We start from the raw sequence: 71,350 nt of genomic DNA, 5'->3' as shown, positions 1-71,350 counted from the left end.
GGAGGAATGAGTGTAGAGGGAGGCCGGGGGAGGCACCGCTGGTTCTAATCAGCAGAAACGCTGAGCTAGGCGATGTGTCTGATTTTGGTGGCCAGACTCCACCAGGCGCACGTCGGGGGCACGTTTATTTTTCACCGCTCTGTCTGTCTCTCTGAAACGGATCCGGTTTCACGAGGGATGTCGGGCTGTTTTCATGTTAGTATCTCGATTTCATCAGACATTCTTCCGAGGGGCGCAGAAAATGAGTCTCATTCTGGGAAACACTCTCTGCAGAGGGATAGCCTTTACCAGAGATTTAACAAGCTGATAGAGTGAGCTGTTTCCACCATCCAGGCCTTTGGAGCCAGCTCGATAAAGCCCAGCTGCTTCCATGGGAAAGAGGGACGGGGGAGAAAACACATCTGGTTCCCCTTGTGTGAAAGATTTAACTGTGTGAATGAATAAATGAATTGGCTTTGTAGGATATGTAGCCGTTGCACTGAAACCTCAAGAGATAATCACGGGGGCAACGTGTTGATTTGTGGCTTGACACCATGGTATTTTCACATCTTCTTTAAAAAACTCTGCATAAATTATAAAGGATGTGGCCTTTTCTGTTTCTCAGCTCTGTTCAGTGGGAAATGGAGCACTAAATGAGTCAATGTTGGTGTTTTCTGGTTCACAAAACACAAAGGCCAGCCAAAACACTCTAGGGGGGAGATGGATTGTAAAGTCACGTTTTGCTAGGGGAAAATTAGATATCTGGCAAAGTCTTCTTGTTTGGGGCCTTCACCACAATTCCGCCCCACCAATTACTGTATTTCAACGAACAACCATTGCGTCAACCATAATTACACAGAGCCAGCACTCGTTCTCACCATGAAAACCCCTGTGGCCCCAAGCCCATGGAGGAGTCTGCTCTCCAGGAGGAGGGCACTATTGGCTGCAAGGAGTGACAATGGAGCATCCGAGCCATGAGGCCGGGCACCTTCCCACTGCGGGTCTGCCAGGTGCCAGCTGTACATGTTATGGCAGTGCTGACTGAGTAACACCACAGGGCAACTAGACGTTTCCTGAAGAATTTTCAAGTGTGCCCGCTGTTTAGTGCATGTACTAGGAGTTTGTTTTTGCTAGTCCATGGCTAAAATATTACCTATTCTTGGCATTTCTAATGCGGTGGCTGTATGCTCGTTGTTGCTAGCTGTCTAGCACATGGTTGCTAAATAGTTGCTAAGGTCTGACAAGTATTTCTTTAGCTAGTTGTTTGCCAAATAGTTTCTAAGGTGTTATAAGCATTTCATGTTTGGTAGCTAGTTGGTTTCTAAATTGCTTTCAGGGTGTTGGCAGTGGTTCAATTTATAAACTGGATTAAGTCGAGACAGATAGAGACAAATCTAGACACTTAATGGTCCCTTTGCTGTTGCCTAACTTAATGATCCATAATTAAAATGATTTGGATAATAGCTCTATACCCCATCAGAGACATGTCAACGGGCCAATGTGTGAAGGGAAACACTTAGATGGAGGGACTAACTTACCACCTAGGACTACCGCAGTAATGTTTTTCTCCTTGTTTTTTCTGTCTGTGTTTTGTGTGGTAGTTTTCTTTCTTATTATACCTTGTCTACATTGACAACTGCAGCACAACAGAAACTGTGTGTATCTACACTGGATTAGTTTACCCTCAGTGCTGCTGTGAATTCAGAAGTGTTTTGAGAGAACTCAAAGGCGAGTACAATCACGAACCGAGCCTCATTTCCATCCAAAATACCCAGAACTTGTAGTCCCAGGAACTACTTTTCAAGGAACTAAAAGGTTAATTCAGCTCGTTGTTGTCTGAGTTTCTACTGCAGTCTGAAGTCGTGTTAACATTGTGGAAAATGAATCCGCTGACATTTCAAAAGCAACAGCTTTCTAAAAAAGTTCCTAGTCTGAGCATCAAATTCCTGCGTTTGAAATGCCACTTTCGAAGGACAAGCAATGGCTGTAAAAATGTTTTGTAGTGTAAAGAAGCATTCCTTAAAATGGAAGCACATCTGAGAACCGTGGCAGAAAAACATCAAGAGTAGACAGGGTATTTTGACCTGTAAGCAGCGGCAAACGATGAAAAATAAAACTGAATGCCTGGATGTTGGGACGGTTTAGAGTACTTTGGATACAGCCTCACCGTTTTCTCTCAGAAGAATGGAACAAACAACTCAACACTCCTCTTTGTTCAAGTGCCTTTATCACCTGAGTCATCTAAAGCCCCTGAAGAGAAAGCCTTTAACAAATGCTGATGACTGATTTTATCTAGAATCTCCTGAAGCCCATCAGACGGACTGATAGCACAGGTATGGGGAGGTGTTGTTTCAGTAATCATGTAGGATTGTCTCAGTTTATAACCACAAAGAGTCAGCAGTCAGAAAAGTCCCTGTAATGGAGTATTTCTCTGAACATGAGTAAAGCTGGAATGTGAGTGATTTGGTTGCAGAAAAACACGAACATGTTGAAAACAGTAAAATCTCTACATCATTACCATATTATCACGTATTGATGGAATTGTGACTGTTATTATAAACAAATCAAACATCTACTGCACACATGAGAGAATTTAAATGAGGGTGAGAGATCATGTGGTCGACATCTAGTATCAAGTGTCAGTTGGTGCTGCTAGTGACAGTGAAGGCTGCTGAAACATAAGAAGTGATGATGACATTAGTGATCAGAGTGAGGTGACTTACAGAGAGGATGGTGATAAGAATGCCAGCAGCGCTAAGCACACCGTCGCTAATGGTGTCTCCATTTTTGGCCGGGTACTTGATGGACTCATCATGGCAGTAAAACCCTCTACGGTAAGGCTGAACAGCGCTGGTCTCAATGACCAAGAAAGGTAGGCCGGCTAGTGTGAAGAAGCAGTGAGCGGCACAGAGAGAAGGAAGGGTGGGGTGGGGTGGGGATGGGTGAGGGAGAGAGAGATGGAGGTGCTGGGTTAATGAAACGCAAATTACGGAGGTCGCAGGTACGAGCAAGAGGCAACGAGGGAGCATCTGGGATCGGCTCAATCCATCATGAGGCTGTTATCTGTGACTAAACAACAAATAATGACTCCAACTTTGTTCAATTATCCGTATTTGTGGGGATTTTTAAGCAGAACTTTAGGAGGAGGTCAGGAGTGGACCTTCAAGTTCAGCAAATCTTTGTTATTTTTTCTTGATAAAGTAGTGATTTAGTGGATTTAGTTGATTTAGTAGTGAAATAAATGGGAAGCAATGGCTGCCTTGGCTCTAGGGTAGAATATCAAAATGGTTGGCAGCAATGTAGTATATACACGATTTAAAGCTAATGAGGTACAACATGCATGAGTCAGAATCTGTCTGAACCAATCGTGTCTTTTGAGGTGTCACAAGCCAACCACTGGATGAAGTGAGTGTCCCAACATATGCTCTCCAGTTCTCTTGCAGTACCACAGCAGGACTTACTGAGACCACGGGCACACTGACGCCCACAGCTGTGAGCACAATGTTGGACACCGTGCTGCTCTTATGGGTCAGCCTGATGCTGTCGTCGTTGCAGAAGAATCCTCTCTGGTAAGGCGGGAAGGGAGATTTGTGCAAAAATGCAGCAACAAGCAACACTGTATGGTTGGACACACACGAGCAGACGTCAAAGAGCTGCATCAATGGACGTTATCAACAGGAAGACAGACGGAAAAGCAAACAAAGACAGAAATCATACAGTCAGACAGAAATGTATTGCAGTTATTTATCTCACTCTGTTTTCAAAGTGGACACTGAGGCTTTCATGAGAGAGACAGCCACAATAAACAATATAACATCTGTTGGAATGAATGGAAAAATCAAAGCTACGCCATTGTTCATAGACTTAAGTGAACCTTTGATACTTAAAATAACATCAACTGATCGCAAACAGGCTGAGTTAGAGCCAAGATGATTGGATGTGTCATGTTAAGAGAAACCATTGCTGCTAAATGGCAAGAAACAAACCCCTAAAACACTATCAGAGTCTCCCTTCCTTGCTTGCCGAGGCTTTCAAGTGCACTTAAAAAGGCCCACTTTAAGATGCCTTGGGGAGTTCCTGCATCTGATCAATTTAGTGTCTTTCACCACTTAATGTGGCAAAAGGATCTTATTTATCTGCTGACAACAAACACAGAGTGGGTGTAGCTAAGATGCAAGCCAAAAACGACAGCTTATTTTCCCCATTTACCAAAGGCTTCAATGGAAGGACTGAAGGGACTTTGAAATTTGAGTGTGGTACCCAGGAGAGGCCTCAAATCTCTGACAGAATTTATAAAATACACTTTCAAATCACTTCAAAGTGGCATTTAACTGATGGTGTGGCTTTCAAGTCACTCCAGAATAATTCTGCGATCTGCCGATACAAAGGAAAACAAACATGAGCGCTCTCTCTCTCTCTCTGTCTCAAATGCTAAAAAGCACCAGGGTGCAGGGGTCAGTGCTGAGAGCTGCTGACGGCGGGACGGTTGTGGTGATGGCGGGTGGGGGGGGGCCAATGATTTCTAAAACCAAATGTCAACATACGCCTCAGTTGCTGAGACCCTCAACCCTCCACATCCACACATACACACACAGCTGACTTGGCCTTTGAAGGTCCAGCTGGGTTGTGCTCAGGTTACAGACAGAGCTCTGCTGCCTGATGGGAACTCCAGAAACTTGGCCTTCCCTCCACATTCAGCAGGATTCACATTATTAACTTTCTCGTTTTCATTCTCGCTCTTCAAACAAATACCCGGACGGAGCTACGATCGGTTCCTGAGCTAGTCTGGTGGTGAGAGAAAGAGCAGGGTGGTATGTCTATAGTTCTGTAACTGTACAAATATGCAGTACTTTCAAGTCCAGTACGTTAAATCCTGAATGTCTGACCCCTTCACTTTGCTTAGCCTGGTCAGAACAAGGGCTGCGACTAACGATTCCTATCACCATCTATTTATCTGCTGATTATTTTCACAGTAATTATTTAGTCTATAAAATATCAAAAGATCATCACAAAGTCCCACAGCCCAGAGTGACGTCTTCACATTGCTTCTTTTGTTCAACCAAAACAAAATCAGCAGATCTCAGAAAAAATTCCTTTTTTTCTGTGAACTGTCCCTTTAATAAGGTGGAACCAGTAAATGATAGACATCTTTGCTTGAAAAATGACAACAATTATGTATCAATTATCAAAATAGTTGGCAACTAAATGATCTTTGATCGATTAACAAACTAATAAGATTAACTGACTGATTGTTGCAGCTCTAAACCGAACCACACGGGCCTTCTCAAAGTGGAACTTTGGCTGCCTGAACAACAACAAGTAGAAAAAGGAAAAAAGCATTCGCTGCTGAAAGTGCTGGATGTGAAACACGTTAACCTGATAGTCCCGACTCTAAACACATTCATTGACTCTGATACAAACCACGAGGCTAGAGGCAGAGGGCAGAGACTGATGGAGAGAGACAATGATCCAGCAAATAGATTGATGAAATCTAGTGTCGGCAGCTTTAAAGGGACCTGCCTGGGTCAAGTGCCTTAAACAGCTGATTGGAAAAAAGGGGGAAAAAAACACACAACAACAACAAAACACTGTCAGGACCTGTTTTCCAGACATTAAGCTGTGTTATTTTCTTCTCCGCTCAGTCCTCTGACGCCCTCCATCCGTCTAAACAGTGCAGCATCAGCATTGAGTACAGCATGTCAGGATTTTCCCCTCCTACCCTCTTCCTCCTTTCCCGCTTCTTACAAGTCGGGCGGAGGAGGAGGAGGAGGAGGAGGAGGAGGAGGGGGTCCTTGTCCTGCCAACAACAACACCAGTCAGCAGGCGTGGGTATGTCTTTTGCATGAGTTCAACATCGACCCAAAGACAACAGAAACAAACAAAACAGAATCGGAGCTGGATGGAGGCACTTTTTTTTTTTATCCCTGAGATTTCAGTTCCTAATGTCAACATCAGGTGTCTTTTATTCAGTTTTGCCCTGAAGCAGTCTGCTTAACAAGCAACTGGGGAGCCCTAACTGAAAATAAGCAAACACCGTAAATGAAGAACGATGATGACTTTTCAGCATCGTTTCAGCATTGTCTTACATCAAAATATGGGAAAAAACATATTATTATTAAGACACACTTGTTTGCCTTTCCCCCAGTTTGGCACTGGCAGCTCCGTGTAGCTGCAGTTTGTGGAAACTAGAATCAATGTATAAGCCTCACGCTGGATTAAATCCCCCACCATATTTTGGAGGCATTCGCCAAAACACCGAGTGTGACTATTAAAATAAACAGACGCACATTTTCCACTTGCAGGGATCTCTCACTGTCTGCTGCAGAAATGTATACATGTCTGAGGTAGTTGTGGTGTATACACAGATGCAGTTGTTTTTACTCTCAGCAGCCCCCACACGACCTGCCCCCCGTCTGTCTGTCTGTCTGTCTGTCTGTCGGCCTGCTGCAAAACTTAGCTTATAGTTCCACTGTGGAAGACAAACCAGGCCTGCCTGCTTGGGTTAAATAAAAGGGCATTTCAACTGAGCTGCTAGTGGCTGTATTTGCTGCTTTCCTTCCGTTATTCTGCTCTATTTATTCCTCATATTTAAAAAGAAGGGAAGGTGTGACACACAAAGCAGTTTACAACTTACAGATCTGTTCCTCCTCTATTCCCAAAGCCTCCGAATACCCACACAAACAAAAGTAATGCTGACAATTATTGGCACTAACAAAACATGTACATAAATACAAACATAAACACATCATACACAACATTGTCAAAGATAAACAACATACATGTAAAATGTATGTACACATCTCAATTACAAAATTATTGCAGACATCATTCAGCACTTCCTGTGAAAAAATGTTCATACAGTTACGTAGGATCAATTTATTCTAAGGTTGACCAAATTTAAGCATTTGAAACCGCAGATATCATCGTGGGACTCTTTCCTCTTTTCAACGTGTGATAAAATGTATCACATATAACTTTCAAGTCTTTGTTTTACTTTTGGTGATTCATTAGTTGTTGAGTTTGAAAAATGTAAATGTCTATACAGCCACGACTGACCAGTCCTTTAACCAGTCCTCAAAATGAGAAACCCTCTGAAAACAATGAATTTGAATCTCAAAATAATGAGAAACCTTACAGAAAAATGTACTTTACATTGATAAAAAAATGGGCTTCTCTGGTGCAACACTTGTCTCTTTCAGGACTTCAACTAAAACTGGCCCTATCCGCTCAATTTACTACTTCATCTGACACTGACACTCCTTTTACTGCTTTAAGTTGGACTGGATCTTCAGCTCTTTTAAGTACTTCATTTCAACTAATGCTTTAACTTCTTTCAACCCTTTTCAGCTCCTATAACTCACTGTATATCAACTGACAGTTCAATGTCTTTCAGTATCTGCGTCATTTCAAATGCTTAGAGTGCAAATTTACAGCACATTTGATTCAGTTCAAGCTTCTCTTATCTTAAAGGGTCAGTTCAACCAAATGCCAAACACGTTTTATTTGCTGAATTGGCAGGATTAACACAATATAATACCACAAGCACAAGATACCATCAACATTAAATGTTGGTTTTTGTTTTTGTAATATGAGTGATCTGAACATTAAACAACTGTCCACGATGTTGTCCTGGTTCAAAATAAAAAAAAAAAAATAAGGGCTTGTGTTCACAAAACCTAAAAATATGGATGCAATTACAGGTGATCAACCACTTTTTACTTACTGCTGAACCGGGGCAAAAACACTCGGAAACATTATAAGACGATTAACTGGAAACATGAAAGCCACCTGCCACGGCTTATTGTAAACTGAACCTGATCACCTCACCAGAGCTCTGAGGAAAGAAACAAAATAACAGCCCTTTGCTTTACTCAAGTTTCTGTTTCAATCACCTCTGAATGAGGGTGAATTTCAGCTCATGTTATTTTTACTGTCACTGTTAGTCTGCTGGGATCACTGTGACTTGAGGTTATCTATGAGCATCAGAAAAGAGGAGAGATTTATCTCCGGATGCAGTTTTACTGCAACTGAAATCAGAGTGAGAGAATGGAAGAGTGGTGATTACCAGTAAAGACCAACCATTTCCTCCTTGTGGCTGCTCTCTTTACACCACATCTTTATCCAAACAAAACACTGGTGGTTTGTTGACAAGCTTCTCTGTGGGGAGTTATGTACATAGAGAGCAAAACATGGGGATTTACCCTCCATAGAGACAAAAACTACACCAAAACTAAACATAGCTTGTCAGAAAAGGACTGTTTATGCTGTAGATCTTTCATGGGATTGTTTCAACAATGGATGGTTTGGTGCTTTTCCCAGGCGGTTGCAACAATTTTAATTTTGTAGCACTGATATGCTGTTTGCAATCATGTTCTTCCACTCATCTTGCACAGGACACATTGGAAACATATGGTTATACCAGAGAAAAAAATGGGAAAATTAGTGAATGATCAAAGGTTAAGCCCCGAGGACTGGCAAACCCTTTGCAGGACTTTTGGGTTCAAACTTCAATGCAGAAATGTTTCACCCACAATAATAACTTTAACCCGCTGTCTGCAGCTGCTGAAGATCACAGGACCTGTGCTGATGAACATGCACACACACTCAGGTCTGACCTTTTCACCACTTCCCTTAATTACTCCACACACACTTATATATTAAGCCAGATGTTGGGATCAAGAGAATTCCTGTCGGTGGGGAATGTGAGCCACTCTGGAAAATATAACGAGGAGTCAAAGCAAGAGGAGCTCCAGTACAGGTGTGGGTGGAGACCAAAGAAATATATCCCTCCAGGAGCAATTTATTATTTCTCTTTGACAGCACTATTTTTTTTATTGGTGGGGTTCTGAGGAAAACAGACTTCCTCTAGCTAATGTAATTTTTGGAAAATATGTAGTTTAATAGCGGTTACAGCTACATGTGTAGGCTACAATTGCTGATGGGACATCACTTGTTGCTTAGGCAACGCTGTTTGTCGAGCTGGTGTAACTTTAATGTTAAGTGGTAGCTAAAGCATTTAGGCTAACAAAAAGTGTTTTAATATGTGAATTAGCTAGGATAACATTAGTTGTTTTGGTAACATTTCATAAAACCCATTAATTAATGGTAAATTCAAAGTTAATTAAGTCTTAAGTACTAGTTATTTCACTATCCAAATCATGTTTATAGATGAACTATGCAGTATTTATCAACCAGTTATACTGTGAAAGTATTAACTAATGTTTAATTAACCAAAAATTTACATTAAAAAAAAAAAGTTATTCTGAAGTGTAAGGCTACTAGTTTTCTCTATATTCATAGTTTCAATTCAAGTTTAATTTAGCTAAAAATTAGCTAGCTTATCCCATCAGGACATTAGCAACAGAAACGTCGTTTTCCTTTGTAGTTGACGAAGTACAGGTAAAGTTAGGCAGTCGTATTCATATAAAACATCTTCAATATAACAAGAAAGCTAAAGGGAATATCATATTAAACCTACAGTACATGAAGGTTAACTTACAGTAACTTAGCTGAGAAACAAGACAGAGTTAGGTTTAGCTTCACCATGAATAAAGTTAAGTAGCTAGCTTAATGTTGAAAACGATATTAGTTACATTAGTGACAAAGGGAGATTAGTAAAAGCCTTAAATTCACAGCTGAGCACCAGAAGTGCTCGCAGTATTGTGATACACGTTACTGAAGACAATAATTAACATACAGAGGGACTCTTACCTAGAAACAAGCAGAACAGATCCACTCCCACCAGCAACTTTCTCCTGCTGTGGTCTTTGCAGTTATTGTTGTTCAGTGAACTCCCGCCGTTCCTCGTCTCGGCTGCCATGTTCTTCTCATAAATCAGACAGCGTTGCATTTAAAGCGAGTTTTGTGGTTCAGATAAAAACGGAATGAAGGACTTGTTTCTAGCTTTTGCTCTGCTCCCTTTATCTTCTATCTACTTTTCTACTTGAATCCTAAGGAGGAGTAGTCATGCGAGTCTGTGCTGATGCTAGTCTGGTGAGAGAGTAACGCTGACCACCGGTTCCTGTCTGTCCTCTAACGATCACAGCTCGCTTTCCTCTTAACTTCTGACCATCCTTTACTCCTTTCCTTGGATGTAGTGAGAGTCCTGTGACAGCCCCTCCAAGAAGCCCCTCCTCCAGCCCCTCCTCTTTCAATTAATGCCATATGGCAGCTCCTTCACACTGCCTCGTTCCCACACTCACCTCTTGGTGCTGCAGCACAGCAGTAACAAGGGGGATTTCACAAAGCACAGTCAGCCAGATAACAATGAAAATGTCTCAGGGCAGAAGCACATCAGTGTTTCCTCTGTGCAAACAATTCTCCATTTGTCCTCCATCGGTCTGTGGTTGGGCACAAGATATGATTCAAGTGCTACAAATGTTTTTAATCATGATATTACATCATATCAATTAATAATTTTAACTTTTAGATGGTGTTAAGATGCAAACAGGCTACAATGTTTATTCTGTTTACATGTTCTTATCATCTCTCTATGCTGTGACATTTCTATTCTAGAAGGAGCGACTGTAATGTATCAAATTTCCCCCTCAGGGATCAATAAAGTATTTCTCATCCTAATGTGGTCAGAGGTTAGGTTGTCAATCAGAGACACATAATGCTAATTCTCAGGTTCATGATTTTATTTTAGGTTCCTACTAGAATAGATTTACATGCTTTAATGCTCATACTGACCACTGCAGCAGCGCTCTCTCACCCCCCTGTCCGAAATGCTGTTTTAGGCCCCCCTCCCCAAAACCCAGTCTGCTCTGAATGGTCAACTCACACACGGCTGAGCCAGCACCGGTCCGGTCGTGTCTCTGCTCGGCTCTGTCCTGTTTCTCTGCCTCCTGTTAGCTTTACTTCTACAGTGAATATAGACTTACATTATGCAAATGGGTGACATGGTGACGTAGTGTGATGTCACAAAGTCATGGAATTAAAGGCGGGACTACTGACGAGGTGTTTCAGGAGCAGGGTTTTCTGTGGGACAGAGGAGCTCCCATTGGCAAAGACTGGATTTTTTAACTTCTGAGACCTTTTATATGCACAAGAACCTACGTATAGAGCACACTGAAGGGAAGGGAAAAGCATAACAGGTCTCCTTTAATACTTTAGATTTTTCCCTTTGCAGAAGTTATAATTTGGTGAACAGCCATATATACATGCCACCTTGTATCAATTATCTCAGGAGTGGAATACTAAATGTTAGGAAGGTCTGTAGCAGCTACACTGTATACACTGTGTTAGTTCCAGCGGTCTGTTTCAACGTCATGAAAGTAATCAAAAGCATAAATCAATGGCAACTATTTATTAGATGTAACATGGAAACAAAAGAAAATGCAAAGAACATATTCACAAAAAAATCCTTAAATGTAAGCTACTACAAGTGAACAACTGTGTTACAACTTTGCTATTGTAATTTATTTTGGATGAAGTGCAATGATTCAATTAGTGCTACATCAACAGTAACATCACAGAAAAGGAAAGTGTAGAACATAATGTGAAAATGTACAAATATGTACAACAAACTCAACAAAAAGGTGAATCAGAATAACAGTACAGTCACATCAGCAGCTTCGTTCATGTGTTTCTTTTCTCAATTGTAGAGGGTCAAACTATATTTTTTAATATATAATAATATAGTCTCCATGGCAGATATCATTCATGGTATCAAATCCTAAAAGTAAGCTGTACAGTTTTTCATAGACATGCCCTGATTTTACCCAATGTTGTGATTAGAAAGTGTCAGCGTATAGTGGTGGGGGAGGAAGGAGCTCCAGCTCTGTGAAGTCAACCTCCTGTTCACTGTCATACAAAACACAATGGGACATCACAGGTCATGAGCAGAATGCATAATCTATGAGTGCTCTGCAGATATAAATAAGGATCAAACAGAGCCAAGCTTGCCGATTAGAACAAAAAAAACACTCACGGATATGGAGGCTCCTCAACAGCATGTAAGAAGTCTGGATGAAGACAAGCAGAATGTCACGTTAACTTTGAACTGTCTCTGCAGCCTCTCCTGCACCATGTCTCCAGGTTACAAGAATCAGATAAATGTACAGACACAAGTTGTTTTCCATTAGAGGCAAGACGCCAGTGTTGAGACTGTTTAAAGAGATTTGTAAGCACCCTCCTCTTAGCTTCACCATTATCAGTGAGAGTGACATAAGTGGTGACAACAGTGGAGTCATGGAAACAAACTCTATGAACTTACTTGGTGTCTCAGCACTTTTCATAGGATAGAATGGATAAAGGGAAAAAATAAATAAATAAGTAACTTGAGAAACATTTTTATATCATTAACAGCTTTTGAATATGATGTCAGTGGACTTCAGGAAGAAAGTAATGGTTGAGATAATGGAAAAGAGTACTGTACTTTGTCAGGGTGGCTCCTCCACTATCAGGGAAGTCACCGAATTCATCTTTGCTGTGTTGAAAGAAGATGGCTAGTTTCTGCAGGGCCTCATGTCTGGTCCTAAAGGGTGAACAAGAGAAACTGTTAGGACTTGTTTTTAAGAAAAGCACAATATATATATTGGACAAATAAATTATCGTCCCGATAATGGAAAATTTACACTATCAGTTAAAGATAATACATATAAGATAATACAAAGCCAAATCGCTTTTGTTGGCTTAACAAGTGCAGCATCTACACACAGTACGTGGTGTTATGCACCTTTACAGTTGTTTTGTGAGCAGCCAATAAACAGAGAAGACAAACAGAAAACACGCTGTTTTCGCCCTCATAACACCAAACTGCTGCATCTGTGTAGAGCCACACAATGTAGACATGAGCCAAACATGTCATCACTGGTGTAAACTTTTTTTTACAAGAAGAACACAACATGAGGGAAAAAGTCTTCAAGCTTAACCATAAAATCTTATCACAGCTGTGGAATATCAAATAAACCATCTTTGCTCACTACATCTTAGCCTCTCTTACACTCAGGTGTGCATGAAAAAGCATAAAAATGTTGGTTTCTATTATCGGTTATCATATTGGCTGAACAAAAAATCCATATCATGCATCCCTACTTGTTTTACTACTGAACATACTAGTTTTCATACTCATCAATGGCCTACAGGGGGCGAGGAGCACCCGTACAAAATACTCTAATCCAATGCAGTAACTGTGAAACAACTACCTGATGGACCCTTTTCACAGCAGACATTCTGGCTGGACAGCAGGAAAAGCCCAGGTGGAATTTATAACATTAATGACGGCTGCATTCCACTTAGGTGAGCTCGTTCCAGGGCTCTGGTAATGTACATGCTCACTCACTGACATGCCTTCCTGGGACACTTAATAGAAAGGAGCCATCATTAGTGTTATTGGTCACACCTGTGCTTTTCCAGCTTTGACAAGTCAAAATGTTTGCCGTGAAAAGGGTCTAGAAATCACTAGATTTAAAGGATAAATTAATCTGCAAATTAAAATTAAGCCGTTATCTACGCAGTCTCATGTCGATGGAAAATGAGGTGAAGTTCTGTAGTCCATAAAACATTTGTCGAGCCTCACAGCAAAACAGCGTTGCAGCATTATCACACACAACTGCAGTGGATGGGGTCTTCTTTCAAAATGGAAAAAACCAAACATTTAATAGTAATCCTAGTCTCTGAATGTTCTGAGTTCCAAAATGGATTTGAAATGACACCCTCGACACACGGTCGAGCTTGTGCATCTGACACTTCAGACAGGGTGTGGGTTTTTAGCCTAGCCTAGCCTTTACAGTAAGGATTTAGCTTAAATATGGGTGTAAACAGCTACTTTTTCAAATGAATTTGGGATCTCAGAACTTCTGGAGACTTGGACTATGCAGTATGAGTTGTATGACACTTTGTGTACTTTTGGTTGTTTTTTTAAAAAACATTTTAAAACAAGTCCCCAACTATATCAGTTGTTTAGGAGAATGCTGCAATGCTGTTTTGCTGTGAAGCTCCAAAATTGTTATGTGGACTACAAACTTCCCCAGACTGAACTGATACTTTAAATACTTAGACCAGTGTTGGCCTGTTTCTTATTCTAATGCTTTGATAAAATGGTTTTGGGCTGCTTGTGATTAAATAATTAATTTGATTTAATGTAACTGCATTTCAATAAATCAACCTTTCTTCTCCCTCCTACTAGGAGAGAGATTGACAAGGTTGCTGTTGCTGTGTGTGTCCAGTCGGCCATAACTTTAAGAAGTTCACAAAGCACGGAGTTACTGTTGGTGGGCTCCACCATTAAACATGCAGACAGAGGGGTGATGACGCACAAAACCAAATGTCTGTTCCAGTTCAGTGATAAAAGACTTAAAGTTTTGATCTGTTGATGTAACTGAAGACTTTTTCTAATTGATGTAATGATATCCTTTTATTTCTACCTCAAACTTTTTGGCTGTTTGATGTTGTTCTGAAACAATTAGTAAATTAATGAATTAGACAATGGAAAGAAAGTTAAATGATTTCCATTTTGCTTAAGAATTAATCATTTTTTAAACAAAAATGCCAAATAATTGCACGTTCTAACTTGTCAAATGTTACTGTTCTTTGTAATCTTTGTGATTCAGACTGATGGTTGGACAAAACAAGCTATTTGGATATCTCACCTCAGGGCTTTTTTCTTTTATATAGAAGAAATGATTAGTAGATTCATTAAGTGAATCTGTAGATTTCTTGAAAATGAAAACAACTGTTGTTTGCAGCCCTACAGTATTGTCTTCGGATGCTACTAGAGGACACAAGAAACATGTTACAGTCAGACCAAAAAGCTTTACTTCTTTCAAGGACTGGTGTATAAGGTTACCAATTATCAATTTCTTTAGCTCTCCATGCTATTCTTCTTCTCTCTAATGTTTAGTATTAAGTTGCTCATGTGTGGATAACAACACACTCAGTCTTGAGAAGAAGAGGATGTAGGAAGATTTATGTACATAAATGGTAAACAAAAGAAACGTGCCAAGGTATCTACTTCGACACCTGAGACTCACTGTGTGTGTAGGTCCTCCAGGTTGGCATCGCTCAGGGTGTGCTGGGCGCCGACATGGCCACATGCTATCAAAGCCAACACATGAATGGCAGAGATGGGTGGGCGAGGGAAGGTTGGGGGTGAGTTATGTAAGGACAGTAAGACGGAGTAAAGGGGGGGGGAGTCAGGAAACGACATGGTAAAAGTGCACATCAAAGGCATGTTGCAATCTGCTATATGTCAATGCATAGCATGAAACAACCACTAAACCAGAAGGCTGAGAGCAAGAAAAAAAGCCTCTTCTGTTCTCATGTTTTCACTTCAAAAGGACTGGATATAAAATGCACTCACACATCTCAGGCAGTGAGGCAGTTTGCTGGGGGAAGCTTCTATAGAGTGAGAGTGAAGACAGAAAATAATTATATATACTGTGTGATACATAAATTCAATCATATCTTTCAGAGGGAATGAATTAAATGTACTCTTATGTGGCCAAGCCACAGCAAAGAACATGTAACTTGTCAGTCTTACTGGCTTTCATTGAAGGGAGAGAGGGTCTCATCTTCACAGGCCCACTCCTCACTGTCATCTGTGACTGTGGAAAAACAAATTAGTTTGATTAAGCACAGTGTGCATGTTGATAGATGTTTGGCAGGGTAATATGAAAAAAGGCCTCCGCTTACATGGAATTCCTTCACAATCATAAAACAACACAAGGCTGTCAAGCAGATGACAACTAGTTAAGTTATTCAGGCCAGGCTTTGGCTGTGTGAGACTTTGGACTTGTTGCCAGTCCGTGCACCTGTTCTCTGTCAGTCAACAAGCCCATACATTATATCAACCAGTTTACTTTGTATTTGCTGTCTTTATTAGGCTGTAGCTAATGTAAAGTTATGCTTAGAGGACACAGTACAACCAGGCTAGCAACAGTAAGTCAACCATAGAGTCTCATGTGTTTGGGCAGAGGCTGCCGATACCTACAGCTGCTTGTTAGTACAGGGTGGCTCGAGGATCTGCAAAACAAAGATAAGAGTTATGATTTATTGATCATGACACATACTGATGGACTGGCAAGCAAAAGCTGGTTACAAACTGTTTTTAATTGAGAAACCAAAGATTATTATCAGCGAGCTACCCAGTACCTGCTCCCAATGCTGATGGTATCTCCCTCCATGTTGCCTCCTCGTCCAGCTGCTTGGGCCTTCTTGCCAAGTTCCAGCATCTCCTTGATATTTAGTTCCACATTCATGACTGAAATATAACCGTCTGCAACACCAGAAACGGAGCAGAAACTTAGCAAAAGTTGTGCATTTTAAAATGAAAATGTATCAGTATGGGTGGAGATTAACACTATAAAACAAAACACTACGTCTAAACTCACACTTGTGGTTGGCGTCTCGGGCCAACCATTTCCCTTTGGGGCAGCTGGTGGTGCGAATGATGCCGACTGTGTCCCCGCTCTTTACAGGAAGGTCATTCTTACGAACCTTGTTAGCCACCATCACCCTGGCGTGGTACATGGGCTCCTCTTCACCGGTCACCTAGAGAAAATAAAATCTCAGCAATAAGAGTGCCGTCATGCATAATGCCAAGGTGAGAATTTATTGTAAATTACAGCCTTGAGCTGATTTGTTCATATTTTTTTTTAGAAAAAGTCAACAAGTCAAAGTCTACCAATACTGAATAAAAATAATTACAGGCCTTACTAAAGTAATTGATTGTCTAACTTACTTTGAACTTCTTTTTCATTTCATTTTCCTTCTTCTCCCTTTCTTTTTGTTCCTTTTTCTCCTTCTCGAGTCGCTGCTTTTCCCTCTTCTTCCGTTCTTTATGTTCTGCAGCGTTGGGGCTTTGGCTTCCTTTACTGAAAACAAATTGAACTGTTCAGTGGCAAAAAGGAACTTACTTTCCATAAAGACTAGATGTACCACCTGAAATATAAATGGGACCATATGCTGGTAAAAAAAAAAAAAAACCCAACTGAATAAAAATGACAAAAACTTTTTTAATGTGAAAACAAAGTGAAAAGGCTGTACAATGTCATATTTTTACCAAAACACCAGCGAGAGAGGGAGATGTGTAACATACCTGAGGACATGATTGTGGGCCGAATGAGCATGTTCTCCCGATGCACCACCCCTACAGTTTGATTACATAGGAGGAAGAAGAAAAATCAATGGCTGTCTTCCATCTGGCAAAAAAACGATGTTAATGGTAAAAAACAGGACTGTATGTTTTAAAAAAAACAGAAAGACATACCACAGATTCCGCGGCCATATGTTTAGACACGCTTCCTCCTTCTTGAAATAAACACACATGATTTTTAATTGACCACAGATTGTTCCAATGGGAATACAGAGAGTTAAACAAAGTACGTTTCTCCAGTGTGTCTCTGGCCATAAACATTAACTGTTCTTTTATTACTTACTCATACTCATTACTCAAAGTGGATTAGATCAAAAATTTTGTTACCATGTGGTGGTTGTCAGCATAGGGATCTGTAAAAAGAGTTTAACAGGGAAAATAAATGTCTGCAAAAGGTCTTATTTTGTGAAGAAACACTGTCTTAAGAAAACATTCTTACTCTTCAGACCACCTTTACGTTTACGTGAGTTCTGGCCCAAGACAAATTTGTGGATGTTCTCGACATCCTCATACACATTATCGCAAGCTTCATAGTAACTGTCCTGTTGATACACACTACAGGGGAGGAAAACAATAAATTGTCATTAAATATTGAAATGTCAAGAAAATAAAAATAAAAAAAAGAATCAAAGTGTGATTGCAGGTACAACAAAACTCACCTTGGATGTGGATTAATCCCATCATCCACTGCTGCATGGTAACTATTGTCTGTGTCATGTGCACCAGACTGAGACTCAGCAGCTCCCAGATAAGTCTCATCAGCTTGAGAGTTGGACTGAGGGTCTAGGCTCGCCTCCTCACTCTGAGACCACTGCTCTGGCACAGCAGACTCTGGGAACTCTGAAAGGTTTATTGGTGCAGGGAAGCTGGCTAGATCAAGGGGTATTATGTTGTGACTGCCAAGGTTCACATCTTGAATGCCAGAGCTCATAAGGGGCTCTACAGGGTCACACCCTGACAGGTCAGGTAGTGAATGCTCAAAATCGGAGACCCCGCAGTCATCTGGTACAAGAAGGTCAGTGCTGACTACATGCAAGGCCTCCAGTTCAAGTGCACCAATGTCAACAGTTTCACCCTCTGCTGTTTCCATCTCTGAATTCTCAAAGTCGGGAAACTCTGGAGCGTCGAGTACAGATGATGGGGCCTCGGACTCTGGCTCTTCAATTGGTGCTTGGCTAAGACCTGGAGACACTTCTATAATAAGAAACCAAAATCAGCACTTGAACAGATGTTCAACTTTACCACAAATAAGTATAATGTAAACTGCAGCACAAATAATACAGTCCAAGTAAATTACACCTCTATGCTGTCATATTCTTCAGTCTGTAGCCACAAGAGAGGGGAAACAAAAGTTGACCTAGAAGGGCAGGGCAGGGCTAGAAGAGCTTTTACCTCCACCGAGGCGAATCTGCAACTGCAAACTTCATGGTCAATACTACCGTTTGTTCTTGTGAAGCGTACATTTTGAAAATTTGCTCTTAATATATCTGGTGTTGATTGCAGGCAATTCACATTTGGATGTCAGTAAGCAGTGATGGAATGCAAAAGTACATTTACTCAAGTACTGTACTTCAGTGCAATTTTAAGGTACTTGTACTTATGCATTTACATTTTCTGGTTCTTCATACTGCCACATCACTTAATTTTAGAGGCAAATGTTGTGCTTTTCACTCAATCACATTTATTTGATAACTTCTCGTGACTTTACAGATTGCACGCTGCATCAGAGCCAAAGAAATGCTTTTTTAAATAAATTAATTTTATCTGCAATCAGATTTTAAAAAAAGCACACACACAAAACTCTGACAGCATTCCTACACCTCTTTCATGGTTAATTAAAGTGTTATCAAGCTTTTTCCAGGCAGAGTTTGGCTGACTTTTTTTTTTCTTTTTGATGGCCTTTAATATTATTATAAGAGTATTCTGGCCATATATAACTACCTGACATACATCTTCAATAACCATATACAGGTAAAGCCTTCATTGACAATAGTAATAAAAACACACACATTTTTTTTTTTTTTTTTTTTTTAAAAAACACACACTATGATCCACTATGATGGCAGATAGTGTCCTGTCTACCCTCTTTTCAAAATGTGTCACCTGTGTGTAAGTACACTTGGCATCCTGTATAACCTGGCTGAGCTGATACAAAACACTCAAACATTGACTAAACAGAACTTCAATGTCGATAAATCATTGGTTCTCCGCTGCTCTGACTTTTCTATTCAAAGTCAACCCTTTCAAGCAGATAGCCATTTATTACTGAAGTAATGCAGTTACAATTTCAAGCAGTTTCAAGCACTTTCTCCAAAATCCAAGCACTTTTTAAACCTTGAACACACCACATTGAAATTCAAGTGTTTTTGAGGATTTACAGCACCTGTACAAACCCTTCACCGATTCCGACAATCAGAAAAATGTTGAATATAAGTTTGGATAATTGTCCAGGCCAATAATTGGTCAATCCATTGTATATAGTATATAAATACATGTAAACATGTACATCTAATAGCCAATACATAACATTTTGTATGGGTGAGTTGCCCTTTCACCACAGTAATATTTTAACAAGATATCTTTACTTTTACTCAAGTATGATTGTGAGTAAAAGTAAAATCAATTGCATGATATGTAAAACATAGGCTAAACACACAGTAAAGCCAGCTGGCTAAAAACTAGTTTCCCAGAATTCCCCTCTCTCCCTTCTGAGCTCCCGTCTTGAAGGAGCTGCAGTCTTTAGTGAATGTCTCTCTATCGTGTGTCAGCACAGTATTGCATTGCCACATGGAGTGATCGTGTTTCTACAGTTGGCTATGTTTTGCCACTATTGAATTTTACCACCACCTACTGGACTTTAAGATGTATGGCATTTATTCCGCCAAGTGAAAAATAATTTGTGCATTTGCCTCCAGAATCAGATCCGCTCCAAAACTTAAAAGGGTTTTTCTGTGGCCCATGCCACTAACTTACATAAAAAATTGGGGAGGTAATTTTTCCATAATCCTGCTGACAAACATACCGAAGACACAAAAGCAAAAACATTAATGCAAGTCAACATACCGTTAGCTGTGGGTAGATGGTAACAGCTGAGATCTACAAAAGGGGGTCTGGTAGGCTTCGGTGACAGTGGCCCCAGTGAGCTCAGGTCAGGTAGAGGCTTCTTTGGAGGAACAGAGGGTGGATGAGGTTCACCAGTCCTGACAGAGGGAGGTTCAGCTTTATCCCTGCCAATCTGCGTATCCAACACAGGCCCTAGCCATCGGGAAATACAATATCACAAATGCTTTAGAAAACTTATCTGAAAAGTCAAGTCTGATGTGGATAAAAAAAATGTTTATCACTGAATGTAACTCACTGCTTGCAGTATTGGCTTTGAAGAAAGGCCGAGCAGAAAAACAAGCCAGGTGTGGTAGACACACTGGTGGCGGTACAGGTAGCTCTGATTCGACACTTTCACCGTTCTTTGGCGGCGAAGGGAACACCTTGTCTCTTGAAATGTAGTCGGGGGAACGCAAGCTCTTAGATTTGGCAGAGATCAACATCTGCCTGCGTGAAAACTTCTTCTTGGCCCGCTCCAAGGTGCTCATGATTTTGTTGTCAGAGTCAACACTTGTGTCTGAGATATCTGGGCTGGAGTGGGGTAAATCGCTGGTTGATTGGTCACTCTGGAGATAAATCCCATCTTCTGTGCTTTGTTTTTCCACCGAGGATAACTCGCCGGGAGCGCTGGAAGGTCTGGTGGTCAAATCAGCGTATGTAGGCTCCTCTCTGTTTTCTGAGCTGACTTTTGATGCTTTGGCTGACTTGAAAGGAAGCAGCAAACCTTTCTTCTTGATCTTAGTTTGTGGCAGGACTTCTTTCCCTGGCTCTGGTTCCAGTTTATGCTCCTTTCTGGCTGGCAGTTCTGTCTTCTGCTCTTTAACAGGCAGGACAGGAAGCACCAGAGGCATGTGTCGGTCTTTGAGGGACTGCCTAGTTGTGCCCTCTCCATTAGGAAGCGGGGATGAGGGGGAGGTCTGCTGAGAGTGTGGTGGAAAGAAAATTGGTCGCTTGCCTCCAGATGAACGCAGCCCATCTCTGAAGATGACCCGGGGAACCACTGGTGTCTTGTTTTCTACAGCGATATGAATACTGCTAACCACGGAGCTGCAGTGACCTCCAGGAGGAGGAAGGTGTTTGGGCTTCTCTGCCACAGCTGGTCGACTGGTTTTGGAATGAGCCAGGAGGGCCTCCTCCTGAAACTTGGCCCTCAGAGCTTGGAAGCTGATCAATCCCTCCAGAAAAAATATCATCAATCATTAGATTAATAAGATGTCTGTTACTTTCACAGACAATTTACTCAAGATGGTTAATTTAGGAAGCCAGAACCCAATGCTGACACAACATAATTGAAGGGTTGGTTTACCAAAATTACAAGCACCCTTTTCTCACTCACTCTCTTGTGGTAACTTGTTAGTATGCAGATAGTTGTGGTTTCACATGCTGAGGGTTTGAATTAACTTCTGCTTCAACCATTATACAATTTAGGTGAATGGAAATTGTCTTTGAACAACTCTTTCCCAGAAACATTAACATTGATTGCTTACAATTTAGATGATCAATCAGTCATTTTGAGTCATTCTTTAAGAAGTAGATTCAGAGTGCTCTGGTTCCAGCTTTTCTCTTTAACGTTTGTAAACTGAATATGTTTCAGGTTTGGGTATTTTAGGAATTGTGATGGACAGTTTTACATTTTCCAACAAAACTTTAAACAAAACTATTTACCAATTAACCAATTATTACTGACATTGAGGTACTTGGGTTAACCAGAATAACAGGTACACTAGTTCTCAGAAAAGATGCTGCTAAAATTGTTTTAATGTAATGCCTAAAGGCTGCGGGCACCACATAAGAAATTCAATTTTCACACTGTTTTGAGGTGGTGAAACCAATATTAGCTGTCTGACTAGATAACACTACCAACCCTTTAATAAACTACACCATTTAAAACTGTGATAAACAAGCTGAGCCACAGATTGTACAGCGTGAACTTGTAAAAACATGAGATAACGGCTAACTTAGCACAGGGGCTAGTTAGCTAAACTTAGCTCTCTTCTAACGGCCCTCAAGCTAAAGTAAGTCATAAAATAATCTTTATAAAGTTACCTCCTCCATTGTAGCTCTGTCTGAACATCACTGTGCAGGTCTGAACATAAGGAGAGCGGTCTGAACTGTCAGCTGCGTGGATCCAACAGACAGTTTCTGCTACTGCAAACAATTTGAACGCGCCGCCGAGAGTCGTGAGACGCACCTGCGTGCTGCGCGTGACCTGATAACGTGCCCGTTCATGCTTGACCAATCAGAAGCGTCGGAAGCGACGGTGTATGTTAAAGGGTAAATTCATTAATTTTACTCATTAAAGTGTGTTTACAGGTCTTGTTGAGTACTGCTGCATTTGTGTAAACTTAGTATAAAACCCTTTGTGTCTCCAGAGGAAGCAGCACGTAATCTGATAAATTACCTGCAGTGATGTAACTCAGCGGCTACGTTGCATTGTGGGTAATGTAGGCGCCAGGTTTTGAAAAGCAGTCGACTGGTCTTGCACTCCACTTCCACTACAGCAGACCAGAGACAGCCTGTCAACTTTTTTTATTCTACACATTCTTCTTAATTTATAAAACATGTGCCTACATTACCCACAATGCAACGTAGCCACTGAGTGACATCACTGTAGGCAATTTATCAGGTTACGTGCTATCATTTAATCGATTAAATCTACATTAAAATAGTAATACAAGTAATAATAATAATAATAATAATAAAAACAATAATAATAAGTGGATCATCTCCCTGGTTGGTAGTTTAAAAAGGCAAATATTTGTGTTCCACTTCAAGGTGCTTGAAGTACTAGTACTGTTGATACATTGATACAGTGTTTGAGGGGGTGATGATGGGAAATGGGGGTCATAGATCGTTAGACAAAGATTTCCCAACTGTTGTAAGAGCATGTGTTTACTCTTGATCAATCATTCACTGTGGTTGATCAAGACTGCAGTGCTAGAACTCCAGAACAGCTGTTTTGTGATGTTGCATTTTAATGTTAAGGACTAGCTTCTCATTTTCAGCATGAAGATATGTATTAATATACCACTGACTTTATGCACACTTCTGTTTATCAATGTTGGCTCTTTTGTGAATGCAACGTGGAGGCCATGGACAACTGCTGAAAACAGGTAAAGTATTACTTCAAAACTTCTTATGTTCAGTTGATATCATCAAGGTAGCAGTGATTTAATATATTCCATGCACCATGATTATTATGAGACGAATTGAGATGATAATGGATATTTTTGGGGGGCCAGTGGGAATGTGACAAGGAGGGCCAGAGCTGTAAACAAACCGACACCTATTGACTGTCTTTTGGGGAGGTGGTCATCATGGACTGCATGTAACTCCTGCACGGACAAACAGGTAAGGACGTTTTTCTCAGTAAATTGCGTAAATCTTTCCAAAATCTTTAGACAGCTTACTGTCTTCAAAAACACTGGAGTTGAAAGTGGACAGTCTTTTTTGTCAGGTATATCAGATCAATTCAAAAGATCAATTGGTCCAAAGGGAGTACTGATTATACGTAACCAGTACTCTGGCTCCAAAAAGGTAAAAAAAAAAAAAAGAAAAAAAAAGAAAAAGGGGGGCCTTGGGTTTACAATGTTCCTGACATCTTTGGCTTTCTCCATTTATTTAGTATCTTCTAGACACTGCTTATCAAATGTTGCGTAGCTCTGTGGAATACAGAAAATTATTGTATTTATGGTTTTGGCTCCACCACCTTGGACATAAAGCAATACAAGCATTTTTGTGTGGATCTGTATCTCTAATGACGGTATAAAGGAGTGAGCGTACAGAGTGAGTTTAATTATTTTTGTATCTGGCTCAGTTCCGTTTCCGATACTTGGAGAGGCCCTCACAGTTTGGCGGCACAGAGTGCACTGGGACACTGTGGGAGAGGCAAGAATGTCCAAAAGCAACCACACAGTGTCTGGTGCCAGATTACTGTGGAGAGAGCTTCACCTGCCTTGAAACTGGCAAGTCCCATCAACAACTGCTCAGATAGCACATTCTCTGTCTGTAGGTGTGATGAGATATTAGTACATGTAAATGTAAGTGAGACTCTCACTATCTATACAGGGCGCTGCATCAGCCAATCTCTTCGCTGTAACGGAGAGGCAGACTGTGAGGATTTTTCTGATGAAGACGGCTGTGAAACCATCAACGAGAGAAACGACAAGTGTTCTACCCTGCTGCCAATCCCTGGAGCTGAACGTGCTACTCAAGGGTGAATACTGCATAGCCATACTGGTGTTATTTTTATTTTTATTATTTTTTTATTTGGTTTATAATTTCATCACATAAAAGAAGGTTTTAAAGGCAAAGTAAAGGCTTGATTTACCAGGACACATCAAAATCAATATTCTTTGGCTTGCAAATTGCTGTGAAAATAATTTCACAGGTCATCCCATCACACCATTATTTCCTTTTCTTGATACATGTCTCATTCAATCTCATACTTTAGTTAAAGGTGCAGTATGTAAGAATTGGCCACCAGTTGAATTCCCACTCAAAACAAATAGGGGGCAGCATATTAAAGTAACCGCTTACTGTAGCAAACATTAGCTGCGTTCGCTAGTTAGCTCAGTTAGCCATGCAGCTAGCAGTCCAGACTGGGGGCTTAGAGCACCAGGGAAATATTGGTGTTTACATCGCACAGGAGCTTTAGACCAGGATGGGCTGGGACTAGCTGGTTAGCATGCTATACATGCTTTGCATCAAGCTAGCAGCTAGCAAATACATTGACATGCGACTTGAATTATTCCACTTTGCCCAGCTACAACGTCTTGACAGGAGAATATGTGGATCATGTACTCGACCCTAAGTACTTTGGAGGAAAGTGCGAATATGTCTACAATGGTGAATGGAGGAAATTCAGCTATGACTCATTCTGTGAGAACCTGCACTACAATGAAGATGAGAAGAACTACAGGAAACCTTACAACTACCACACCTACCGTTTTGTGGTATTGTAACGTTATGATTTATTTCTTTGTGTAACTTAAGAAATGGGCTCTTTAAACTGAGACATTTTGACATTTTAATGTTTGACTTGTGACAGGCTGAAGCTACGTCAGAGGGCTCTCACGAATACTATGATGATATGATGAGCATGCTAAAAGCGAGGAAAGAAATGAGTTCCTTCAATCTCGGCGTCACAGTTGGGATCTATTATATCGAAGGGGGTTTAAGTGGAAGTCGGGAATCTGAATTTCTCCGGAACATAACGAAGCATAACAGCCAGGTATGATCTACTGACCTCCAGGTCAACATGTTTTATTGGTGATGGATAACAAGTGTGATATTCTTATGTTTAAATTCATTAGTATTTATCGTTTGTAGTCCATGCTTTGGTCATTTTTTTTTTCACATCAATAGTTTGACATTTTGGACAACATGCTTGTTTGCTTTTTTGCATTTTTATGCCAAACTAACAGGGTATTACCCAACATTTTGAACTCCGTTTAATAGTATTAAGTGTCTGTGGCCAAAATAAAGATAATTATTTTGGGTATAATAACAGTTTCATGAATCTTTTTTAAATTATTATTAGACCAAGCTACCATTCCTACCACTGAAAAAAGAAAAATTACTTAACTCTATAAAAACTCAATAAAACCTTTTCGTCCACAGGACTTCGGGTTCATTCGGCTGTGGTCCAAAGTACAAACAGCCCACTTCAAAATGAGAACGAATAATCTGATGCTTCATGAAGATTTCTACATTTCACTAATGGACCTCCCCGAGCAGTATGACTTTGGGATATACTCCCGCTTCTTCAACACATTTGGTACCCACTATGTCACAGGGGGAACTATGGGAGGGACCCTTGAATATGTTGTGGTTGTCAACAAAACATTGATGGCAAGATCAAGTACGGTGAAACTTTCTAAGTTTGTTAATCAATATCATCTAACAAGAAAAATGTCATGTAAAGTAACCGTCTTGTATTTCTCTTCCTGAACCCCGACAGAGCTTGAGGGTGAACAAGCTGGTTCATGCTTCGGTGCCTCTATTGGCTTAGGCATTCCCCTCAGCAGCTATGTAGCAACGAATCTCAGAGTGGGTGTGAATTCATGTGGTAAAGAAGGAGCGTATAAAGAAGGTGAGACAACAAAATTCCATTGGTAGCTCAGCCTACCTGAGATCCTCATGAAACCTTTTGTTTGAAATTGAATTTGAGTTCATTAGCTCTGATTTCCATGTTAAATGATGTGAAGGGTTGTTGCAGTAATGTCTTCTCAGTTTCTATTACAAATGTGATTTGCTTCTTTCCGTATTCAACATAGAAAAGCCCTCCAGTTCAGCTGTGATTGAGGACATTGTCACTCTAGTGAAGGGGGGGGTCGTTGACAGCAGCAGTGGCCTGTTGGCTATCAGGAACCCTGAAACATACAAGAACTGGGGAGCGACCCTCAAATACAACCCAACACTCGTCGACTATGAGGTAACTTCCTTGAAACAGTAGTCATTTGACATGAACAAAACACAAGTAATCGTTACATTCTCATTTTATGACCTGTGCTGCGTCTGTAGCCATCTTCTTTTCATTAACTTTTCCCTATTTCCTCTTCCTGTCCCTGTCCTTTCCTCCCCAATGATCCAGACCATGCCAATTTATGAGCTAGTGCGCTTCAGCACAGCAGCTGACCATGTAGGCGCTAGACTGGCCAACTTGCAGAGGGCCTGGGATGAGTATCTGCAGCAGTTCGACTCCTGTCGCTGCGTCCCCTGCAGGCACAACGGCATCCCTGTCCTCCAAGGTACCACCTGTAAATGCAACTGTAACTCAGGCTACCTGGGTGACGCCTGTGAAGAGACTCTCAGGACAGGTGAGACTTTTGTCCTAATTAAAAGCAGTGGAGGTGAACACATTCAAATCATTTCCTTAAAGGGGCACTATGTAGTTTTGAAGAAGAAATTCAATCACAGAATTTTAATATTTACAAAATAATGATGTAGCAAAACAAACTCATAAATATTTATTTTTTCCATAAGTGAATAAACAAGCTGTTCTCAGAGGAAAATAAGGTCACTGTTTGACGCTAGAAAGGTGGCAGGGTCCGCCACATATAAACAATATAAAACAGTATGAGTGCTGTCCTTCAAGGTCATTTTGTTTGTTAAGTTTATTCAGCCATGAAAACAAGAGAGTTTGTTTATTTAGTTCTTCTGATTAAATTTTCTTCCCCAAAACTACGATGAACCTTTAATTTACATAACGTACCTTTAAATAAAAAAAACCCAATAAAATTGGGATGAATATACCATGAAAATTCCCTGAATTCACAAAAGTATGCACTAATATTAAAAGTTGACATGCTCATTGTCAGGCATGGTTCCTTTCAGTGTTATAATTCATAATGTTGCAGCGGCTCTGATGCATCCAGACTTGTTTTATGGGCAGGTTATTGAAGCTTATTGCAGGAAGTTGTTTATTTATATTTAACTCCCTTAACTTGGATCAATTTGGACTTCTAAAACAATCTGAATATTACTCCACAGGTGTCATGACAGATGGTGCGTGGTCGTGCTGGGGGACCTGGTCATCCTGCGCATCAGGCAGGAAGACTCGGACAAGAACCTGTAATAATCCTGCACCTGATGCAGGCGGGGCGACCTGTCTTGGCTCCTCCTCTCAGGCTCAACGCTGTTAGAGTGCCGTTTCCTTCAGAATCAGATGCTCTGTAGTGCTAATTTACAGCAACCTAACGTGTTTTTCATTCAATACAAGCCGTTCTTTGACGATCAGGACACCCTGTATGACATACTGTATTTCAAGTAGGAATAAATGATGAACAGACTTTCCCACCTGTGTGTTTATTGTAAATTAACAGCATACTTTGACAACACAGGTTATACAATGAGTGTGTAGTATGAAATTAGGACTCTCTTCCCCCTAGATGAGGAAACTGTGCAAAACGATAACGCTAACGCTTACAGGAAGTGAACCTCAGTCCTAAACTTCATAATTTAGCTTTTTATGTTTTTAAATGTTTGAAACAACATCTTCTTATCACATGTGCAAAGTAGTGTCAACTACTTTTAACCAAACTAGAGTTCTCCCTCGGCTAGCTTTGGTGTAGTTCATCTTCTTCCAGTGTGAAGTAGTGTTGTCAAAAATCTAGATTTATCAATAAAAACTGATTCTGGATGTTCTGAACAGTTTAAATACTCTTCTTCAGCAGCACTGATACACCAGAGTGCTGTGCTTTCTCACTCTCTCTTATGTCTCACAGCAAGTTCACACACACACACACACACACACAAACTTTTTATCTCAAAATTATTACTATGACTTTTTATCTCATATTTACGACCTTTTATGTCAAAATTATGCCTTTTCATATCCTCAAATTTTTCTTAAACTGTCGGACACAGGCTTCCATAATTTAACACACAGCACAAGAGTCTTGTTATAGTTATCGTTAAATAAAGATCCAAAATGTTCTGCCCTCCATGTTGTGTCAATTGGTATTGAATACCGATATCATATGTTATGTTGTATCCTAAGTTAGAAATTCCAGTATTGTGACGCACCAGTGTAAATAATTGGTATCTTGCAAAGCTGTTGTCTCAAGGTGGCTTCCACACCTGAACACTGAAGGTTCACAGTGTGATTATAACTCATGATGTCGGAGACAAAGACACACATCCAACGGTTTGTTGCTGCAGCAGCTCTGCTGTAATGAAAGGAACACAACCTGTTGCAAAGAAATCACTGAAAAATAAAAAATAAAGTATTGAAAATAAGATTTATTCAACAAATATCAGAAAATGATTCAATATGATGAATCTCACTCACGTTCATGGACGCACGCACGCGCGTCACTGACTGTCATGGCAACAGAATGGTGAGCAGGTCAGAAGTTATATAAGGCCCGCACACCTTTCTGATTTCCCCTTTTACACTTGGATTCTGGCACGAGATGACCTGTTGACCTGCTGCAAAACAAGCTGTGGAAAGATCACTCTCTGTTGGAGAAACTGAGGCGATTGACTTACTGAAAAAAAAAAAAAAAAACGTAGAGGTGAAAAATGACCATCGGAGGACCGCGGATCGACGAGAGACACCTGCTGCTGGGAGGCGGCCGTGAGCTGGGCCCTGACCCTGCAGGTAAGACAACTTTTATCATTATTTAGTATTGTTTCATTTAATCATCCATCTCTTTGAAACTGTTCAAAGCTTTATCAGTACAGAAATCAGTGTGACTTGATGGATTTAGAAGTAGACAATTGAAGGAGTTTTATAAGATTTGTTGGAAACAGACTTTTACTCGACGGTTTCTCCTGTAAAATGACTATTTGTTGGATAGAATGCGTTAAATATCGCGGGACAGGTGTGCAGTGTGTGAACAATCAGGTTTGAAAACATTGTTATTTTTACATCGAAATTTGAGGGAAAAAATGGCGACGGGGCCAAATTTGATAAAATGCTTTAAAAATTATGTATATTTGTGCGCCATGGAGACGATGGAACTGTTCGTTCTGAATGACGTCAGGATGCACAGGCGTGATCGTTCTTCTGTGTGGGGCCTTGAGACAGTCTGACATGATTGTTAAAGCTTTAGTTGCTGTATCAGGAAACATTCAGACATTTTGGCGTCAAAGTTTGTCACATTTAATGAACTTAGTGTCAGATATTCCTCAAACGCACCAACAGATCAGTGTTATTAAGAAGATGAGTGAAGGTGAACGATGTCTGACTGTTTCTGGACCTTAATCACACAGCTCGTGCTTGACATGTCTCCTCTGATGAGGAAGAAGCAGGTGAGGTTCAGGTAGGTATTGTAGGTGGAGGTGATGATGTTGCCCCACTCCCCCCTGGTTTTGGAGGTGCTGCTGAAGACATGCCCCGACTCTATATCGATTTGGATTTCGAGTTTGATGACAACATTCATCACATCATGGAGTGGGACGATGAGGACGATGAAGATGATGAAGACAGTGGAGAAACAGACAAGAATGCTATAAATATAAGACAAACTTCTAAAGTATTTCTGTTTCTTTATCCAACAATATTCTGATAATTCAGAAATGTGACAATGTTTGACATCTTAAATCAAATAAAGGTTGTGTTAATTATGATTTAGTGTGTTTTGATGTTCCTTTAACTCAAATACATTACTGGTACAAGTGTAACTTTGATCTGTGGGATTTTAAATCATTTGGTAAAAACATATCTGTAAGTACTTATTACTGCTCAAAGGCACTACTGTATGTACTTTTTCACCTCCGCTCCCAGTGTCTGACTGGTTTGGTGTGTTTAGGTTTATTTTAGTTCTGTATAAACAGAAACAATCGACCATGCTTTATCACAGTCTCGTTTGTCTTGTCTTGTACATTTATAAATTAGTAAGATTGAAGTTCTTTAAAATGTGCTGCTCGGGCTCAGATGCAGCATGTAAGCTACAAAGTAACTCATATAACAAAAACATAAAGTGGAGTAAAAGTACAATATTTGCCTCCAAAATGTAGTAGAGAAGAAGTATTAAGTAGTAGGAAATGGAGATACACCAGTAAAGTACAAGTACCTCAAACATGTACAGAAATACAGCAATTGAGTCAATGTACTCAGTTACTTTCTATCACTGCCTATTGCCTATGCAGACTTTGTTGTTGGGTACTGCACCTTCATATATGGGTGAACTTTTCACACCTAGGTGAGGCAAAATATGACATTGACGTGATGTGTTCAGGTGAAACTGGGCTGAAATGACACACATGGTTTTACATTCTTCATCAAATATTCATTGAAGACATCATTTCCATTTATGTGAGTCTGTTTTATTCAAATTTTGTCACACCACGCACTGAGAAGACAAACACACCACAGACTAAACTTCTACTTCTCAACGTTTCTACAGTTCTTTGTGTCAGTGTTGACGTGTGACAGCTTTAAAAGCATTCAGTAGAGTCTTCCTGCGGTCCTCTGCATGTCAGGCCTCCGTTGCTGGGCGCTGGGTTGTTGCACTGTCGACTCCTCGTCATTTTACTCCCACTGCAGGATGACCATGCACCCCAGCAGCTCCAGCTGCCGTCAATGCCTATATCTGTCAGGAGGGGCCGTATCATATCTCATTATGTCAATATCTCAGAAGGTTTGGAGCAAAGAAAGAAAAATAGTGTTATGCTGTGTGCAGTTTTGTATTTTGGATGTTGGGTGCTAACCTTTTCGCCTTTGAGTGATCTCACAGCCGCGTCCAGTGTAGCCAGTAGGACAAATACAGTCACACCTGTTGCCTGTTGAGGGAGATGGAAATGCTAATTATCACCAATATCATTACCATCACTGCAATCATCATCAGAGTTTCATTTTTATGCATTATAGTCTTGTGCTTGGGCGTAAATACCAAGCAATATCAACTGAGATACCTCTCAAAACGGCCAGCCCGTTGTTGTGGCAGGGAGCGCACCGACATGAACTAGCCTCTGCCAGGTACTCTGACAGGGCTCTCTTCAGGTTTCTTTTCAGGGTGGCATCTTGGGAGAAGTCTCTGGAGGTCACCAGCTCATACAGCGGCCGTGTCTAATGAGAAACAAATGGAACCATTAAACAAGGGCCTGTTTACTGTTCAGACTCTCTTGAATTGAGTTTTTCTTTTTAGAAAACTGGAAAGCCCCACAAATGCTGAGACTGAACCGTGTTGGAGTGAGGCAACCTATTTGTATTTGGCACAGTTGCTATCTGGCATTGTTTGCTGACTGTACTCCAACTCACTATTGATCTGTACTTTGCCTCGCTGTAATTGTGCCAATCCTGTTAGTGCCCCAGACCAACTTTTTTGTAAATGTTTTTGCATCAATTAGTCAGGTCAAATTCCCTGCAGACAGTTTTATTACAGCTGCAATTTGAGATGGTGAACTATAAAGAAAAAACAAAAGGAGGTGTTAAAGGAGCACTGTGGAGTTTTGAGGAGGACATTTTTATCAGAAGAGAAAGATCTTCATCGACTGATTTTTTATGTCTAACCAAACTAACTAAACAAACTCTTTGTTTTCATGACTGAATAAACAAACTGACCTTAAAGGACAACACAGTTTCATACTGTTTTACTTTGTTAATATGTGGCGGACCCTGCCACCTTTCTAGCTTCAAACAGTGTTCTGGGACCTTATTTTCCTCTGAGAACAGCTTGTTTATTCAGTTATGGAAAAAATAATAGAGTTTGTATTATTACCTCATTAATACTGTAAATATATTTTTTTACCCAAAACTTTACTTTAATTATGTTAATGTTTTAGGAGATGGTGGGAGACAGGAAACATAACACAAATAAATAAGCAGTAGACAAAGTAAGTGAGAAAGAAAGAAAAACTCACTTTTGTGCGGATGAAGTCGGGGTTATAACGTACACCCTCGCCCCAGAGCCCCATCAGCTCTGGGGTGGGAAGCTTTTTCGACACCAACGCAGTGATGGATTGACTGCTTCCGCCCTTTACCACAGCAACAAAGTCCTCCACCATGCTGCCATTGGCTGTGTCCGCTGGGGAGAGACAGATTGACTTCAGAGTTTTAGCATCAGCTCACGTGTCTGATGTAAAACAGAAGGCATTCTGCTGGAGGTTTGATAAAACACGGAAGCTCACCTCCCATCTCATTCAAGAGGCCGTCACAGGATCCACCATGAAACCCCAACGTCACATAAACACCGTATATGTTTAATCCGCCCTTAATGCCTGCCTGTGTACAGTGCTTGTAGTCTGACAAAGAATAATCTAGAACGACAAAACTCTTCGGTCAGACGTCAGTGATGAAGGGATGACAAGTTAAAGATGATGCCACTGCAGTATCTGATCATAATGATCTTTATGCATTCTTGTGATGTGAAGTAAATAAGGGAACTGAGAAATTAAACCAAATTTGATTTGCCTCAAGATGTCCAATGACTGATATCTATTACCTGATTTCTGCAGCTTCTCCTTGTTCAGGATAATGGTGTGCTCATACTCTCCTCCCAGGGATGCCTCTGTGATGTAGTGGGTGCCATAGTCTTTGTAGATCTGTCTGTACTCCCCATAAACATAGGACTGTGGCAAGGAGCGCAGGCGCTGCAGGAACTCAGAGTGAAGCATCAAATCATCCGACTTCAACATGTACTGGGCCAACTCCAGCTCCGCTGTGGCCCTCACAAAGCTGTTAGACTGAGGAGAGAATCAGCGGGATACTTTGCAGATATCTTAAATGTATTGTGGATTTGCATAAATTGTAAATCTGTTGGGTTGGTTTGTTTTTTTGCTACTCAGTAGGTTGTGTGGAAGTCAGGAGAAAAGAAAACACAAATGATATTTCACCTTGCCGGAAGCGCGGCGAAGCTTCTGAACTGACTTGGTGTATTTGGCGTCATCTTTGTGGAAGCCGAATTCAAATAAGCCCGGAATGCCAAACCCAAAGGAGACACTTGTTTTGACGCTGCGCTCATTCAGGGTGTACTCCATGTAGTCAGAGTACGAATCAAAAGACTTCAGGGAGAAATCATACGAGGTTTTTGTCTGAAAATACATGAGAAACAAAATAATCCCTTTTAGGATCATATTGATTAAATGATTAATGTTTGGAACATGGGATAGTGAGGAAAAACAAACAATATTTAAACAATGATTATCATAAGTCAAAAATGAATCCTAGCTGTAGAAACACAGAAAAAAATGGAAACGCTTTCTAATGAGGCCTCCTTTATGAAGAGTTATTGGGTTATTAAAGCAACATTATGTACCTCTTTCTCTGTCTCAGCGACTCCGCCACCCTATCACTCGTTTCTGCACTATGTAACTTCAGTGAGAGGGTAGGATCACAGTACTACATACATGCTTACTTCAACACATAACATTGTTATGACGTAATGATTTTTGTCTGTAGTTAGCACCTACATTACGTCTGACAAACTGTCACAGACCTGGGATTTGTATTAACGACAGTGTTGTTCCACTCAGAACCTGTGGGGGGGCGCCAAATCACACAAAATGCAAATTTGTACATAATGTTGCTTTAATGTCAAAAATCATTTACTAATGCATTATGGTAGATATAAACTAAATGAATAATATATTAAAAGCCATGTGTAGTTCACCAGGTTGTGAAAATCTCTCTTTTCCTTTTAGTAGTAATCCACTTTTAATGTGGGTTATCCACTCATTCAAATGTTTGTTCAATACATTTTGCATAATTTGCTCTGCAGCCCTTTTCTGGAAGGTAAGCTGTAACATGGTCCAATCAATCAAAGGGATTCTCCACAACTTGGCAGCCTGAATATTGATCTTTTTTGGAACTGATCTGTAAAGTAATTATAAATGATTTAATAACCATTAGGAAAGACATTTGTTACGACTTATTGACCCGTAATAAATTGTGATGTATTACAAGGTGGTTCAGAGTAAACTAAATCTTGTATATCCAGTCTATCACTGGTGGACTCATGGTGCCTCCATGTTCGAAAAAACACAGCAAAAGTGACCTGTTGGATGCCCCTATGGAAGATGAAACATGATAAATTGCCTTCTAGGGTGCCCTTCCAGTGGACAAAATGTGGTGAAGTGCCCCTTTCAGTTCACTATAAATGCATCATGACTTTCTGGGCGCTGGTGCCCTCTTTTGTTTCAGGCCCTCAAACATCCTGAGTCTAGCGAGTCAACACTCATTATACCAAACGTGATCACCTGCAGAGTGTACTGTTGCAAGTTGTACGGCTTCCTGAATGGGACATTTTGGATGTAGTGTGGTAAGCAGCTACCAGCGTAGTATCTGTTATCAAGCACCACTCCCTCCAGCTTACTGTCCAAGATGTTGATTCTGAAAGTAGGTAACAGCATTAACGGTGAGCAGATTGATTCGAGGAGAGCAACATGTTTGGTTCTCGAAAATCTCTGTGGCTCACATTGCCGACTAAAAGGGAATGTGACTCACCCTTTGGCGAGGTTTTCGATTCCCCAATACTCGTCAACCTCCTGCCTGCAGGGCTTGGAAACCCTCTTGCAGCCCACTTCATCTGACATGTCTCCACAGTCATCCTCCCCACTGCACTGCAGAGTTCTGTGGATACAGCGACCTGGAGGAGAGGAAAGACGAGGTTGGCATTTAGTAACGCTTCATTTCATTTCAAGAAGATGAAAGGATCAACACCGCTGTACGTAAAAGCAACATTATGGATAAATTGGCTGATTAGCTTAGCTTAGCACAAAGACTGAAGGCTGTGTTACTGCTCTGTGGCTGTATAACACAAAACCAAATAATGCTTATAGTATTTGTGTTTAGGTGCAGGAGCTACCTGTCTGGGTGCAGAGGAATCCCTCACACAAAGGAACATTGTCACAGGTGTAGCGGGCTGAAACGGCACAGGCCTCCTCCTGCCTGCCATGAAAATTGCACGGCTGCCCTCCAAACTGGGAAGGCTGGTCCAGTTTAGCGTAGCGATACTGGATGGTTGAGGGAATACAAACACATAAACGGTCAGAGAAATACAGAGGAAGGCTCACCACCACCCAATAAAGGTGGTGGAAGAGCTCGGAATACTGCCCCGGGGAGCTATAACAGCCGTAATCCCATTAGAGGGCTGTTTTCACTTTGTCATGTCAAGGTTATTAATCCCCCTCCTTGTAAAGTGGATGAGATAGAGCACTGAAGTACATCAGCTGAGACCATTGCCAGCTGTGGAAGTCTCTACCTCACAGAAAAAACAGCCCACAAGGGTCTAAAATGTTGAATGACTCAGATTTATCTCACAATGCAGTACATGAATAATTTATTTATCCAAATCGAATCTCATTTATGATAACCGCTGCGTTACAATTGGTTAGGACAATTTGTCTGGCCAGTCGTTTACTGATATATTGAGTACACCGCAGTCCATAAAGCCAGTGTTTTTCTTTTTAGTGGCTTGACTGTTTTTGAATTAGGAGTAACAGCTTTTTATCGTGGAAAAATTTGGCTGTCAACATGACAGTGAGCCTCTCTTTCATATAGTCTGCATGTCCAGTACTGGAGGCACTGTCGGATGACGTGACCCTTCCCAGACTGTGCAGTCACCAGGGTCCTCAACTGTGCCCCTTTACCTGCACACCACAAGGCTCTTTGTCCTAACGTCATAAATGACGATCAATCATTGGTTTGTGTGACTGCTGAAAGACTTAGTGCACTGCATTGGAAACGTGCAGATTTATTGGACGGTGATCAGAGGTCTTTTCCTGACACGTTGGCGCCACTAACCTTGCCGAGCTGTATAGTCAGGAGCAATGTCTATGTTTATAGTTTTTTAAACAGAAAGGAAAAGTTCTTATTCTTTTTAAAAATTTTAATTAAATGCCTGTAATGCATGTCTGCCACTGATTAGACATGGCGGCCATTTTTGTCACACTGTTGTGCTGCTGTTTGCTAGGTTGCAAGTCATTTAAACCTGAGGAATCAGGGAAATTGCTCACATTTCAACACTCCCTGATTGATCAGCAACTGAAAAGATGATGGATAGTGAAAATCCGGAGGGCTCTTGAGCCATATTTCAAGATAAAACAACATATTCGATAGCCCATTAGCTAACGTTAGCATTTGAACACTCCCTAGCTAACATTGCTGCTTGATTCCATCCAGTGTGTTTCACTACCAGGTTAAATAAATGCACAAGAATTCATCTACACAATTACTATTGTCGTGTGTAACACTATCAAATAGTAATGTTTTCTAGGAAGTGGTTGGATGCTAACATTAGCTGTTGTCTAATGGAAGCTAACAAGGCAAATATGTTGTTTTACCTGTCTTGATGAAATCATATTGAAGCAGGTGTACAGTCATAATAATCAGACTCAGCTAATACCCTTTATGCTAAAGCTGTTTGCCACCTCCCAAACCTTCTCCTTATGAGGTCTTTTAGATTAAATGCTAAACCTTTTATGCCATAATTAAAGGGGCACTACGTAGTTTTGGAGATGAAACTCAATTTCTACAATATTAATGAGGTAATAATACAAACTCAGAAATGTTTTTTTCTTCCATAACTGAATAAACAAGCTGTTCTCAGAGGAAAATAAGGTCCCAGAACACTGTTTGAAGCTAGAAAGGTGGCAGGGTCCGCCACATTTAAATAAAGTAAAACAGTATGAAGGTCAGATTGTTTATTATTATTTAGCCATGAGAGTTTGTTTCCTGAGTTTATTCAGTCGATGAAGATCTTTCTCTTCTGATTAAAATTTTTTCCCCAAACTACACAGTGCTCCTTTAACTGTAGTTTGCTAAAAAAAAAAAAAAAGGCTAATAACTTGTCATATGTGTCTCTGACTGCACTAAATTCAGCACTTAAAGTCAACTATTGGGGATTTTCGTCTTTTTTACTGACAGATTACCAGACCAACACCAGACTGTCCTGCTGGGCCCAAAATCCCATGCCATGTATAGTCACTGTAAGGTCTCTCAGGCCTGCTATCACCTGTCTGGTGTCATCATACTTACTCTTTTTTTCTGACAGGTGTCACAGCGTGACCATGCGCTCCACTCTGATAAAACACAGTCCACTGGATGAACTACCACCCGATGGCCTGCTGAGCGAGCTTCACGAACACCAGGCTCTTCATTGCTCGCTGCTGTGATGGCGACTTCACTGTGACATGAAGATCAAATCAAAACACAGGGACACTAACAGACATTTTTAGCACTGTGGAAGCAAAGGTCTCAGAATTATCTTGGTAGTGTCGGCTACTGACAGAGCTACTGATCTTAATCAGAGAAAAAAATGTTGCTTTAGTGCAGGTAAAAGTGAAATTAATTACTTTTAATCTCACATTGGAATTTTTAAAAACTACGTTCGAGCATTATTAGGATTCAGCATGTCTCTGAAAGCAGGACAATTACAATACTTAACCTGAATTAAACATGACAGGACAAATAAAAGGGACAGTCTACTAAACAGATGAATAAATCTCCTACCTTAGCAGCACCAAGCTCAAAGAAACATGTAGCAGACAGCATTGAAAACTGCGTGCACTCATGCGTATCGCCACAGAAAGCATGGTTGTGTGTTATGCCCGACTGTGAACAAGTAGACAACACTCCTCAGCTTTCTATGCAAACACTCACTGATCGATACTGGCCTGGATATGAACTCACTGCTGCCGTTAGACTCAGACGTGGAGCTGAATACACAATCCTGCAGGCCTCAGAGCCACAGACGAGGTGTTTGGGTCTTGTGTCAGTGTGTATTATTTAACTCACACACTCCTCAGGTTTACAAAGAAGCAGTTGAGGATGTCTTCTCAGTTATCATAACTTGTATTATGCATAATCTGTAGTCATGTGATGAATCTAAAATGAGATTAGATAACCGATGGACAGCGGTGGGAAGGGAAAGCTTTGTGATGAATTCAGTTCCCGTAACAGACGTCTGTGGTCATGTTTTGTTTACTTTTCGTACTAACCTTTAAACTTTGTTTTGCTTCACTCATGTTGGATTTTACAGAATGACACAATCCCATGACCCAGCAGTAGTTAGTACAATTGTGAGCTATTTGTATTTGCGCTACTTTATTCCATATTTGTACTTTTCACTTAAATCGAAAAGAAAATATTGTACTCCACTGCCTATACTTGACAGCCAAAGCCACTTAAAGGGTAACTCCACCAATTTTACACATGAAAGTGTATTTACAGGTCTTAGGGAGTACTGCTGCATATATGAGCAGTAGTATGAAGCCTTTTGTGGCTCCAGAGGAAGCTCCATGTAATCTGATAAATTGTGGCTGGTGATGTCATTCAACAAGCAAGCAAAGCTTATTTATATATTTATATAAGTGCTTCACAGTCAAAAAAAGTAAAAATCTCTGATTCTGCTCTATCGAATTTGATGATTTGTTTTTAAACTCTCCATAATGGATCCAACAGGAGTGCAATGCCAGACCAGTCTGCTACTTTTAAGAACCTGGTGCCTACATTACCCACAATGCAATTTAGCCACTGAGTGACATCACTGGAGGCAATTCATTGGATTACATGCAGCTTCATGTGGAGCCACAAAAGGCTTTATACTACTTTTTCACATAGCATGCAGTAGGACTCCCCAAGTAAAGCTGTAAACACACTATAATGAGTGGCGTTTAAACATAAACATTTCTTTAGATACTAAATAGAAGACATTCTCAACTTGTTTGGTTTGTGACACCTGCTAAATAACAGATGTCTGTGAGTTTGTTAGTAGTTCCTACAAAAGTGATATCCCATCTAAGCTTCTCAGTTTAATCAAAATAACATGATGCGGCTCAGGGGTCACAGTTTCCAATACTTCACAATCAAAGCAAAGACTAAAGTCCAGAAGTGAATACAAATATGTGCAGCTCATCTCTGTTTCTGCCCTATTATCCATCTCATAATGAACCAGATTGATCTTGTAACCCTAGGTCGAGAAACACTGAAATAAACCAAACTGTACATAAAGCAGTTAAATCTCGCTCCACTCTGACCAGCTAATCGCTGCTTACACGCTGATGCATCAATATTTTTACTCACTGGCCTCTCTGGCCCACTAATCTTTTAATCTGTTGTTTTGTCCCGTGTTGTTTGCTGCACTCATTGTCTGTTTTTTACACTTTTATTTGAAAGTTTTTGCTCAGCTTAAGCTGTACTTAAATGTAATCTATAAATAAACTTGACTTGAGTATTAAAAATCTAATTATTTAACATGTATATTATATTTCCTAACAGGGGCCATTTTTCTGTTTAAGTACCTTTACTAGTGATACTTTAAGTGCATTTTGAATATGTCATATGTAGTCACATGACGATGACTGACTGCATGGAGGACTTCTGAAGTGTTTGTGTGAGGAGAGCAGCCTCTGTTGGCTGCTTCAGAGCTCTTTACAGTTGATCATTACAACATGAGTGGTGCGAGGTCAAAGAAAGGAAAGCGAACGGAGCAGAAAAGTGGGAATCACATGATATTTTATTTGTGACTGAACAGTGGCATGGGTACAGTGTATGGGGAAGTCATAGACGTACAAAAGTCCTTTTTTTCTCTTTTTCAAGACAATTCTTAATTCCATAAATAAAATTTACAAAATATTTTGGACTATTTCTCATTTTTCTTACACGAGCAGGGGTACAGTTACCATTTGTTATTGTAAGTCTAGCAGTTAATAGTGATATCTCTATTGTTCATATTATATAACGTCACTTTTCTTTTTGACCCTTTTTCGGTTCGGTGGAGCAGACCTACAATATGCCCAAGTGCTTTGTTACAACAATGACCTGTTTACTGTATACAAATGACCTGACAAGAAGAACAGTGACTGGACAACAAAAAAAATCCACCTTATAAGGCATAGAAAATGCACTCTACTGTCTCTGAGCTCGTGGTTGTTAAGCCGTGTCACACCAGCGTGGGTTGATTCTGCTTATTTATTCAAGAAACCAAAGAGAGATGTGATTCTAAGAGGCAAGTTGTAAACAATGCGACCTCAGCTGGAAAATATCTAAAAACCAAGAGATGCAGGAAAATCTGCCTCCTATTCACTAAAAAAAAGTCTGTAACCTTTAAGAAGCAGTAGGATTTCTATTCTTCCGCCTGTCGACCCCTTTTTGTTTCTTTCATCTGTCGAGCTCGAGATGAGTGAGACAGCTACAGCAGGCTTTACTTCTCAATGACCATGTAACACAGATTCACAGTTCATATCTCACCAACCGAACGGAAACGAAGACATTTTTTTCAGAAATGAAAAATAAAATGGCAGCGAAAGCGAAACAAACATCCAGACGTCAAAGATGGAGGTGCTGGTAGGGCATTGCTTGAGAGAAAACACAGGTAGTTGGCATCCAAAGAGGCAGAGAGCTATCTTATGGCACAGAGGCTCAGGTACGGGGGACTGGAAAGATTCTTATTTACAAAATAGATGTTTGGCAAATTTTTGATTTCGACATTGATGCCCCTCAGAGTCATTTCGATATCTCTCATGACTCGGCGTCATCAACACAGAATTCACAGCTTATAAAATAAGAAAAAAAAGAAATCATACTTTTTTTTATCGATTTGTTCCAGGCCTAGAAGGAAGCTGCAGAGAACAGTTCTGCTCACAGCTGAGTCCGCTGAATCCACATCGAGTCTGTTCATGCAAAATGTACGAATCGATGGAGCAACACTATATGAGAACATTTGGCAAATCCATCTGCTTGTGCGCAGTCTTTTGCTGGTGGCAGTCGTCGAACTGAAGGTCGACCACGTGCAGTCGGACGCTGCTCCTCTTGAAAGGTTTCCCGAAAAATAATTTGCGTCGGCCTCGTAACGTCTCCTCACAGATATAAACTCATCCCGTTGCAGGATTCACTCAAAGATCAAAGGTCACTTCCTGGTTGAATGGTTATCTGATTGGACGATAGAGCCAAAGTCTGGTTGTCATGCTGAGGAGTACAGTACAGTTATGTGGCCTCTGGAGGAAAACAGATCCAGCTTATTACAGAACTGCCAAAATATCCTTTCAAGGTTGAAAAAACAGCACGAGTGTGTGTAAATCCAGCTGTGAGAGACGACGATGCTGATCACAGTCTCTCATCTCTCTCTTCTTCTCTTTCTCATGAGCGTCTGTCTTGGCCTTGAGAGCTTCCATCCCCCTGAAAGACAGACACATGATCAGGGAGCCGAAGTTACAACTCTGACCACCAGGTGGCAACATTGTGCCTTCCTCGTCTCTCGTGTGGGTGACGCAGAGAGGCATTGTGTGAGGAAGGTTGAACTGAACCAAGGCTCTTCTCCAGTTGGCAAAAAAACACAAATCCGCGAGGAAGAAGGAGACACTAACAAATGAAAATATAAGGAAACACGGGGGGGTTGTGAAAAAATGAGGGATGGTTGCACACTGGAATCAAAGGAGCACTGTGTAGTTCTGGGGAAGAAATATTAATGATAAGACAAAAAGATCTTCAGTGACTGATTTTTATGCCTAAACAAACTAAATAAACAAAGTCTCTTTGTTCTCATGACTGAATAAACTGAACAAACAAACCGACCTTAAAGGACAACACAATTTTATGCTGATTTACTTTGTTTATATGCGGCGGACCCTGCCACCTTTCTAGCTTCAAACAGTGTTCTGGGACCTTATTTTCCTCTGAGAACAGCTTGTTTATACAGTTATGGAAAAAATAAATATTTCTGAGTTTGTATTATTAACTCATTAGTATTGTAAAAATTGAAATTCTGAGTTTGAATTTCTACACAGAGCCCCTTTAACAAGAGCAGGGGAGAAAATACATGAAATAGGGAACAAGGGCAAAATAAGAGAGGAGGACACCGTGAGATACTCACTCGGTGTCTGTTGTTCTCTAGCTGTCTTCCTGTGGACAGGTCTGATCCTGCGGGGGATCAGGAGCTTCACTGGGCACCGGGGAGATCGACCTTGCAACAGCAGAGCCCTGAGAGAGAGAGAGAGAGAGAGAGAGAGAGAGAGAGAGAGAGAGAGAGAGAGAGAGAGAGAGAGAGAGAGAGAGAGAGAGAAAGAGGGGAAGCTTTAAAATGTGTATTTTGCAGGAAAAATCAACTATACTCCAGCAATCTGAAAGTGCATCTTTTTCTTTCACATTTCCTAAAAACATCTAGGAAAATGCCAACGACTCTGATTACCACAAAACATAATCACACCTTATTATATATGATCTAATCAAGACACTCGAATCATATTTGACCTTTCGTGTGTAATTGACTTGACATTTTTCTGAAAAAAGGGGTAAAAATCAATCCCATTTGGCCGTTTTAATCACATGACATTCTACCCGCTGCGATTACACGCGATTTAGTCGAGAGCAGATCATCCATCTGACGGTAATAGATTATAGCATCATGCCAGTCAGTTGTTAGATCAGATCCATGAATCTAATCGACTCTGGATGCGACCCCAGGGGGACGGTGCTCACCGATTGTTCCTCCTCCTTGGCGTTGCTGGAGCTGCCCTCGGGGTCTACAGGGGAGTGATCTGTAGGGGGGTCACTGGCCTGGGAGGGGGGGCAGTCTGAAGACGAGCTCTGCTGAGGGGCTGGAGTGGATGCTGCGAACAGAGGGGACAAGAAACATTCAGGATTTCAACCTTGTATCACTTTTTCCAAAACGTGGAGTGTTTGCTGCTGAATGCTAATGTGCCGGCAACATGCATAACCTACACCGAGAAGTCGTGCATTCAGATCTAGATCATGACCTTTATTGCATGTCATCCCCTTCTACTTTTGTTTTTGATTACACCTGACAGTCTGTACTCTGGATAATATCAAGTAAAGCACAACTTTCCTACGCCCTTTCATACCTGTCTGATCTCCTTAAGCCTCACATCCCATCCCGTGCTTACTGGTCTCAGAGCACAGGGCTCCTTTCTGTCCCCAGAGTTAAAAAGATGTCAGCGGGCTGCAGGGTCTTTTCCTATTGAGCCTCCTGCCTCCAGGCTAGCATCAGACAGTCTAGACTGTGTTGAGGTCTTTAAATGCAAACTTAAAACTCATCTGTTTGCTGTAACTAATAAGTTAAGTTAAGTTTGAGGTTTGCCTGTTGTGTGTTCGCTTGTGCACTCTGTCCTCTTTCCTGTCTTCTTTGGATCCATATGTTTACAATCAATCTACACTGTGAAATCTGACAAAGTGACTTTACTTAAAGAAAATCGAGGAAACCGATGACCTCCAAATTACCAAGTGAAGTAGACTAATAATGTTAAGTTGTTTAAACGCTTTCAGCTCGTGCAACTTCAATTACACAGTCTACTTTACTTGGTAATTCTGAGGTAATTAGTCTCCTGACTTCTTTAAAGTTAACTTTTAACAATTTACAGTGCATCGTTTTAGTTTGTTCATACTGTAATTTTATTTATTCTTTTCAGCACACGCAAAATCTATTGCTTCCTGGGAGAGGGATCTCTCCTCTGTTGCTCTTCCTGAGGATTTTTCCCATTTCCCAGTTTTTTTGTAATCTAATTTGAGGTTCTCGGGACAGAGTGTTATATTCTGTGCAGAATGTAAAGCCCCTTGAGGTGAACTTGTTATATTGAGCTTTATAAATAAAACTGACTTGCCATAACTTTTCGTTATGTTCCAAAATTCAATGCACATTTTGGTTAGAAACAAACTGCTGTTTTTTCCAGTCACAGTGTTGTAGCGTGAAACAAGACTACAGCCAAGATAATGGCTAAAAACAGTGCTTTGAGCTACATGCTAACATCAACATGCTAACACGCTCACAACAGCAATTACTGTCAGCACTAAAAACAAAATGCAGCTGAGGCTGAGGAATGTCATTGGTTTTGAAGGTATTTGACGTCAGGAGATCACCAAAGTTATTGTAATTCCTCCTGAGGGCGGCACAACTAGATTTCACAGCAATACGTGCAACAGATGTGGAGAAATTCATTTGAAACCACAAATGTGAACATCAGGTGGAGCTACAGGAAACGACAAGGGATCACCAGAGTCAGCAGGATACATTCTCTGGGAACCATGAATGTGTTTACAAAATTCTGTTTCGTTACATCAACAAGATGTTGAGATATTTCACTGGACAAGTAGAACATTTGATCAGCTGTTGGCTATAAATGAAACATCAGAGGATCATCAACGTCAATCTGGTTCATCCTCGGGGACCATGAATATCTATGCAACATTTTTTGGTAATGGATCTAATCGATAGATAGTCCAGCTTGGACCAAGGTGGTGGACTGACTGACAGACGTTGCCGTCAATAGAGCCACGATACTGTAGAGGCTGATAAAACTGAGATTTATGTGTCTCACACTGGGGTACAGATGATGGTTGAGTAAGCTGCATGCATTATATAGGAGGACAATAATTCAGAACACTTACGAGATTCAGTCGACGGTGATGTGGATGTTCCTGGGCTCAAGGTCATCCTAGAGAGATCAAGGTCACTACAGCTCCCTTCCTCTTCCTGGGTGGCAGCAGCTGAAGGTGGCAGCAGCTGACTGCAGACCAGCGTGTCCGGTACACTCATGAGGCCTGGGGTCCCACACCTGCTCACCGCTGCTGACGCCACGCCGTGCCCCACACCTGCTGCTCCCACTCCTGACGTAGACGGGCCCTCGCCTGCATCTGAGTCCATGCCGAGGCCGTCCTTCCCCAGGCTCAGCTGCCTCTGCAGCAGGGTGGGGTCGGCCGTGTGCTGGGGGCTGGTGATGGCGGAGGAGGGGGCTGATAGGTCGCAGGCTTGGGGGCACATGGTGGTAATGGGTACCAGGCCTTGAAGCATGGCAGCTGGTATGGCGTGCCCCCCCACGCCGACGGTCTGGGCCGGCATGTACGCCGCCATAGCCGCCCACTGCTGCTGGGTGGCAGGAAAAATGTTGGCCCCGCTCCAGATGACCGGCTGACCACCGGGGAGGACCTGAGCCACCTGGAGGGGCCCCTGCACGGGGAAGGCCAGAGTCTGAGCCTGGGCAGGAAACGGCTGCTGCGCCCACTGGGCCGCCTGCACCGGACCCATGGTCATATAACCTGGAGTGGGAACAAGAGGAGGAGGATATTAAGGCAGGACGAGGAAGTGGACATTATTATTGATATTATGAGCTTTTAGATTTTCAAAAATGTTCCTGGATTAAAACAGCTGTTTTAATCCAGGAACATCATACATTTTTACATTGACTGCCTTCCAAACAGACACAGGCTTCCACTTCACAACCAAACTTGATTATCCACATTTCAAAAATGTAATATTTCTGCATTTCAATGCCAGAAATGACTTGACATGTATGTCTTTACTTTGAGATGTGAAGTTAAAAATGATCCCAAATGTTTCAAACATGGTTCAAACAGAAATCAGTCATTTGATTATCTCCTTTACCCCCTGTGGTTGCTAGAACTTCCTGGAAGCACAGAAAACTGAGGAAAAGAGTGAGGATGGAGGTCTTGAATCTGTTATTTTAAGGTAAAAAAGACACATGCCTTCAGTCAGAGCCCACAGAGACCGTTGAACTATCTGTCGATTGAAATCAGGCAGGCTACATCATAAGCGTCTTTTAAATAATCTCTTAAAACCCTCTTTTATAGGAATATAAAATATATGAACTCTTAAATAAGTGACTGGGTCTCATCATTTTACTGCTACTCCACTTTATATTATCTCAAAATGTTTTATATTCATTTTGTGGTATTATTTAGTTGTTTTTAGTTGAAAAAGTGCAATATAAAAAAGATTATTTCATTATTGTTCCAGTACAGTTATGATGTTTAAAAATTGTTGTATGTCCAAAGTTAAACTCAGCATGTGACCAACAAGGTCTTTATGTAGACTTGGCATCCAGGTCCAGTGTATGATGTTTAAAACACAAACCTAAATCAATAAAGTGCAAAAAATGCTCTGAAATGTTTGTGTTGTACCGTAGTAAATCTATTTTTGAGACTGCCAAACCTGCTTTAGATCGTTTCATTTTGTCACGTTCATATTTTAGTTATCACGGACAGCAGACAGCACATTGTGAAGAGGATTGTGTGAATTAAGTCTCAAAAAGAAAGGTCGTTCTTCAGTAAGCCAACTGATGCCGGGACGTTCTTGAATGTTCTTGGGAAAACCACAATGTCAGTGGTTTCGCTAAAATATGCAAAACCACCAGTGGAGCATCACTTTAAAAGTATCTCTGTGGGTTACGGCATAATCACACTGCTGCTCCGTGTGTGGTCCTCAGAAAAAATAAATCCACGTCCTGTCAAATCTTGGCAGGAGTTTTCCACAAATCCAGCCATCATAGAAAGACGTCTCCATCAGAACTTTACTCTCTTTATGTTTCGTATTGTGGAGGTGTGATGCAGTGTTTGAATATGGGCGGCTACCTGACGGCACGGAGGTGGGGCTGAAGGGGGCGTACATCTCAGCAGGATTGAGTTGCTGCTGGCGGCTGCTCCTGCTCGGGTCCAGTGTGTTGGCAGGTGATGGGGGCATCTGGGACACACACACACACACACACACACACACACATATACACAGACAGATGTCACCACTATCAAAGTCACCTAAAAGTCAATGGCTGCACATTCATCTTTAATCTGCAGTGCTGTCGGATATTCAAGTAATTTAGATCTGTGCCACTGTCCTGATGAAATGCCCGAACGTTACAGATAAAATTCGATTTTAATTTCTCTGTGCAGTTCTGTTAACTTTAGTGAATCAGGGTTTTGGTTGGTGCGGTCGTACTCACCGAGGGAGGAGTGGACATGTCGCCGAAAAGATCAAAGTGGTTGATATTCTGCGAGTGGAACCGAGGGATGAGGGAGAGAGAGAGACAGAGTCCAGTGATACACCACGACAATGAGATTTTGCACAGTCATGAAACCTTGAATTCATCTCCAGATAGGGCATGGTGGTTGCATGGGTGGGTAGGTGTGGGGAGTGAAATCTATTCACAAAGGCAGTTTGTGCTGCGGATGGCAAGAAACAACTATCCCCTCGATTCATTATCAGAAAATGGATCTAAAATGAATCTTTCATGGCTTGCTATAATTGAGTGGGTAAAAGGCTATTCAGTCCTATAAAACAGGCTCTGATTAGATATTCTCATGTCTGCCAATCAACAGGGGCCCCCCGTGAGAGCCCGGGCTGCTTTATCATGCTGATTCTACTCTGTGAGCGGACGCATCCACAGAGGGAGTGTGTTTATTTCATCAAAATGAATGAATGAAGAAGCTCCTGGAACCACCCAACCGAGACAATGAGGCCACCTCACCCTATAGGCAGATGTGACCCCTGCACTTGTCCCCCCTGTCCTCTGCTCGCACTACTCAAAGGAGAGGGGACGCGGCCGTGGAGGAGACTATGGGATGGCTAAGTTGCATGAAATGTCTCTGGGGCCATGCACAAGCACACAATGAGTCACCATAAAAAGCACAAAAACACACAGAACACACAGGATTTTCATGCAACAAATAAACAGACACACAGACAAACAGGTATTAAAACAAAAGAAAGAAAAGGGAGGAATCACAGCAATCTGTGTTGCTGCATACAGGGCGTTTATGTCCTCCTCGAATAAGCAGGGACATGGCGGATCGCGCAGTTTGCACGGCACTTTGGGACTATTGAGGGGCACAGAATGAGTCAGAATTTGGAAAAAAAAAAAAAAAAAAAGGTAAACATTGTACACAGAGGTCTCTCCCTGCAGGCACTGACACACATCAGGGGAGCTCGAGGCTCTCAAAAAGCTCCAACTGAATGAACAGACAAGCAGTAACACTTAGAGATATGGAAGCGCTGCTACTTATACTGGCATGGGCTGTTTGGGTGAGATAGCGAGGGGGCCGGGAACAGTGTATCTGTTTGATATGCTGAGCGACGAGCACACAAACAGCGAAGAGCAGGGAAGCACTTTGCTAGGGCTGTTTTCAGAAGTTGCGTGGAAATTCTCTCTGGGTGAGTGTTTGGCCAGAATAGGCTTGAATGAATGAATGTTTTTTTTTTTCTTTTCTTTTTTTCTTTTATAAGCGATTTGAGAGATGTAATAGCGTGGTCACTGCATGGTGGTGAAGAACTCATAAAACCTACCAGGATGAGATGAAATTTATTTTCAGTTTGATGAAAAGGGGGGGTGGGAATAAAAAAAAAAGCTTTCTGTGCTGTTGTACGATCAAATCAATTCACTGCTTTATGGGTGTTTGGTGGCCTTGATTGTATGTAGCCGTGACTACACTGCATGCAGCTCAACCCAACACCCACCCCACCTACAAACCTCTCGTCCTCACCCATCTGAGGAAGACGGAACAGCCACCCCTTTGCTCGTCCGACGTACCAGTCAGATGAGACTCTGATCGAGCTGATTTTGTCTCGACCATCTGGTCCCGACATGCGTCAGATTCTGCACAGGACTGGATTTTGGAAATGAAGCCTGCCTCTCTAATGTCCTGTGAAATTGCTGACATGTCCGACTTTGGTTGACCAATCAATTAGTCTTATCTCTTCAAGCAGGCTGAGCATGACCAATGTAGCTTTATTTCATCATCACCGTCATCACAGAAAGCGGATGCAGACGTTCCCTGTCGTAGTGATGCACAGCTAAAACTATTAAATACAAATGGACACTATCAAGGGGGGCTTAAGGCACTTCCTTCGAGAGGATGTTAAAGAGAGGTTTGCAAGTAGAAGAGCAAAGAAACAAATAATAAAACAAAATAAAAACACCTACAGTCATGAAATGGCGTTTTGGGACATCATAGATCCCTTCCTTCTGCTGACTGGTTGGGACCTGCATTGGATTGGAGGTCGATTCAAACGTAAGTAACAGAGCAACACCTTTTGTTCCTTTTCTTAAGAAACAGGAGCTGACAAGAGCTGAAACATGTCTATTGAAAAAGAAAAAAGCTTACTGCATCAATTTTGATTCAGTCCATTTTTTCGAGATGTAATTTTATCTTTTAGAGCAATGGGATTATGCAAATTCTACAGCTGTTTTCGTCCAATCAATTCTACTTAAATCAATATTGATTGCAAACAATGCTTGAGGATTGCGCGTGCTCGTTCGGCGAGTATTAAGAGAGCCTATTGTTATTCCGCAACAGTACGTCTCAACTGGTTCATCTGACGATCCCGAGAGCGCCGCGGCTCTGGCCTCCCCTCGCATTTATCCGAACTATATGTTGCTCCTAACCCTCGCTGCCTCGCCCTCCTATTGCTCCCTCGACTGGTTAACTTTCCGTTACGTTTTCCCCAAGTCTATTGATCTTGTTTCATTCTGAGATCAAATGGCATGGCAAGTGATTAATCTCTCTCTGCATCTTTCATCTTCAGAGGAACGCAAGATACAGAGAGGCAAAAAAGAGGAGGAGGAGGAGGAGGAGGAGAGGGAGAGGGAGAGAAAGGGAGGGAGGGGGTTAGGATTAAACCGTACGACAGGTCCCTGGAGTCCTAGCTGGTCCTTCAAATGGTCTAAAGCCAAAAGGTCAAAGTGTTGGATATATAAAAGGAGTCTGATACAACAGCTTTAACTGAACTATCCAGATTTAACAGCTGACCTTGACTCTTCTGCAGCTGTTTCAGATGCTGTATGAGTTATTATTTCAAAGCTGCTGCCATTTTATTTTTAGTTCTAGTCCTAAACATAATCGTGATTTCAAATAGCCATTCAATGTCTTAACATCATGTAATAACCTCACAATATCGTAGTTTTCATTTGTGTTGCTGGGATCCACCATTTCCTAACGCACGAGGGAGCAACAGGAAAGGACGCATGTCATTTTATTTCACTTCTATTTCGCTAATCTAGTGTAGTTTTTATTAGCCGCACTGTTCAGTGTTCGCTCTCCTCACCGTATCAGAGGTGTATTAAGTGCCGCGAATAGAAACATCCCACTGTTGCTGCAAGCTTCACATCAGAAGTGTTCGGCTGGCGAAAAAAGGGTGCTTTTATTGTGAAAAAGCCAAAACACACATATTCGTGAGTCCAGTTAGCGCTGACTGCGATCGTTCATCGAAAAAATGACGACATTTGACCAAATAGATCGGTCGCTCTTGTGTTTTATTTAGAACAAAGTAGCTGCTCGAGTGTTTGTTAAAAGCAAACTCGCTAAAATCTTACAGATTATAACTTTAACATGAACTGAATCCTTTTGAATAGATCTCACGGCTTCATTTGCTTCTCTTCATCTGCAGCCACATTAAAGAAACAGAAACCTTGGTTTGATCTACTTCTGAATCCCCAGAAAATCCTTTCTTCAAAAAAAAAAAAACTGCACTTTGTAGCTTCTCACAAGGTGCTATAAAGTCATGTTGTTAGTACTGTTACTATTACCATCTATCACAGGGTATGAAGAAGGAGAAAAAAAGGGGGCAATGCTTGTCTTTGTACCTGATAAACGCTCTCCTCTGACTGGGGGCCACGGAGGGGTTCGTGTCCAGCCTCAAACACTATGTACTATAGAACAGAAGTAGTGGGCAAGGCGAAGAGGTGCAGAGAGTCATGAGATGGGAAGACAGAGAGAAAAGAGAAGAGATACAACGAGGGGAGTGATACATGACGAGAATAAATGAGAGCACGGGGGAGCGAGGATGGCGTCAGGGTGGGGAGTGGAATGAGATCAGGAATATGGAGGGTGTCAAAAAAATGGGGCATGGGAAAAGAGGAAATGGGGGAGATGAAGAGAGAAAGAAAAAAGAGTGAGGTGGGAAGAGGAAAGAGCACAAGTATAATAGGTCAGGCAGTAGTTCAAGGTAACGTGGAGGTCTTAACTAGACGTCTCCCTTCAACATCAGCTGTGTGATGCTCCACCTCTGATATCCAGGTCTAATAAGTCCTCAAATGGGTCAGTATCTCCTCTTGAGGTTGACGTTAACAAATGTCTTCTCAAGTTAAAGGAAGCATTGACATTTTGGGAAATGCGTTTATTTCCTTTCTTGCCGAGCACATTTATACCCTTCTCATATCTGTGTGGTAAATCTGTAGGTGAAGCCAGCAGCTAAGGAGCTTAGCGCAGCATTAAGACTGCAAACAGGAAAACAGCTCGGCTCAACTTGTCTAACCGTCACACACAATATGTCTTCCAGCTCAGCAGTATTCATTTCCTTATAAACAATGATGAAACATTTTCGTTCATGACCTATTTGTTGTGAGACGACATTAAATAAAAAGTAAGCACTGAAAATGAGAACATGAGAAGACGTACTACATTCATTATCAACAAACAAAAATTAACGACGACGTGAAAGACAGGTCAACAGATTAATTAACTTCTGTTTTGTTGAACAGTTTTATCCGACCTGCAATCATCTGTGGAATCACAGACTGTAGCCAAGCTCCTGATTAGCAAACTATTATCCTCCACCGCCCTTGAGCTGTTTGACCTGTTGAACTAATGTTTAAGACACATTGTGCACACGGACTAAATTTCCTCTACGATCCAATGGGAATCAAGAGAGGAAGCTGCAGTGAACAACAACATTTAGCAAAAGGTTAATGTAACATTATCAAGTGCTGTGGACGAGGATGTAATGTTACCGTTACTTTCAGTATTTACTTTTTACTTTCGTCTTTAGTGTCGGAAGGAAATTATGGGCTTGATGTTGATGCTCAACTATCAAAATCTTCCTCTAGATGTTCACTATAGAAATATCTCTGATTTATATCCAACATTAAAGCATCTTCTCTGAAGCTAACCCCAGAAAACAAACAGTATTTTAGTGAGAACACACTAACATCTGGCTTTGGTCTTTAATGTGAATGGGCATAACTGGCTTTGACTCTGCTGGAGTTTCGATTAAATGGCTCCAGATCCAATTGGCATGATACTTCCTTTTCTGGAGTGCTATGACTTCCATGGAAGTTCTGGAAATTGGTGTGTACATACTTGTCCAGTTGACTCTGATTAAGCAACGCTCGAACATCATTTAGTTGCGTTAACTTGAAAGAGAGCGTGCAATAAAAGATTTTAAAAAGTAACCGACGTAACATCGTCACTGGCCACCACGCTGATTTCTACCGCTCCCTGTTTTTCGGTGCATTTGTGATTTTTACCGTGATAAACCAGAATAAAAAACAGAAAGGCAAACCCGTCCATTGGCTTGAAAAGACGTCAATCACCTATTTTGGGCAGTTTTACCCATGTTTAAAAGAACAAAACAATAATGGCACGTATACACACACTAATTGTGGTGTAAAAATGGTAAAACAACAATCAAATGACACAAATTTGAGTAAATCTGAAAACTAAATAAAAATCAGGAGCAAAATGTAACACTGCTCGGGTTAAACAAATGAGATATAACATATTAATGACTAGTGAGCTTTGCAGGTGCTGGTAGGAGGATTTTGTTCCCTTTGGAAGGAAACAAGCTTGTGGTTTCCCCTGTTTCCTGTCAGGGAAGCCAACTGGCTGCTGGCTCCAGCTACACAGTTACTGCACAGACACGAGAGTGGTATTGATCTTCTCAGCAAGAAAGTGTGAAGACAAAGTGTATTACCCAAAATGTCAAAGCACTCTTTGAGGCTTCTGGCCACAGTCTGGAGTTTTGTCAACCAACATCAACATAATCGAAAAAGCTGCAAATGGAATGACTTTATGCAAAAAACACACTTCAAGAGCAAAGAACAGAGGTGATCTGGGAGGTGGCTGGACGTACTGTACCACTGAACATAGCATTCAGAGTAAGAGTTAGTGTTGTCTGTATTCAGTGTGAGCACACACAGAGAAAAAAAAAAATCATGTTCAGCCAAATAAATGCACAGGGCAAAAAGGGGTGGGGGTAACAACCAGTCAGGGGGGTGGGGGGTGGGAGTGGGGGGGCGTGTCTTTGGAAGAAATCAGAACACTGACACAGATCAACTTAAAAAATATGGTTTTACAACACTGCACTGGCAAATGGGAGTTGAATGGTTGAACAAAACTGTCCACTAGGATGGTCTACTGTGTATTACTGGAATGGTGCGATATCATGAATCATTAATTCAAGCAGATCAGTGACTGGAGGAGATATTTAAATTAGGGATTCATTGTTTTTTTTGTTTGGATTCCAAGCTTTAGGAGTGAAAACAGCACCAGTGAAGCTAGGAAAGCATCAAGGGTGAGCAGTGTTTGGGTCTCTGTGCCCACAGACCTACCTGGTACACTGGATCGTCCACTTCGTCCTCCAGGATGGTCTGTGTGATGGTGGGGACAGAAGGCAGATGACACATTTTTGTTTTTCATCAATAAGACAGTCCAGGGAATGTACAGTCTCATTAGAAAGAAAATGGAGGAAGCACAGAAAAACACTCTGTGTGGAAGCATAATCACAGCCTGACAGTGTGACCAATGATCTGGCACATCACAGACACACCAACGCATACATTTTCCTGTCACACACACCTGACTCGAGAAAAAAAACTAAAAAAAAGACGCATTCAAACCTGTTGCATTTCTAATTTAGATATTCAACATAGGAATCAATGGTGCAGACAAACACAGTCTGCGATGCACTTCAAAGTGCTAAGATTTCTGTTGTGTGAATGAATCGCTGGCTGAGTTATAACGTGTGATCTCGCCTCTGATTGGGAAACGAAACTGAGAAAAAGGCAGAAAAGCGCTGCGAGTGTCCTACCTGGTAGACCGCCTGCTCGCACTGTTTGTCCTTCTGGGCCTTCTTCTCCATCTCCTCCCGCTGTTTAATGTCGTAGATGAGCGTGAAGAGGTCGCGCAGGTCGATGATGAGGGGCTCCGCCTATGTGAGAGAAGTGAGGAGAGAATGAAGAGGATGTGGAAATGGAGCAAATGGACAAAGACAAAAAAAAAAGACAGATGAAGAGAGAAGATGCGGAGGAGTGTGGCAATAAGATCCAGGTCAATGAAGAGCAGTGTATGGGAAGATGAACATGTGTAGGCAAGCAAGCAGAAACAGAGGTGGAAGAAGGAAAATGGTAAATCCAATTGGAGGATGTGAGAGAAGAAAAGAAGGACAAGTAGATTATGTACATCTTTTTAAATGATCTGAAATGCTTTAACAGCATTAAAAAAACAAAACGCTAACCGTAAACAGAATTCTGAGGTTGATTTAAGACTTAATGTGTTATCCTCAACAATTTGATGAACATGTTTTTGGTATGGGGAGTGATCTTTATGTAATTTATGTATTTCCTCCTTGTTTTGTTTTTCATTATTTGTGTAATTAGGAATATATACAGTTATTTCAGTCCGTGAACTCACATAGAATATATTACGTGAATGTAGAATAGTCCATCTGGCTTTGACCTCGTCACTCCCCACAAGGCTCAGAACAGCAGAGAGTGGGGAGTGACCTTTATGTGTTTTATTTATTTCCTTTATGAATTTTTAATTATTTGTGTAATTATAAACACACACACACACACACACACACACACACACACACACACACATATATCTCATCATATGTTTTAATCAGCCAACTCACTTTGAACAGAGAGTAGGGAGTGATGATAATGTTTCATGCTCTATCAATAACCAAACAGAAATCAAGTCAATATGTGATTGTTTATTTAGTATCCATCTGTTCAACTTTTGTCTTGTTGTATAAAACACTTGACCTGAATATGATGTAACAGACATGAGCATTAGAGGTGACTAGAAGCTACATCGGCATTGGTTTGTCAAGGGGGTGTTAAAACTCTGGAGTAAAAATGAACCTACTGTAGTTTCCTGCACCACAGTCATTTATAAACTATTCAACAGACTGAACTGAGCTAATATGCACATCACAGCAGAGTTTTTTCGACTAGCTGAGCCATTGTTTATGTATCCCAAAATTCTCCACCATTCCTGAGCTGTGGCTGAGGATGTATGATCGAACAAAATAGTGCACATCTGTAGAGACTTGGGCAAACTGTAAAATGAGGGCTTGACTCCCCGTTAACTTGACAGTAAAAACATGAAGTCTCAAATTTTTTATCAAAACAAGTGCAAGGAAGACCTTGCATAGCCCCACAGCTTGCATTATTAACTTTCAGGCTTTTGCATTGCATGGACTCGTTCTCAGCGATGTAAAAACACACTTTTACTTTACCGCAGCTTTAAGACCTTGTGCCTTTTTGATGTATCGACAGCATTTAGAAGTTTAAAAAGAGCCTCATGTTGACCTTGAATTTTTATTATGCAGTCTTGTGATTTGGCTGCTGTGAAGGACTTGACTCAGACTTGCATACAATAACTTAGAAACAGCTGCGAGAGAGAGAGAGAGAGAGAGAGAGAGAGAGAGAGAGAGAGAGAGAGAGAGAGAGAGGAAAAGCACTTACCGACTGCGCCGTCTTGATGGCCACAAACCTGTGGTGGCCCTCCTTCCCGCAGACATAGCCGAAGGCCCGGTGGTCCCTGGTGTCCTTGGCGATGTAGCTGATCTCGTGGACTGAGTGGTGATGCAGGAGCACCTTCATGGCAGAGACGTAAAAAGTGTTACAGGATAAGGCAACTTAGGCCATGTGAAATAGGGTAATCACACAATCCTGTATGTCTTGCCCTACTTAAAGGTTTACTATGCAGGATTATCATAAAAGCAATATATGAATCTCTCTAAGTCATTACTTATGATGCACCCTTTGCCTATTTTTCTTATTTCTATCTTTATTTTTCTTATTTGGGGCCTTTCTGGGTGTCAGCAATTCTGGAGACGGTGAGTTTGGGATGGCAAGCCGCCGACCCAAAGCGTCACCATTTGACAAGCTGAGAACGAGACTCTATATTCAACCGTCCTTCTCAAGAATTGTTACCGCACCTTTAAACGGTGTGTTTAGAAACGGCAGTCGACAAATCCTGCATAGCATGCCTTTAAAGGTGATGTCTTGTTTAATTTGAAAGTCTGCCTCTTTTATATAATGTTTTACAAGTGCAAGCACTGTACACTGCTGGCAGGAAAAGTAGGTCAAACCTACTTTAAACATCTTTGCATATTGTTGAGGCACACACAGCCAACCATCACAGAGCGAGCGTTACAGTCTCTGACAGAGGGAGGAGAGATTCCAGGCTGTTTAAATCTTTTTCACAGTGCTGTATAGATACTATAGTAACTATAGAATTTGTTATCCAGTATGTTTTGTGCTATAATCCAGTTTGTCCACGGGATTTGGGTTGTATTGAATTTGGTGGTTGAGAAAGAGGAGAGAAACCACCTTTTCGAAATATACTGTATGAAATATTCATAATAGACACCCCAAAAAAGCTCACAAACCCATAGATACACACTGAGAGTAATTCAGCTGTCACTCAGGCACACCCACCTGCCGCTCCACTATTAGCAGAGATAAGCTTAGTCACTGGGGAGGAGCTTTCATTTGAATATTAGCTGATATTCAGCGGGGAGCGTCAGTAGTAACGCCTCAGATTAATGTAAAATACAAAACTAATATGACGAGTCGACTCGATTCAGCAGAGAATCATGTCAGCTTTACATAAAGTATTTCCATCTAAATGTTCGCTGACGCCGCCTGTGCCGCAGCAATCCCCATTTCCGCCATAATAACTCAAGAGGGATATTAAGAGTGGAGTGTTATTTACTGCCTGTAATCAGTAAATAAAATGAAGCGCATTAGGGGCACGGTTTCCAAAACAACAAATGAGCTTGTCAGGAGCTGGTATGCTGGTTGGTGGTGGCGGGAGGCTTAATGTGCTTTTTCATTACAGGCGAGAAGACACGCCACCATCACCACCAGTCATATTAGAAAGAGATATTATCAAAGATGGGTGTTTTTTGGGAATAGACGGTCGGTGGTGGGGCGGGGGGTCGGCAGCCACGGGACGAGCGCTGTTGCATAATTATCGGTTTAGCGCTAACGACAGCTGAGGTGGAGCCGTGGTGTAATTAGCATTAGCGGCAATGATCATTAAGGGGTGGAACTGAGTGCTAATTATCGGTTAGCGCTGATGAGCAGAGTGGGCCTATCTAGCCAACACTACGCCCCAGGACAGGGGAGAGCCGAGCCCCTCGATCATCCTGTAATGGAGCAGCAGGCCTCTGAGTCCGCCAGGGGGATGGAAGCCAGGACGGAGGCGGAAGCAGCCCGTCTCATAACATCACCATAACATTGCTCACTACGCTATCATTAGCAGGCAGACAGGGCCTGAGTGATCTTAAGTAGGTCCTGCAGCATACCCCTCATCTTACTGGGGTTTGTGTTAAACCGGTTACTGGTTTACTATCAAATAAAAGACCTGTAATTTAATGCTGTCAAGTTCAATTTTTATGAGCTAAAGGGCAAACCGTGCTGTGGAAAGCTTGTTACCTTCTTTACTTTGGAATTTCTGCAAATGCATTGATGAAAGCGACACATTTTATTTCAGCATAACCTTGTGAATCATCCTCCCTGTGTGCAGGTACTGCAGTTGCACCAATATGTCAACCGTGCCAGGCAGGCTTACAAGATGGCGGCCCTGGCAGCCGTTGTGAACTGAACCGTGCGAGCGTCTGCCCTCTGGATGTCCTATACTGTAGGTTCACAGTACAGCAGCTGGCAGGGGCCTCGCGGTGCAGCTCTGCCACGGGGCCCGCTCGGTTGACATGCTACTCACCCCTGATCTTTCACAGTAAATCTTGATCCCGCCGAAAGAGACCGTCAAGAAGACTCTCTGCTTGTGCTCCCCTTTGGAACGTGCCGAGGAAGCCATTCCCTGCGCGAGATTAAAGGAAAATGACATGAGGAGATGAAAGGATATGAGCTCAGCAGGAAAGACAGTGAGCCATCTTCTCTTCCGACTCAGGTGAGTGTGACAGTGGGAGATGTGGGGGGGGATTGAGGAGGAGATTCGAGAGAGAAAATTGGGGGGGGGGGGTAGGGTGGCAAGAGTTACATAAGGTGTGATAGGACACAATGTTCTTTCATGTGCCTTTTCTTGAAGCTTCAGTCTCAGAGGAATTCACACATCTCCATGTGCAGCGAGTCTTATTGTTATTGCCCGAGCACCTTTTTTTTCCCTCCCCCTCCCTCTTTTCTTAAAGTAGGTCTACAAGACTTCAACGTGACATACCCGAGTGTGAGCCAACAACAATAAGGTGAGATCTGCTGACGGAATGGATCGCACTGCTGACCGACCAGCTCGCTCCGACAACTTCGCATAGTGCTGACTGAACAACCAACCCGGCCTTTGAAGTACATTTTTTCCCATGGATCTCGGCGGCTCCTTTTTTCTCATATTCTCAGCTCTAATAAAGAAAACAATTAACATTTCCACCGTGTTCCATTTGACGCGACCTGTGTGCTTGACATGTCTTTCACAGAACAAAGCCTGCGGGAGAAGAGAGGAGAGGAGAAGGGAAAAGAAGAGAGGAGATAAGAGGAGAAGAAAGGCCCGCCTGCTGTGCTGAATATACGTCTGACAAAACTGCAGGCCGAGTAACATCGACGAGTGCTCGACCTCGTCTCGCTACCCTCCACCTCAGAGTTTCTCTTTTAAAGCTTAGCAAATATTTAAAACCCAATTACTGGTCCTGCATTAATCACATTCAAGCTCTGCTCCTGGAGGGAGATGTTAAAGAAAAGATCCATCCATCTTGACATACATAAATGTATATTCATATGAGAAAAGGAGGCACTGGAGGGATAAAAGGAGTACAAAGAGGGAGTGAGTACAGAGAGGAGGATAAAGAACAGAACAAGCAACAGGGATAAGAAAGAGATGAAGTAAGTGAGAGAGAGGCGGCGGGCGGGAGAGTCGATGGATGTTGTCAATCAGCCATCGGCTTCTCCATTTGGTGGATTAGTCCTCAAGGCAGCGAGAGGCAGCTCAATAGAGACCCCGTCCCCTCCTCTATCCCCTGTCCAGATAATAGCAGGTCTATATCGACTGCTGCATTGACTGTAACTGGCTGGTGGCTGGTAACTACCGCAGTCATATGGAGGGCACTGCTGAAATGTCAGATCGAGGCAGGGAAAAAGTTGTTTTATTGGACATATCCCTTGGAATGGATATGTGTGATGAGAGGATTTGCCTCCTGGCTATGCTGCTCTTCTAGCGGGGCCTCCCACACATTTAAGCTCCAGCAAAGTCTGTGAGAAGATACTTAAAAAGCCATGCATATACGTCCCCTTTTGGAGAAGGATTTATCCCGTAGCCACCTACAGTACTGCAAAGATGCTTATGTGCTGCTTTTTCTCCCCAACAAAGAGAGTGATAAGTGTTTCCTGCCTTTAACTTTGGAGGCAGTAAACACAGCTGCCATTTGAGAGGATGCAGAATAAACTTTTGAGAAGAGGAAACATGCTATTTGCAAGTAATTTGTAAAATATTGACCTTTTCCTAAAGTAATCTCTGAGCGATCCTCCAGTCAGTAAACCACTTTTGATGGGAGCAAACTCTGATGTAACTCCGGGTGTTTATTCCTCCAGAAGATCTGGCTCTGCAACCGACTTTAAGAGCTAGATGGCTCCGAGCAGCTTAGCAGCGGCTATGCCCCCTGCTACGCCCACATTTTGTGAATGTACGCAGCCAATCACAGCTTCCCTTTTCGATATAGGGAATAAGCTTAAAACTACAATACAAGAACATTGCAGTTTGTTTATTTCCATAGATTATCAACTGATGCCAACTTTTTACCTGCAACATCTAGCTTTAACTTCATGACACATGTAGCCATCAAGCGCACATTTGAGACACCTTTCACAAGATTCTCATTTTAAAACAAGTCAGCTAAAAAACATATATTAAATCAGTGTTTTTCACCAAGTCATGGAGCTAATGTGAGCGGATAAAATGTGCTCACCTCAGTTGTCCTTTCAGCCGACAAAATTGGTGGCTGCCAGGTAGAAATGAGAAACCTGCTTTCGTCTGCCTGTGTCTCATCAAAGATCCTTTGCTTTTAAATAAATACTAAGAATTTGTGGTGATTAAACTACCATTAACATTGTTATCCTTGTAAACTGCACATGTAGGCTCCAAGAACAAAAAGGCATAGCAACAGTGATAAGTGGCATAGGGAGGAGTGAACTGCAGCACATTTTAGTACACATACTTCAAAATAAGTTCAAGAATACTCAACCCTTTAATCCACAATTACAAGTAGGTTATCTAGACTTTTTTTTTTTCCCTTTTCTACTTTAGCACAAACTGTAGGGCTGAATTTGACCTAATTTACTTTTTACATTCTGTAAAGAACACCGGCTTAAATATTATCTGGGTCACATTATCACAGTTTGCATATGTGCTACAAGTATAACGCCACGGACTGTGTTGTAAAAATAGATGGGCTGTGACTGACATGAGAAGACAGACAAGAGGCAGACACGTTGGGGGGTGGGGATGGGGCGTTAGTGTTCTCGCAGTCAAACGCTTAAGAAAGTGAAATATTCCTACTTAAGTAAACTGCTTTAAGCTTCTCGGGATAGGAAGCCAGTTTGCCTCCGAGGTCAAAAAAGCTGTATGAATAAATGCAGAGCTGTGAGCAACGCTAAAAATATGGCAGCCTATTAGAGGGAAAATAAAGTACAAGGCTGCGTCCATTTTGCAGAAGAGCTACAGAACAATATGGTCGGACCTTTGTTTGTTCCGTCTGTGCAGTTCTTTACAGAGCTTCAGTGAGTCATGTACAGGACGAGACAGCTCCCATGACTCATTCATAGACAATACAGACATGCCCGAGCATGCCTTTCCCAAATCTGACTGAGATGAGTGAAGAGGCTCAATGATGTCCCCGCAGACACACACACACACACACACACACACACACATTTACAAACAGAAGTCTGCACCTTCAGCTTCATCATGGAGTCCTGGCACAGCTTGTCCCCACGCGCCGCTGTCACCTCATCAATCCCGATCAGCTTGGCCTTGTAGCGCACGCCATCTCCACGGAAACGCTTAATAAGCCCCGCCTCGCTGCGGTCCTGACCTGCAGCGGCGGGAGAGACGGAGAGAAGAAGAGAGGACAGGAAATAAGTATGGCGAAAAATGAAAGAGAGTGATTACAGGAAACAAGGATGTGTGTGAGCTCAAGCGAATCCTACAACTTTAGTTTCATGCCCTGCTTGAGGTATAGAGGCTGTGTGTGTGTGTGTGGGTGTTTGCTGCCGTATAAATATTTATGGAATAGGAAATGCAAAATGAATAGCAAATTAGCAGCGGCGAGCAAGATTGAAAGAAAATTGAACTTGAAATTGAATTGAAGTTGGATGAAGGCAGCAGACTAAATGAGAACACAGCCGGAACATTGCGAACACTCTGTGGTCACCCATCGCAGGGCATTGTGGGGCATCCGCACAGACAGCCCGGGTGGAAGGTTACGGGGTGGCTGAGTGGGGGTGCTCGCTCCTACGCCTCACCCACGCCCACAGTTCCCATGGGTGCTATTGGTGCTGACAAACCAGCTTGAATGGCCGCTATTGAGGGGAATCATCTCGGTCCATTGCTCACCCACAATCCACCAGGCCCTCGCTGGTTGATGGATGCTAGGTGGTGGGAGACAAGGGGAGGGGGCGGGGGGGGCATTTGAAAATGTGTTCATGGATGGCCTCGGGCTTCACCTCCCTTCTCCCTCCCATCCCTGTTGCTGATTATTCTGTCTGTCAATCTATGCAGCCGGCCTGACACCACCTTGACACTGACACCTTTCTCATTCCGTCTCCACGCTGTCTGCCGTCGTACCGTTTTGATTACAAGGGCGCAAGCCTCGAGCGCTGTCTCGTGCGCCTAAAATGTATAAACCATCGCCTGGTAACCTGTGCTCGGGTTGTCAGCTGCGAAACACCGGCTCCCGCCACATTTACACAAAGAGATAGCAGGATTTCCAAATCAAGGTCACAGGCACCTTGGAGAATTTAACAGTTTTCAGGCCCCTTGCTCACTCGATTCTAGGTCACGAGCGCGTACAGTACATCAGTTAACAGCACATTTGAGTGGCTGGGTAAGCAGTGTGTGAGAAGAGAACGAGGTTTATCATCCCTAACAAAGACTATCAGGCTGCACTCAAACACCAAAATGAACTTATTCCATCCCAGGAACATCACCACATCTCCCACAACACAAACTACTTCTTCCGTTCCTGCAATTTGCAATAAAAAAAATCTAAAAGGAAAAAATAGAAATTTTGAAATAGAGCAAATTAAGTGGCTTGTGCAAATGGAGCAAAAAAAAAAAAATGTCTGAGTTCAAATGCAAGCTCTTGTCTTGGCTATGCACACCCTCTCACTAATTCATGAGGGCACAATTCTCTAAAGGGGGGGAGGGCTTGACGATGCTAAAGTCATTAAAGTCTCTAAGCAAGTGAATGTCAAATCTGGGTCTAATTCAGGCTTGTTGCTCTGCCAGGGGATAATAAGTCTTCCATACAGCCACCGTGTACCTCCGAACATCAACCAGACGCAGCCTGGCATGCACACGGCGACCGTGTAGAGAAATTAACATTCCCACTTGGATGACAAACTCCCTAAAAAGACAAACTGTAGACGTCGCTACAATATGTACGTTCTGTTTGTTAAACCCTGCAGGACAGATGCAGGAGAGGGTGGACTCCTACGATAATTACCGCTGTGCCTGATTCAAACCCTCCCTCATACAGCGACTGAAGTCTATTCATACACTATTATGTATTCCATCCTGATTTTACTGACTCATACACTCTGTAATGTAATGTAAAATGCATGCTGCTCCAGTTGCATTTTAAACACGATCGGTCCAATTGAGTGCAGCTCTCTCAGATGAGCTTTAACCAGATGTTCTGTGCCATTTGTTTCTTTACATACAGCGCGCCGTTTCCCCCTAATAACACTTCAGGAGAGATTTAGAGGTTTATGCACAGATCCTCCAAAAAGTAGGCCTTGCATACCGAATGAGAGCCTTGACACAGTGGCATAACTCGTACGCTACGTGCTCTGGGTTCAGATCCAGACGAGCGAGTGCGCTGTATTTGAAAACTAAAGAGCTGCGGGGCATGCTGTTTCATGTTGTTACACACTGTAAGAAAGGAGAAGAGAGTGGGAGAAGGTGTGTGTGTGTGCGTGTGAGGAGGGGTGACACATATTCCTCTGGCTTTCTGGATTTACAATTACCCAAGGTTGAATGGTCCTCACAATATTTCTGCCCAGTAAGTCTGATGCTTATAATTTGTCTGACAGAGGGCTGCCTTAAGCATTGTCTGCTGTTAGTCTGCATCTAAGTGTATCTTACATATGGGACAACATGCAGGACGTTTGGGAGTCCTGGTGGTCTGGGACCTCTCTGCTAATAATATTTCCTGTTGCCCTCATATTCCAACAATCTGTTAAAGAGTTAGGCCCAATCCCAGTACACCCCCTCGCCCCTTCCTCTTAGCCCTACCCCTTGCAAGTTCACGTCTAGGGGTAGGACATCCCGATTCTTGTTGGTATAGAGGGGTAGGGCCGAAGTGTTAGGGCTACACAGAGATTTTTCAGATGCACACTTCAAACTCTCTGCTGTTTCAGGGTATTATAGTCCTTTTCTTTATTACAAGCACAAAAAAACTGCGACCAGTTTGCTGATGTCTCCGTAGCTAACTAGTTTGCTCGCTGATGTTAATGTTGCTGATTTGTGCATCCCCCTTTTGGTGGCATGACACCTAAATTTAACTAAAGTCCAGCACTGATCCTCTAATGTCAGTGCAGACCTGCAGGGTAGGAGCACAGTTTGCTAACGTTAACCTATAAACTAGGGGTAGACCAGCCCTGGTTGATCACATTCAGCATTTTTCAAATTATCAGTGATTTTTCTGTCAGATTGCCAACAAATAAACTAATTTAAAAATGTGCTACTTAGGCTCTGATGCAACATCCTTTCACACAATGTCCCTCCAAAACAATATCTGATTGGTAACACGTCACAATTAATAGCCTATAAACGCTGAATAATCTGAATCTGCAAAGTAACTAGTAACTAAATGTATCAAATAAATGTTGTGTAGAAGAAGAATAAAGTTGAAGAAAATGGTAACACTCAAGTAAAGTACCTGAACAGTGCTTCAGTAAATTGTACTTGTACACAAAGAATTTAATTCAACCACTACCCGTTGTAACTCTGTTCTGAGGGGCAAGGGGAGACTCGAGAGAAACGAGGAGTAGGGTAACAATTGGAAAATGGGATTGGGCTTTAAATGCCATGAAATTGCCAAATCTTCTTCAAATGGATCTGAGATTTGACAGCCTGGACGTCAGAGGGCCTCGAATCAAACGCTTCTGTCACCCACCTGACACACAGGCCCTGCACCAGGAGCATGGAGAGAACAATTACTGTTCGCCCTGCTCCATACTGTTTCAGGGCTTGTCTCTGATCACAGTGTTGCATCCTCCTCCCTGCCACACGAGAATGGGGACAGCGAAGGGACAGATGGCAGCAGATGGAGAGTCAGAAGTGCCCCTCCAGATATAAGGACTTGGCAGCAAGAAACTTTTTGTTGGGGATCCGGGCATCGAGGCAGCTTAACCTTTGAACCTTTCTGAGTGTGTATCTGTGTCTGCCTGTCTCTTCCTGTCAGTGTCCATGTCTGCTAGTAGGCCACACACGCCACGGATTGAGCTACAATGAGAGCGCGCGGCGAAGCCTACTGAGTCATGTGTTCACCTACGTGCAGCGTGCATTGTTAACCATTATTTTGTGCGTCCCTGCACAGGAGACTTGAAATGGAGAGACTACTGTAGGTACGTCCCATCAGTGCAGGGGGCTGATGACTTTAAGCAGCAGTAAAGGGAATGGATGTCTGAGGAAGGCAAATCTGTCGCTGCCATCTGCCTCCCCCATGTGCACAAAATAACTTTCATAAGCCTCAGCAAACACACAGATACACATTTACAAACATTAACAGCAGCACGTGTTCCCTCGCCCGAACCACACGGATGTCGAAATTCCTCCGCCCCAAATTTGGGATTGAACAGAAGCTCGTGGTTTCGGTTTAAAGACCGATCGTTAAAGCAGTTACAGAGTTAATGAGGGGTATTGTGCTCGTCGTCAGTGCAGTTGATAGACCATTGAATCACTGCAGAGTAACATGCAGGTATTGATGTGTGCTGGGCGGTAATGGGTGAGCTCACTTGTTATAGGTAGGGGCTTCACGATGCTATTATCATATTAATGGTGAAGCTTGTGATGATTATTTGGTCAAACATAGGAAATAGGATTTGAAAAGGCTGAAATGGTTTGTATTTGTACCGCCTCTTGCAATCCTTCCAATGTCACTGATTCAATGTGCTGTTTGCTTCTCTGCCTCTTTCTGTGTCTGTTTGCTCCATCTCCGTCCCCCGCCGTCTGCCTCAATGTCTCTCTGTCCTCAGTTCCTTGTCTCTCTTTTTTTTGAAAATGAATAATTTTTTTGTGCACAGATTACAGTGGGAGAGCAACAGTTGCTATGGAGATAGAGTAAAGTCACGCATGTAAAGCAATTCATGGATAGAGGGGAGCTTTGGCTGTAGCACAGCAGTCAGAAATCGCTGCAGCGAGGTTTGATTTTTCCAAATGGCTTCCAACAAGTGCTATGACATCCCTAAAACAAAACATGACATAGTGTATCCAAGCAACTCTAGAAGTTTTATTTTCATTTGACATCTGTCCAGAGAATCACAAAGCATAATGCAAAAATCTGGGCAGCATCCAGCATTGGGCAGCTCAATGGTTGGCAATGTTGCCTCACAGCAAGGGTTAGAGTTGGAGTTAGAGTTTGTGGGTCTAATCCCGGCTGGAGCGGGGCCTTTGTGTGGAGCTTGCATGTTCTCCCCTTGTTTGCTTGGGATTTATCCAGGTGCTCAGGGTTCCCTCCAACAAAATACATATGTTTGGTAATTGCTGCAATCCACCGGACTCAGAACTTGGAAAAAACATCCTACCAATGGGAAAAGTGCAATGGAAGGGTCATGCAAGTCAGCTACTAGCCGTCTCCTCCCATCGCTTTTGAAGTGTGCTAATCTGTTAAATAAGATGCTGTGGTGTTGGGTCGATCCACAGTAGATGCTCGCAAAGTTCAGAGACCTGTCAAACAAAAATCAGTTTGTCTATGTTTTCCCGAGCAGAGGCATTTAAATTTAGTTTGGAAGGCGGGAATACAAACTCAGAACTATCGACTTCTGACTTTCAGTGGATTGCAGCATAATTCTCCTGCTAGTGTGCTTGACTAAGGCACCGGCTTAGAACTGGAGTCCCTCTGGGTACTGAGCAGCGGCTGGCAAATGCTCCTAATACTCAAGGTGGGTTAAATGCAGGGAACCAACTTTCTTTCAGAGCCCGACCAATACTTGATTTTTGGGCCCGATGCCAATACCAATATTATTCAATATTCCAATATTGTTATATCAGCCGATTTACACATTTTCTTTTCTTTGCAATGATTCCTCAAATGTGGTTATCAAACACTCCACACTTGACTTGACAAAGATATGTAATGAAGGCAGGATATATCACAGTTTAACAACAGACGTTATTGTCTAGAATGACATCAGTGCACTAAAACAGTAATTGGGAATTTAATAATGAAAATAACAATATCAGCCAACCAATATATCACTTGGGCTCTAGACTTAACTAAAATTAAGCAGCACATGAATTATTCTAGATTTCAACATAGCAAATCCCTAACAGTACCAACAATGTGTAATCCTGCTCACAAGGGTAAACCCAGAATTGTCCAGTAACGTATTACTGAGTAACACGTCACGTAGTACTCCTGTTACTTCAGCATTTCATGTGCAGAGGCAGGTCTAGGACACGTTAGCTTGGCTCAGGGGCTGGAGGTTTGGGGAGAAGGTTAGCCGGTGCTAAAAGAAGAGGATCATGCCTCCTGACAGGCTCCAGAGATCTGTCATTTACATGTTGTATCTTCGTCTTCATTGCTAGCCAGCCAGTTGAAGGCTTTATAGTGAGTATGGGACTTCTAAAGCGATGCAAGTAGTCACCCCAGTTAAGCTTACTGCTGATGGTTAGCAGTAATCTGTAAGGTTAGGTTTGTTGCTTTTTTACAAGAATATGTGTGATGTTCTTTTTCTTCACATGTTGAATAATGGTAGATGTGCTGTTTGCTTTGTTGGCTAATGTTTGATGAGCAAACAGGTCTCATAGTTGTGCGTTCAATGTAAAGCTTTAAGCCTGGAGAGGATAAGTCTAGATTATTGTGGGGGTGAAACAACGAGCCTGGCATTGTTGAATCCACAGCACCAAAATAATAATCACTAATCACTAATTAACATTTTGTATCTTTAATTCTTGCACAAACTGAAATTTAAAAGCGAAAATGTAGATTTACATGCTGGAACAATTTTTGGCCAGGCCAGTCTCCTCATAATGAAGACAAGACTTGAGTCCACCGTGCTTTTCAAGTTCCTCGCCCAACAGTGTTAAATAAATTACAGTCAATCCCGCATACACCATCCCACTGCTATAAATACTGCACTATTTACTCCAGTTTGAGTAATGTTGGCTAAAAATGACAGTTCCCTGCCTTAAAAAACAACAACTGTGTAGCTGTGGACTTCAGTGTAACAGATAGAGAAGGGAATTTGGTCTTTTCCACTGGGGTTGCTGACAAGATGAAAAATACAAAAGGATGGCGACCTTATTCTTTAAATCACACCAATTTCTTCCTTTACGTTCAAACCGTATGTATATAAAGAGTGCTCTGCCTCAATGTCATCGACCTGATCCTCAGCAGTGTCCTCCACCTGGCCCCAGCCTGCTCGCACCACCTCTAGCCGTGCTGCGTCTCAGTCCGCATACATTTACGTTGCCCCATTTCCATTTATATGGATCTAAATAGCATCTTTGCTGATTGTGACAATGGCCCCTGCAGCACATGTGATTAACATGGTAAAGTCAGGGGCTGATAGCCTGAGCTGATAGCCCCCTCTGATGAGCGCCGCATGGCCACGTGTGTAATAGCTCCCTTGCTCTGCTCTCCTCCCTCCACTTAACTCAAATCAATGGGCCCTCCTCCAGCCCGGCTATTTATCTGAGCGAGCCGACAGGGCCAGTGAAACAGCCACAGAGGACCTGGCCCCGCAGTCTCGTTACAGCCAGCCCCGCAGAAGCCAGATTTACTGGACTTGCTGGAGTGGCTTTATTCATGGACGGAGAAATGAGAAAAAAAGGATGAAGAGAGGGAGGGCGAACGAGAACGCATCCTCTTCCCTTTCTCAGGGAATCTCACTCTGTCTACTCTCCTATTCCTCCTCTCAGCCAATTCAATCCCATTTCAATCTCTCGGTGAACGTTCGGAGAATGCCTCGTCCTATTACATCACTTATGCCGTTCATCAAAGCGACAGGGTGTGAATTACCCTGTCCATGACACCTAAATCATGGCGCTACCAAACCCTGGGGCTACATGGAATAGCTGTTACTACATCTGGATCCCAGGGATGAGACAGGCAGCCTCTCGGCGGACTTGACTGAGTGAAGCTTCAATCCATGTAGTCCAGCGTTATTTAGCTCCATCTAAACACGACTTAAGATTATGTTCGCTGCCTACCAAACATGAGAAAAGCTGCCAGTTTCCCTTTTCTACACGTTCCTGGGCGTCTTTTGAGTACTTTCCCCCCAGCATTACAAATATCTCACAAGATTATATTTTACATGCATATTCTTCACAGAAATGTCAAGCTGTCTATTACTATGGCAGAAATGAGGGTATTTGGTAAGAAGAAATTCACATACCTTTGATCCTCCTGGACTCCCTTCGCTGGCTGGTTTTGACACCCGGCTGGAGCTCGGCCTCCGCTGACATCCTCCACTGCTGAGTCCCTTGTTCTGCTCACAGCAGATCCACCATGGGTTAGCAGCACACTAGCTAATCCTCCAACCAACTCCCAGTGTCCAATTCCCCCCACTCCAGTCTTTCTCACACTCGCTCTTTGGTGGAGAAAATCTCGTTCAAATCCATGATGAGATGTCTGGTACTCCTCAAAAAATGAAGATCCAGCATTTATACCTGCCCTCGGTCACTGTTGGCCCATGGTGTTCGAGTATTGTTAAACAACACATGAAAAGATGATTGAATTATGGGCTGGGTGATCCTCTCGAGAGCAGCTTCAGATCAGATTTGACATCTTCTGGAGTGTACCTGAGTTCTCTTCGTGAAGGTCAAGTATCACATGGTCCGCCGGTGCTCTTTTCTGAGGGTCCACCTATTACTCAGGAGTAATTCCCCCCAGGGGAGACTGCACCATTGATTGGATGAAATATTGTTCTTCAGAGTAGGTCAGGAGTGGATATTATTCTTTGGTAGAGCACTTCAGATGCAGTCCGACAGCCCATCACAGTCACTTGCTCCGAGCACTGCAAGGTGAGAAGACAGGGATGATGACAGTTAATGTTAAACTGGGGGTAGTTAAAAATGAAAAAGACAAACACGTGCCCCTTGATCAGTCATTACAGCATTAATTTAACGTAGAAAATGGCAGGCACCAATTTAACAAATCAACAAAGATGTCATTATCTCTTCTGGATCATCAATCCTTAATGAGCGTGCAGCGAATGCGTGCTGTTCAGTGCCCACCCTTGAAGGAGACCTGTGGCGAAATACTTGACGCTCTCGTTTCGTGTGCTGCTTGTGAGTAAATATGGAACATTAAAGCATGACCGATGCTTCTGTGCACGCAAAGCAAATTTTCAGAAGATGGATTGTAAATGCTCCCAGCTCAGGCCGACAGCACGAGAGGAGGGGAAGTAAGCAGCGAGCGATGAACGACAGGCTGTTTCAAAGCAAACTCTGGTGGAAATCCTGGCATAGGCATATAAACTGGACCCCCCCCCCCCCCCCCCCCCCCCCCACATTGTGCTTTAATGCCCTTGAATCATCCACTGCTAACACGGGGGCCGTGCCAAGCTGGCACCGCGGCTGGCACCGCTTCTGTTGGCATGGTGATAGGCCATTGTTGGAGAAAGAGGCCTTGGGCCTAGCCTGGCCTGAAAAGAGCCGCTGCACATCGAGCACCGGGTACACATTATCCTGTGTGACATTGTGTGACATTGAGAGTGTGTGTGGTGAGAGTGGGTGAGAATGTGAGTGTGAGCTGAGTGTCGTTTTTCATGTTTCTAAGAATTTGTTCTATTGTGATATTTTTCCTTCTTGTTACAGTTCCTGTTGTCAGATTTAAAAACACAGCCTGAGTAGCTGAGACGTTGCTCTCTGAAGGCGTGTTCAACTGAACTTAGAGGACATTTTCCGTTCACAGAAGTAACCACCGCAGTTCATGTACCTCAAGTTTATTTACGCACAGTTTGATAAAACAGTCAATATACTGACTGTACAGATGTCAGCTATCACAAGCTAGCAACATACACATAAATAACCTCTGACTGAATTCAGAACTCACCACTCATGTATATACTGTATACTATGGGTCGACTGACTTTTTTGTAATGCCATCACCAATAGAGTTTATTACATAAATGAAGTGTAAAAATACAATATTTGTCTCCAAAATGTAGTGGAGTGGAAGTACAAGTACCTTAAAATTGTACAAATGTACTAATCACACCTGGAGACCTCTCATCCACCCCAATAACATAACAGAGGCACATTAAACTTTGTTTGTGCTGCTCATATAATTTCAAACATGACATTTACAAAATCCAACAGCAATATATCTTTTCAGAAACAGTGTCCTCGTTAATCTGGATAATCCACAGACCTCAGTGTGAGCACTTTTCATTGGAACTACTGTATATTGAAAAAATAGTCCTAAAGAAAGCTATTCATAGTGAGGATTGTGGATTATCCAGAGGAACTGGGACACTGTCTCTGGATAAAGATGTTGCGGTTAAGATGATGCCCCAAATGGAATTCCATTCACCTCCACTGTATTGTGACGGTGGCAGAAAGCTTCAGAGACGGAT

General features: G+C 42.1%; 4 protein-coding genes across 5 annotated transcripts in view; 1 reads left to right on the top strand and 3 right to left on the bottom strand.

Annotated features, from left to right (window-relative positions):
* Positions 1-9,997, bottom strand: part of LOC141017381 (phospholipid phosphatase 3-like) — a 14,359-nt gene extending 4,362 nt beyond the window's left edge. The window contains exons 1-2 of one of the 2 annotated variants that reach the window (XM_073492079.1): positions 9,691-9,997; positions 3,441-3,595 (exon numbers count right to left, since the gene is read on the bottom strand). In XM_073492079.1, coding sequence (XP_073348180.1) covers positions 3,441-3,595; positions 9,691-9,829 — 294 coding nt within the window. In that variant the 5' untranslated portion in view covers positions 9,830-9,997. Of the gene's footprint in view, positions 1-2,702; positions 2,861-3,440; positions 3,596-9,690 lie in introns of both variants that reach the window. The other variant, XM_073492078.1, reaches the window with a different exon arrangement.
* A 1,275-nt stretch (positions 9,998-11,272) lies between these two features.
* LOC141016284 (uncharacterized) lies at positions 11,273-22,364 on the bottom strand. The gene is made up of 19 exons (XM_073490551.1): positions 22,226-22,364; positions 20,436-21,354; positions 20,141-20,332; positions 17,737-18,271; positions 17,517-17,632; positions 17,405-17,430; positions 17,192-17,232; positions 17,021-17,071; positions 16,664-16,796; positions 16,314-16,473; positions 16,075-16,198; positions 15,914-15,945; positions 15,464-15,527; positions 15,284-15,321; positions 14,955-15,018; positions 12,359-12,457; positions 12,197-12,210; positions 11,912-11,945; positions 11,273-11,784 (listed from the first exon to the last, which is right to left on the bottom strand). The coding sequence occupies exons 1-19, from the start codon at positions 22,232-22,234 to the stop codon at positions 11,715-11,717; spliced, it is 2,721 nt and encodes a 906-aa protein (XP_073346652.1). The 5' UTR covers positions 22,235-22,364; the 3' UTR covers positions 11,273-11,714.
* A 714-nt stretch (positions 22,365-23,078) lies between these two features.
* Positions 23,079-27,976, top strand: c8a (complement component 8, alpha polypeptide). Its single transcript, XM_073490650.1, has 11 exons — positions 23,079-23,292; positions 23,422-23,530; positions 23,997-24,144; positions 24,248-24,395; positions 24,945-25,134; positions 25,230-25,412; positions 25,802-26,042; positions 26,142-26,273; positions 26,458-26,615; positions 26,775-27,000; positions 27,674-27,976. Exons 1-11 carry the CDS (start codon positions 23,186-23,188, stop codon positions 27,823-27,825), a joined length of 1,794 nt encoding a protein of 597 aa, XP_073346751.1. The 5' UTR covers positions 23,079-23,185; the 3' UTR covers positions 27,826-27,976.
* Positions 27,977-30,933: 2,957 nt separating this feature from the next.
* LOC141017007 (complement component C8 beta chain-like) lies at positions 30,934-69,236 on the bottom strand. Its single transcript, XM_073491628.1, has 25 exons — positions 69,167-69,236; positions 61,277-61,416; positions 58,104-58,202; positions 55,838-55,969; positions 54,172-54,291; positions 53,693-53,731; positions 50,948-51,013; positions 49,289-49,348; positions 47,312-47,359; positions 46,947-47,055; positions 44,967-45,614; positions 43,044-43,174; positions 42,461-42,545; positions 38,079-38,169; positions 37,605-37,752; positions 35,434-35,581; positions 35,073-35,214; positions 34,826-34,958; positions 33,464-33,661; positions 33,073-33,313; positions 32,759-32,887; positions 32,492-32,655; positions 31,544-31,697; positions 31,340-31,411; positions 30,934-31,221 (listed from the first exon to the last, which is right to left on the bottom strand). The coding sequence occupies exons 1-25, from the start codon at positions 69,234-69,236 to the stop codon at positions 31,067-31,069; spliced, it is 3,522 nt and encodes a 1,173-aa protein (XP_073347729.1). The 3' UTR covers positions 30,934-31,066.
* Positions 69,237-71,350: the final 2,114 nt, after the last annotated feature.

Source organism: Pagrus major, chromosome 21 (genome assembly GCF_040436345.1).
Source record: "Pagrus major chromosome 21, Pma_NU_1.0".
NCBI classification, from domain to species: Eukaryota; Metazoa; Chordata; class Actinopteri; order Spariformes; family Sparidae; genus Pagrus; species Pagrus major.
Note: the sequence above shows the minus strand (reverse complement) of the source record. Positions and strands in the feature narration are given on the sequence as shown.

Excerpts from the sequence above, each read along its gene's own strand:
- LOC141016284 (XM_073490551.1), bottom strand. Across the intron at positions 17,633-17,736 it reads GGGATTAATCCACATCCAAG|TGTGTATCAACAGGACAGTT; the intron begins GTGAGTTTTGTT and ends CCTCCCCTGTAG. Across the intron at positions 17,431-17,516 it reads ACGTAAAGGTGGTCTGAAGA|ATCCCTATGCTGACAACCAC; the intron begins GTAAGAATGTTT and ends CTCTTTTTACAG.
- c8a (XM_073490650.1), top strand. The coding sequence starts at position 23,186 with ATGAAGATATGTATTAATATACCACTGACTTTATGCACACTTCTGTTT. Across the intron at positions 25,135-25,229 it reads ACCACACCTACCGTTTTGTG|GCTGAAGCTACGTCAGAGGG; the intron begins GTATTGTAACGT and ends GACTTGTGACAG. Across the intron at positions 26,274-26,457 it reads AGAAGGAGCGTATAAAGAAG|AAAAGCCCTCCAGTTCAGCT; the intron begins GTGAGACAACAA and ends TATTCAACATAG.
- LOC141017007 (XM_073491628.1), bottom strand. The coding sequence starts at position 69,236 with ATGTCAGCGGAGGCCGAGCTCCAGCCGGGTGTCAAAACCAGCCAGCGA. Across the intron at positions 61,417-69,166 it reads GGAGTCCAGGAGGATCAAAG|GTCAGGACCGCAGCGAGGCG; the intron begins GTATGTGAATTT and ends CCGCCGCTGCAG. Across the intron at positions 32,888-33,072 it reads GGAGAAGCTGCAGAAATCAG|ATTATTCTTTGTCAGACTAC; the intron begins GTAATAGATATC and ends TTGTCGTTCTAG.